The 65,513-nt window shown below is 43.5% G+C and overlaps 4 protein-coding genes and 1 long non-coding RNA gene across 6 annotated transcripts; 4 read left to right on the top strand and 1 right to left on the bottom strand.

Moving 5' to 3' along the window:
• Positions 1-9,354: 9,354 nt before the first annotated feature.
• LOC127309598 (uncharacterized) lies at positions 9,355-9,880 on the top strand. The gene is made up of 3 exons (XR_007857238.2): positions 9,355-9,489; positions 9,579-9,616; positions 9,699-9,880. It is a non-coding gene; the product is annotated as an uncharacterized lncRNA (long non-coding RNA).
• Positions 9,881-16,625: 6,745 nt separating this feature from the next.
• Positions 16,626-25,022, top strand: LOC127307730 (25S rRNA (cytosine-C(5))-methyltransferase NSUN5). The gene is made up of 13 exons (XM_051338492.1): positions 16,626-16,953; positions 17,923-17,981; positions 18,153-18,203; positions 18,420-18,552; positions 21,623-21,708; positions 21,850-21,948; positions 22,047-22,100; positions 22,603-22,747; positions 23,447-23,508; positions 23,639-23,726; positions 24,174-24,257; positions 24,355-24,516; positions 24,603-25,022. The coding sequence occupies exons 1-13, from the start codon at positions 16,680-16,682 to the stop codon at positions 24,827-24,829; spliced, it is 1,524 nt and encodes a 507-aa protein (XP_051194452.1). The 5' UTR covers positions 16,626-16,679; the 3' UTR covers positions 24,830-25,022.
• Positions 25,023-25,948: 926 nt separating this feature from the next.
• LOC127307731 (protein GRAVITROPIC IN THE LIGHT 1) lies at positions 25,949-29,971 on the bottom strand. The gene is made up of 2 exons (XM_051338493.2): positions 29,746-29,971; positions 25,949-27,491 (listed from the first exon to the last, which is right to left on the bottom strand). Exon 2 carries the CDS (start codon positions 27,425-27,427, stop codon positions 26,168-26,170), a length of 1,260 nt encoding a protein of 419 aa, XP_051194453.1. The 5' UTR covers positions 27,428-27,491; positions 29,746-29,971; the 3' UTR covers positions 25,949-26,167.
• A 1,367-nt stretch (positions 29,972-31,338) lies between these two features.
• On the top strand, positions 31,339-37,035 carry LOC127307732 (signal recognition particle 19 kDa protein). 2 transcript variants are annotated; one of them, XM_051338495.2, is made up of 5 exons: positions 31,339-31,438; positions 32,273-32,395; positions 32,508-32,739; positions 32,860-32,959; positions 36,705-37,035. In XM_051338495.2, exons 3-5 carry the CDS (start codon positions 32,542-32,544, stop codon positions 36,830-36,832), a joined length of 426 nt encoding a protein of 141 aa, XP_051194455.1. In that variant the 5' UTR covers positions 31,339-31,438; positions 32,273-32,395; positions 32,508-32,541; the 3' UTR covers positions 36,833-37,035. The 2 variants fall into 2 exon arrangements, with proteins under 2 accessions (XP_051194455.1, XP_051194454.1); XM_051338494.2 differs by lacking the exon at positions 31,339-31,438 and adding an exon at positions 31,489-31,627.
• A 3,886-nt stretch (positions 37,036-40,921) lies between these two features.
• On the top strand, positions 40,922-51,479 carry LOC127307733 (aminopeptidase M1-A). The gene is made up of 19 exons (XM_051338496.2): positions 40,922-41,283; positions 44,440-44,585; positions 45,052-45,154; positions 45,789-45,975; positions 46,085-46,178; positions 46,638-46,791; positions 47,319-47,423; positions 47,507-47,623; positions 48,777-48,890; positions 49,141-49,323; positions 49,442-49,721; positions 49,808-49,929; positions 50,014-50,111; positions 50,195-50,372; positions 50,462-50,576; positions 50,672-50,739; positions 50,822-50,899; positions 50,988-51,062; positions 51,164-51,479. Exons 1-19 carry the CDS (start codon positions 41,050-41,052, stop codon positions 51,344-51,346), a joined length of 2,634 nt encoding a protein of 877 aa, XP_051194456.1. The 5' UTR covers positions 40,922-41,049; the 3' UTR covers positions 51,347-51,479.
• The last annotated feature ends 14,034 nt before the right edge of the window (positions 51,480-65,513 follow it).

The following is a 65,513-nucleotide window of genomic DNA, read 5'->3' on the forward strand; positions in this document are numbered from 1 at the left end:
CACACAACACTTATCAAAACAATGAAGATTAATTAGCCATATGTAGCGAAAGCACTAGATTAAAATCCCGTGTGTCCTCAAGAACGTTTGGTCATTATAAGTAAACAAACCGGCTTGTCCTTTGTGCTAAAAAGGATTGGGCCACTCGCTGCAATTGTTACTCTCGCACTTTATTTACTCGTACTTTATTCATCTGCTACATCAAAACCCCCTAAATACTTGTCTGTGAGCATTTACAGTGAATCCTTCATCGAAACTGCTTGTCAACACCTTCTGCTCCTCGTTGGGATCGACATTCTTACTTATCGAAAATACTACGATACACCCCCTATACTTGTGGGTCATCAGCTGCGCGAGGGGTTGCGCCTCGTCTGTGGCACGAACTCCTCCTTTTACCTCGCGTTTGGGGGTGGGGTAGGGGAGAAGTGGGAAACGCGGTTGAACGACAGCGTGGAGCGCGCCGGCCCTGACTACGACGACGATGAGTGAGACATTGTTCCCCTCGAAAGCCACTACACAGCTAGGGGTTGGTGGTAACAACGATGGCGACTACTACGACATCTCCAGCCTTGGATCGCCGCGTTGGATCCTAGTGATAATTAGGGCACAAACATGAGTAGGCACAACCTATGAATTTTCTTCAACCTTACTGTTCTTGTTGACCACACACAACACCTCCAAGTCCGGGTTGGCTGGTAGGCCTTCCCAAGTTGAGCCCTCCAGGTGACACTGGCATGGAACTCAATTTGTGAGGGTGATGGTTGGAATTATAGAGGAGATTGCAATATGTGTTAACGACTTGAAATTACCTGTCTATGCGACATAGTTGATAGAAATTCCCGATTTCGCAGGCACTCCTTTTCGTCGATGCTTTGTGACTAGGATTATTGTCCTATCGGATTGGGCAAAAGCAAAAGCAAAAAATCAGCTAGCGAGAAGATAGCTAACTGTGAGGAAAATCGTACCAAATCCGAAGATCTTGCTAACGTATCAGAGAAATCTATGGCATGCCACATAAACTTGTAAGAACCAAAGAAACCAAAGAAAATGGAGAACGAGGACACGGTGATAGAAATTTGTGAACACAAAACCTCCCAATACACCGTATTAAGAAAAATCATAACGAATCTTGCTAAGTTGTACCAAAAAAACGCAACCCAAATCGTCGAAAACAACCATGTGGAATTGTTCGATCTCAATGGTGACGCGCATGATTGTGGCTATATTGTTGATCGAACATCTCGATCGAGAAGTTGGCCATCGTAGCTCCCCTCACCCCCGTCGATTTAGCCTCGATGGAAGATCGCTACATCCTGCTAGAATTCACTATAACAACACAAAATACATGTTACAATGATGTATGTCTCGTGCCCTAAAGGTTGTTCCCTTGCTGGCTTATAAATTAAATGCGCCATGACCTAGGGCTTTGTGGTGACCCTGCATACCACTGCATGTTGTAGTATGCTAGTCGTTGATATAACATTCATGAAGTACCAATTCGTAAATATTACATCCATCGGAGTAGTACAACAGAACACAGCTGGTCCATAACTCATTCACATAATATTACAATCCAAACATACACATCATCTTGGAGCTCCTCCTGGGTCCGGAGAGGTTTACTCCTGGGTTCGAGGTGAACCCAACTTAACTTACAATATAAGAGTCTTATCAAGTTATACATTTATTCCATCCGAGCGGCTAAGTACTAAGGAGTTCGCACTGCTAGGTTACCACTAACACTACGCTAGCTCAGGCTTGATCTCCTTCGGATGTCTCCCCGTTTCCGTAGACGATAAGGTAGTCTACGCCTTCTACGCCGCCTGAGAGGTCAGGCTCCTCATAGCAGATCTCCTCGGCTCCACCTTGTCCGTCAGTTGCCTCCTCGAGGTGGTTCAGACATTCTAAGCAAGGGATTATAAGAGGTATGAGTACGAGCGTACTCAACAAGTTCATATTAGGAAAGAGGTGTTTAATGCACTAGCTACGATATTAGACCAGAAAGTCTAATACCAATGCATGTTTTCATAACCATTTCTTCAAAATGTTGCTTTTATTCAGAAGAACTATGTTCGTCAGCCTTCACTGGTTTACTAGAACTTCATGGAGTTCCTTTCCGGTAGCTTTCGCAGTTCCAAATCCCGGAACAGGGAGAGATAGGTCACGACTCATTACACTCTGCAGAGGTGTGTTGCTTTACCCATAAAAGATCTTAACCTTGGTACCAACCGGGCAGCTTTCACGTCCACAATTCTGTGGTGTGAGGCCCGGTATAAGGTCTTAGTCAAAATGCATTCTCCCGCCACCTCGCACACCCACCCTTTCTTGCAACTCCGACCCTGGGTCCACGCCGGTGAGCGTACCCCTATGGATAGCCTCTGACCCCGACGACAATTCAGGACTCTCCCTGAAATCCTACGCCGGCGGTTGCAACCCATCATAGACCGCATTACCGTGGGGAATTAGAATGGGATCCTGACCCACCGCTTATCCTTAACTGGATCAAGTGTCTACGGTAAGCGCATCCATTGATGAACGAGAGGGGAGAACACACTTGACTACTCCGTCCCACTCCAGATCTTATGGTTAACACGGGTATTACGGCACAAGAATCATTGGACGACATTTGTTGTTTAATCCTAGATGGATACAGACCCTTGCAATGGAACCTCCACCATATTCATACCATGGTTCCATGCCCACCACATAGTCATATTCATAGTTATGAAATTAGTATTTTTTACTTTTCATGCTGGAGCGATAAGCATAGTATTTTGCAAGTAATTTAGTAAAAATACTCAAATGACATGAGCAAGCGATGAACTTGCCTGAAGACTGCAAAGTGTTGCAGCTCGATGGTGTGGACTGACCTTGTCCTCTGTTTCTGAAAGATAGCATCATTGTCCGATAAGGGCAATGGTTAAAGAAGCAATTATGCATGCTTTCAACTTTTAGGGTTTTGTCCCCCCTTCCTGGTGTTTTATTATTTCATGTCAGAGGTATTTACTAAGAACAATTTAGGGATACTCCATAAGAGTAAAATTATTACCTTGGAATATTGCCAAGGTGTTTTTAAGTCCAAAAGAATTTATGGACTTATTTTGATCATTAAAAATATGGTCTTATTTTTAATGAATCTTTATTAATTCTTTTTCTTTGAATTAAATAATGATTAAAATTTTGTTGTCTCAAAAATTCTATCTCATATTTTATTTGGATAGAGAATTAAATTCTGAGTTGTTTACATAACTTTTTTTAGAGCTATATTTGTTTTATAAAAATTCTAGAAAGATTCAATTAAATGGTCATTTTTTAAATGACCAAAATGCCCCTTGGCCCCACCTATCAGGTGGCCGAGCTGGTTAGATTGGACCAGCCCATTGGGCTCGGTCCAACCGACCCAGTCGCCTCCCATAGACGTCATCTCCGTCTAACCCTAGCTCCCCCGACGCTCTGGCGATTCGCGTTGCCGCCGCCGTCGCCGAATTATTCCGGCCGCCTCCGGCCAACTCCGGCGACGCGGTTGGTCGCAGACGATTCGCCTCTCGACGGCGCACTAGATGGTCCGCGTCGATTTGGCCTTCGTCGCCTCCTCCGCTCGTCCCCAACTCTCCTTCACACGGGCATGGATACGTGGCGATCTGATGCTCATCGGCGCTCCTGATGCTTTGGCGCCACCGTGAGCCTTGCCACGGTGCTGCTGGTGCTGCGGCGATGCTGTGTCTGGCCTGGTTTGGCCTGGCGCCACCGTGCCCCCGGCGTATGCCGCCGTGACTGCCATGGTCGTGTTCTTCAACCCGCTTCACCTGTAAGTGTTCCACCGCCTCTCTCTCTCTCTCTCTCTCTCTCTCTCTCTCTCTCAGCTCTTCTCCTCCTTCTTCTAGCTTGCGCTGCGGCTGCTCCTCCTCATGGAGAGACCATGTTGTGTTGCTGCTATGGCTCTACTGTACGCTGTTGCCGTGCTTGATGTTGCTGTGCGTATGCTGCTGTGTCTGCTGCTACTTTGATGTGCTAGTTGCTGCTAATGCTCTACTTGCTCTATTCTATGCCATGTTGTTGCTCTCCTCTCTCTGGATTATGCTTGTGTACTTGCCATCCATGCTGCTGTAGTGCTCATGAGCATTCTGTGATGCTCATGGCTTGCTAGGTTGCTCCTCCTATTGCTTCTGGTGCTATACTTATCATGTGTAACCATTTATTGGCCCCTGGCTTGATAATCCTTGCATTCTGCAAGAACCAGAATGTGTGTTGCTCATTGAGCTGTGCTTCATGGTGATGCTCTACTGAGCTTGGTTGTGGGCTAGATATCTATGTCCCTTGATAGTGTGCTTCTGCATACAATTCTTTATTATGTGTTTGGTTATTTGTGATGCACCTATTACTGAATGGTGGCTTATTTAATCTATCTTGTCCCTGGATTGGTGCTAGGCTTGGCTCTAGCATGAACTTGCATGCTCTTGTCAAGCCCTGGTGATCATATGATCACCAGTTGCTTGATGGTTGTCTACTGGTCTATGATTTATGCCTCACTGGGGCTCCTCCTTGTGTCTGTGTGGTATTCAAGCCTGTGCTGGTGCATGCTCTTGCTTGCTCCAGTACCTGCTGATGCTTGCAGTGATCCATTGGATCATATGCAAGTGTCTGGTGCATGGTTTACTTAAGTATTTCATTTATCTGTGTAGCCTTGTTATATTGAATGGATAAATGAAGTGAACTGCTTGGCAGTGATGATCTTATTGCTTGATATAATGGAGCTAGAGGGATGCCAACCACTGGTTGGGTACCCTAGCTCATGTTGAACCCTGTTGGGTGATGATGTAGTGGCTTGGTGTGTGATCCTGTGGGTTTGAGGTGGCCCTGACAGCTCCTTGATGCTGTCCAAGGGTAGCTCCCCTTCTGTGGCTTTGCTGTGGCTCTCACATGCTATCTGGTTGATCCATGATTGGATTTCCAGTGGCTTTTGATGCTGAAAATGTATATAGACAAGGATTTATCTATCTGTCTGATGGTGTAGCTAGCTATAGGTGCTAGGTGACATTGGCTGGCTAGATAGGATCAATCCTTGCTGGATTTACTTGGTGGTGTCACTGTGTTGTCACAACCAATGTTCCCTTGGGTGGTTTCCTGCTAGCTTCTCTCATATTTGCTTGCACCAAATGGCTTAGCAGCCAAGTGATGATACAAATAGGGTGTTCTACCCTTTTCTGCTTCTGTGATGTATGCATATGTTTGTTTATGAGCAAAACTATTGCTTGCTCATGATCATCTGTGTATACCTCACTCCAGCTTCTAGATTTATATGATGATGTAGAGGATTTGCTTCTGGTTGATGATCAGAGCTTGCCCTGCTCCTCCTTTGCTAGCTTGTGATGATCTCCTCCTTATGGCTTGCTCAACAACAACAGTTCTGAGTGGAACTGCTCTGGATGGTTTTGCTGGTTTGGATAGTTTGAATGGCTTTGGTTGTTCTTCCTGTTCTAGATTGTTGTTTTTACCCTTGCAATGATCCTGTCGATGGGATCCTAGGGTTTGCTGGTGGAAAGGTTTTATACTGGCTCTCTCCTCACTTCCTTGGTCGATAGCAGTGCACTTCCTGGGTGCTCCTTCCCTGGTCAGTGTGTGATGTGAGGCATGCAGCAGGCCTTGTAAGCTGCATGTGTATACCTTGGTTGGAACTTGGGCTCTTGGCATGGTTCAGCTCAACAGAGTTGATATTATCCATCAAATTCTCATTTTATTTGACTAACTTGCCAAGTGGCAAAGCCACTTGGCCTAATCTTTGTTTCTTTTTGTTGTTTTTGTTTTGCAGGGATGATTTGGATGATCAAATGAAGATTGATCAAGTGTTGATCAAGCAAATCATGAAGATTAACTTGTCTAGTTTAGGATTCTGTTAATACTTGTAATTCTTTTATTTTCCTTTTTATTCATTCATTTCTGTAATGAGTTGTATTTCTTATAATTCATTTGAGACATTATAATGACAATGTATTATGTGTGTGAAATCAATAAAGCTCAAGGTTTTCTCTAATGAGCTTTAATTATATTTCCAATTACTTTATAGTATTGATTTTCCAATTACTTAATGAATTGTCTCATATTTGAATTATAATATGCTTATTTATGTTTGAATTTGAAATTCAACATAACTTGTTTGAATTCAATCATGCAACTTAAGTTGAGAAAGAAACTGTTCCCCTCTCTTCTCAAAAACCCTAATTGAGTTTAGATAGGTCCAAGTTTATCGCACTCTCGAAACCCTAACCCTATTTGGTGTCGAGAGAGAAACTTGTTCCCCCTAAGATGCAGTTTTTTAATAAAGCGCGAAATTTCCCCAGATTTTACGATGCAATGCATACCCCTTTCTAAAATCTACCCCGCAATCGTCTCAAATACTGGGATATTACATGCTTGATGGTGGTAAAGACTTAATCGACTACGAAGTCCTAGTCTATGTCAGGGAAGTATGATGTGTCTTGTACTTCAATTCTTACGTTTTACGAACCTTCTGCAATCCGGCTTAGGCCTCCATCTTCTAGTAACTGGGCCACCCCGCTTCATAGATATCTTCGCCACCCAAATGGGCCACCCGAGCTCACGAGGCTTGGACCCCTAGCGTGATATACCCTATTCGGCATAACCCTGGCATACACCTCTGCCTCGTAATCTTTGTGTATGTAGTGGGTACATCGGATAGTATGCAATTTGATTAAGGGGCTAGTTTGCTGTCATTGAATGTGCGCCGTGTTAAACTTATCTTTTGTAGGGTATATGTACTATAAAGATACTAGCCCCGCCCTTGCATGGGTGTGCTCTGCTCTGACTTGGGAGGTATGTTGGTTCGAGTCGGTCTCGGTGTCACGCCCTTGCAAAAGAGGATTGCGCTTCATCGACGAGTTCAAGCTCTCTTCCTATTGATGCTAGCGTAGTGTAGCTTTCTTCTCTTCCTTCGGTAGTCTTGTAAGCTGGTAACCCGAACAATTCGCTGTTTTTTTGTGTTTTCTTAGTGCTTTCGCTGTAATCCTGACCGATTGATGGATTTGTTAATTCAGAATCGAGATTTCAAGCCTTATGTTTAAAAACTATAAAGATATTGTCCGTTTTGTCAAAAAATAGATAATGTTGGAATTTCTAAGATAAAAACATTATGTCATACTATTGAAATATCTTTATGTCCAACCACTCTATGATAATATATGGCCTAATTTTTAGGTTGTTGAGTTGTATTCTCGGGTTTGTGATTCATTAAGGCTTGTTTCAAAATCTTCAATCTATCAAAAAATAAAGCACAAGGCTTTTGTGTCTTTACGTCAGGTAAAATAACTAAATGTACGTAAAGCAATCAATTACAATAATTTAGTGTATATAATCCACTTCAGTGATAGCGCGTTGTCTCTGGTGTGTAGTGGCATATCTAGGGTTGGACTGGCCATTGATTTGATCAACAAAACATTAAATGTATTTTAAGACATGATATAGAATTAATTCATATTTAAATACAGTTTTTAATGTATATTTTTATGACAAATATCATATTTATTATCGATCAAATAAGTGGTAAAATTTAAACACACGAAACTAGGACGCTAGTAGCACATAAGAAAATAAATAAAAGTAGTTTTATGAAGAATTTCACCGCATTGTCACATAAACTTACTTTTTTCAGACGCGAGTATTTGATGTTTATATTTTTCAAATTGTGAAGGTTTTTACCTGATTTTGGCATTCTTCCTATAAAGGTTCCTACACTACCCGGCCAACCAGAGGGTCCAAAAGGGGCAAAACAATCCTGGTCGCTCGTTTACCTCACTACAGTAATTTTCGGACCCGCTTTTAACAGCAGCCGTCGGATGTGGTAACTTTTTCCTCACTCGGTGCTTCTCTGGATGGTTCACTGATGGCTGGGACCAGACGTGTGCGGGACCAGCGAACAGAGGCAGCGACGCTCCTGGTTTCAGGTCACCCAGATCACACATTGGGGTAAAAACCTAGATCGAGAAACCAGCCAATCCACTCCCGATCCGACCCCCATACTCCCCTCCACTTCCTCATCCTCTCCTCCCCCGCGCCTCCTCTCCTCCCCGAGCCGCCACCGTTGGCGTGCTTCGCCCCCTCGCGCCTCCTCCTCCGCGACCCTGAGCTGCCGCCGTTGCGCCTCTCCCCCTCGACCTACCGAGCGCCAAAGGTGGAGGAGCAGTGAGGGGCGGCACTGGGACGGAGGTGGATCCCGGATTCAGCGGCGGAGGACTTCTCCATAAGTGAGCAACGAACGGCGACGGACTTCACCATTAGTGAGCAATGAGCGGCGACGGCGGGCACAGTTCATACGCCAAGGTGAGCTCCTCCCAGTCTCTCTCTCAGCCCGTGCTCTCTCTACCCACCCTCAATCTCGTCTCTCCCCTTTCCCCCCTCTTCCCCTTGACCTAGAACACTGGCGGCTGGTTGACGAATAGAAAGTGCGAGTCTCTGTGATGGATGTTTGTCATGCTTGGACGTGAAGAGAGATTGGAGCCAACACTCCCTCACGTGATATGCATATATATATTTGGATGGGTATATGCATTTTTCTTAATATTTGTGGCCACATTCTTCATATATGCATATTTAGATTCATGAATCGATTTGGTCAGTCTGCTATTCAGCTCATTATAACTCTTGATGTTGATGATGATCTGCTATTTTTGCAGCTTTGGCATGGATTTGAGCAAAGAGAAAAGTCACAGGAAGGTGATTTGGAGGTAGGAGGTGACCATTACTTGCTAAAATTCTTGTGTTGGAGCCTTGGAGGAGGGTGAATTTTTTGCCATCTATAATTTGGTATTTAGTTTAGTCTGGCACAGAAAAATGGTACACTCATCTCTGTCTTTATACTATTTCCGAGTGTGCCATTCTAGGCCTGTTTGAGCACCGGACAGTCTTGCCATGTTAACCATTTCTTATGGCTTTGTAATATTGATAGGCAGCGCAATGTCTTTTAACTAGCTAGACTGGAAATTCTTAGGACTGCAGTTTTTGTTTAGAGTTCCTAGGTATAGAATTTCCCTCCCGGCTCTTCTTTAAATCTCCAATGGAATTCATTATTTATGCTTAGTTGGTGTGGTGTTCTTAATGTTACTTGTTCATATTGTTTGGTGGTCGACACAAATGCAAAAGGAGAGGTTAAAATTTGGGATTAATGATGCATTGCTTACTAGAAAAGAAGAGATCTATTTTTTATGAAGATCTCTAAATAATAGTGCTGAAAATAATATCAAACGATTGATTAAAGTTCATTAACCTACACAATACAGCTCCATATATTTGGTTTCCTTACTATTTCTTATCTATATCTTTCAGTTGAGTAGCTCCAAAATTAATTAGCTACGGAGATACATTTTCAAGGAGTGGGAAAGAAGTATATTAAGCAAAGAGAAGAGTCATAGGAAGGGGATTTGGAGGAGGGAGGCCGCCATTGCTCGCTAAAACTGTTTATATTTGTCAATGTTCATGGTAGTACTCTGTATTACTCTCACGCACCTAGATATTTTCTTGTCAGCTATAATTCAGATTTAAGGTTTGCCACTTTTTGTTAACTGCAGGTCTTAACATATTTCTGACTACCATTTGCCCCTTTATTGTAAGCATTACCCAAATTTCTCAACCAACCTTCTTTTCTCATTTCATGCATTGGCCTGATTACCTGAGTTCAAAATGTTCAGAGCTTGTCCTGCTTGTGGGCACTGGGCTCCAGCATGTTGTTGCTCAGTTGGCGCTGGAGGTTGTTGAGGCAACAACCACTAATTCTAGGATATTCTTTGGACATTGTGAAGGAGCATTTAATTTGGTCAACGGGTAACTACAGAATTTGATATACAGTGGCCATCTTGATCAGAAGGAATTTAATAGGTGAATCTTGAATCTATGCCCATTTTATTTTGTGTATTCTCATTTAATCTGCATTTGGTTCAGTTGCTGGAGCGAGTAGTTCACTGCAATTTAACCTGATCATTACACCACCCTTCCCTAAAATCCACTGCCAAGATTAGATATATAAGAAGCTACTGACTCACATGTACAACACCAGCTAGTTGATTTCTTTTTTATTGATATCAAATTGCTGCTCTTGCTCTTATTAGAAAAGTTTTCCATTTATGTTGTTTTCTCACAATTTTTCTTCTTGTCCGTACCAGATCATTGATGAAATTCCTTAGTAATGATACAGTTATAATATTGCTAGCGTTGTTACTGAAGGATATTTGTTCATACTTACCCTTTGAATATGTGATATTGTTGGAGTTGATGAATGTACTTCTGAAGCTCATATTATGAGTGTTTGCAATTTATTGTTTTGTCCCTCAGCTGCAGTACACTGTACTATATGTATTCACTGAAACTTATATTTTCCTTTCAGAGATTAGATGAGTATGAAACAACTGGGTTGATGCTGATTCATAGAGCTTTATTATGTTTTTGAATTTCCTGGCAAGCTGACTTCCTATGTTACAGATCAGGTAATATAGGTACTCTGTTTTGTTGCCTTTTAGTACACAAGGCATATTCCTATGATCGATTAGTACTTTTTTTTTCTTGGTGGCAGTAGCTCACATCTCCGATTTGATTTCTTGAGAGTTCAATACTCTGGTGCCTGATGTGTTTTCTAAACACCGCGTGTGCAGGTCAGAGGAAGAAGATAAAGAATGATCTCGTGCGCCATCGAGGAAGCTTGCTGGGCCTGATGCGTCTCTGCCTTTCAGAAGTGGCCACCGTCATCGACCCTCCTCTAACGCATGGGTGCCCTCCTCGAATAATGCGGGAGGGTGGCCGGAGAGTGCAAGCGGAGGTGGGAGGCACTCGTGTTGTAGTACGAGGTGGGTGCAGCGCTGGGATGTACGCACCGCGGCATCAACGGAGCACCACTCTGCAAGTGTTCTGTAGCTGCTAGCATGCGATGTCCGTCATTCTACCTCTGTTTCAGGTGAGATGCTCTTGTTATTTTTTTTATTGGGGTAGTTAAAGTACCCTGAAGTTAAATGGTTTTGCTTGCGCCTACAGTATATGAAAGCAGTTTCAGTACGTGTTGTTTAAAAAGCACTAGACTATTAGTATGGAGGAACTCATCCATGAATCTATTTTCTTCCCGAAAGATTTCTCTTTTATGTATGATTTGTCATCCCCCGCCATTTTTTTGTTAAATGAGGTATGAATGACGTGGATTAGATTTCACAAACCTCGCCATACAACTCTCTTGAAGTACTGCATTCTTGATGGTATCAGATTACTGTTTTTGGTCGCTGTAATATATATGGAACTATGGCGGGCACCTCTTTTGAATACTTCATGTTTCCTTCCTCATTTCTTAGTTCATTTGTCCGTGCATCAGTGCTCCATCTGAAGGTTCCATGTCTAAAATAGTTTCTGCCTCGGTATTCAGGTGTGTTTCTTTCGTCTACCATGTGCTACTCGACCCATATTTCTCTCCTCACTCTACTCTTGCGCTTTGCAGATTCTTCGATTTGGTATCCTTATCCTGGGGTATTGTTCTGTGCTCAGCTGCATGTTTTGAGATTTGGTTTGCAATGAAGTGGGTAGGATGTCAACCCCAATGGCCTCACATAAATCAGATTCAGCCCTCAAACACTAACAGGTTTGTGGCATTAGTCGTTTGAAGGTTGCAGCCGGAACCTTTACACACTCAAGTAATTAGGAAATCTAACAACTGATTCACTGTTGTTTTAGTCAATACAACATTCTTTTTTTGGAAACTTGAAACTAACTAATATTTGGTTTAACCTCATGTTTTTTCAGCATAGAATTACAAAATATGTAATATATGAAGGTATAGAATTACAGTTCATAGTATGAAGTGATGTTTCTTCAGCAAGTATTTGTTGCCTGAGAAGGACAAAATTATGTGGTTGACATGTGGCATGCATCTGTGCTTTTTCTCGAAGAATTACAGTTCAGACCTAAGTTATGTATGAAATGATGTGTTTTCAGCAAGTATTTGTTGCCTGAGAATGAAAAAATTATGTGATTTTCACCCTTGTTAGATTGGCTTAGGCAGGACATGATCCATCATTGATGCCTCTTTCAACATTGATAGCTCGGTTGATCCTTTTTAGAGGAATAAGCGAAACTAATGGAAATTTCTCTCGTTTTCCCTTAATGATCCATACTGATATGTGGGAACTGGTAGCATATTCGGTTGTTTTTTTAGATCTACCATGAATAAAATGATGTTTTATACTGTGGATCTCTGGCCCTAATCATTTGTGTGATGTATTTGTACATTTATTGTAAGTAGGATGGTAGGCTAACAGTGTGGGTATAATGTCCGCGAATGACTCAGTAACCGGAAGTTATTTATTCGTTGACACGCCTCTAGGTGTGATTATTATTTCTGGAATTCTTACATGATCACCAATTTAGTTAGGTTTTAGGTAACTAAGATCGCATCTATAGTTGAAGCATTTAAACTGTTAGTGGTAGAGTTGGGTCTCTTTCCGTGTATTGTAGTAATTGTGGTATTCTCGATTTTTTTGGCTGGAATTTTGAAGGAACATTTTTTTGCTTTGCAGCTAGGGTTTAGTGTTAGTGGATTCCATGGTTGGTTGCAGCCTACAGGTATGCCCATTCTCCCTATCTCAGTTTTCTCTCTATCTTCTACTGTACATTGGACTGCTTATTAATCACAACACTCCTACGGGATTACTTTATAGATAATATAGGAAATTGTCATTTCCCACTCCTACAGGATTAGCTCTATAAGCATTATTACTGCTCATGATTGTTTGCAGTATATATTATACCAATGTTATTTTCTCCCTTTTTTAGCTAAACGCTCCCAGGGCAGAGGGAAGCTTCTCCTATGAGAGAAAGGCTCGGTGAGCATGATTATCCTCCTCCTTTCTCTCTCTGATTCACTTTGTTTTAGATCCATGAGCAAAATTTCTGGTGTGCTATTCTTTTGCTGTGCCCCATCATCTGGAATTTTTCCTCCCCTTTTGATATGTCACACTATACCCTATTTGCAGTGGTTTGAACCGGGATTGGTCTTTGGGGTACAGAGGCGGTCGTTTGGCTTGAGTGGTGCATCTTGGAGGAACGTAGGTGGAGACAACGATATGGGCAAACAATGCTGCATCAGCATCAAGAGGTTAGGGAGAGCAATTGATGAATTTTTCTGCAAATTAATTACTATCTAGCATTCCTACTGTAGTACTTTCTTATTGTGTGAAGTTTTGTTTTGTGTACAACAGCTCATCAACTGGCCATGCGAGGCGCGACGACTGCGGCCGGCAGCACGAGGGTGTGGGGCTGGTCGGCTGGAAGGTTAGTACCACCGTTCGTCCCATGTAGATTGTTTATTACTTTGTTATTTTCAGCAACTGATGTGCATGTTCACATGTTAGAACATGGATAGGCACTTCTGGATTATGCCGAAATTATTTAATTTGAAGCATATGTTGCTTACGATTTGAGATGAGTCCGTATGCAACTATTAGAGCAGAGAAGGACCAATGTTTTGTGCATACGACCGTGGCTGCCAAAGTTACTTATATGCTTGCTTGACTTGGTGGAGTTTTATGTGCCATTTGATGTTAGCTTCCCTAATTCTCTTATGGACTTTTCTTCGGCAGGCTGCTACAAAGGAGCATGCTTCTTAGTTTTTTTTCTTCTTCGGCACAACTGAACCTTTTTATTCTAAGCATGTTTCACGTCTTGCTTACCATTTTTGTTTGTAAAAGCTGAAACTAATTTTTTCAGGCTGTGGGAACTGTTCATAACTTAACTTGTGTTTGCCATGGTATGAGACAGGGAGTAGGACCATGAATTCTTTGAATTGTGGCAATTCACCTGCTTGCTATGAATAAACACTGATCCCAGCCTATGTTGTTGCCCCTCATCTTCTCGTGATTTTTTTCTGCATGCTTAATTAGTCAAGCTATAATTTTACTAGCAAGTAACATATTTCACTCGTACCCCATTCAGATGAATCTTTTCTGCTTCGTTTGTTTTTCTATTATATTTGTATCTTCTCCTATAACTGTGCCCACCAACAAATAGAGATTCTACTATTTAAAAGGCTACCTATTCTGTTGTTCCATCTATGTTAATGGTCTGGGCATACATATCACTGTTTAGGCTATAGAATTGTTGGATCTCCTTGCCAGTATGATTTCTAGCTTACGCGCAATTTTTTATTGACAAGGTCAATAAAATGCTTAGCAATAGAATGTATTTTTTTGTTGTATAATTTCTTTAAAACTCTGGATTTATGGGATTCCATTTTAGCATACAGTTTTCCTTTCTCAATTGCTGTTTGAGATGCTTCTGGTTTTCTGAAAGAGTGCGTAGAAAATGTTGATACTGTGGTTTTATTTTTCAGATATGCACTTTGCTTGTTGTCCATCTTTTAGTGTTCCTTTCCTTCTGTTAGTGAAGACCTTTCTAATAGTAGTAAGATGTGGTATATTTGATTCATGGGTTTTATATGGTAAATGAGATCTGTAAGATGGCGTACCATTGCTGGTTGTCAGTACAAATGTAGGTACTAAAAAGGAGTATGGAGCTTCTGTAGAAAGATTTGCTTGCCTATTGAGATTAATTAGATTCAGACAAACTTAAATTAAGGAGCTCACTGGTGGGTCAACAGGAATATGGAAGAAACTAATCTAAATGAATAGATCCTAGCCATGAACATTATGTTCCCCGAGTTATAGTTGGAATTGGCTTATTACTTTTTCGTAGAATATACAGATCCTACTAATTATTTCATAGATTGTCCTTCCCTGTTCCCCGAGTTTCGGAAGATGCATTGTGTGCTTAGTTGGATGGAGCTGCCCTGCCCTGAACATTTTTTCCAACCTGGAACATCTTTTTTTTCTTCACCATGTAGTATCTACCTTGGTTTTGCTATTTCTCAAACTTTATGATATTATGGTCCTTTGTAACTGCAAAGAGAAAATCTAAAAATAACATGAATCTGTTAAGTGCTCAAAGTGAATATTTAATTTGAGTTAATTTGTGGCATTAAGTAGGAGCTTCTTATATAACTAACTAAATGCAGGCGTGCCGGAGGTGTGGCCACATCTGAGTACCTAAGTGAGCTTGCTTTGGTTCATGTCATGAAGAGACTGGCGGCCTGCCTCCGAGGGAGGCGACACTGAATGCGCTGAGCCGATGTCATCTGAAGAATCAAGCACCAAGATACTGCCTCAAGCTGGCATCTTGCCACTGCTCGCTGTCTCGCTGCTCCATGGCCAGGTATGGCGGCGATGTGCTTTGTCCAGTGGAGACAAGCGGCGTGGGAGAAGATGAACATCGGGAGGGGTCGAGGTTGAGCAGGAGATGAAGGGGTTGTCGTGCGCAGCACCGTGCTCGGTTTACCTTGGGCTCATCATCAAGGACTATGGCAACAGTCGGGTCTGATCCGGAGGCGGTGTGGTCAGCGTGTCCTCAGCTGAAGGAGGCGAGGACCAGCACGAGGTTTCATAGCTTCAAATCATTCACTAATTGATCTTCTGGAAATGTATTAAGACCATCTTGCAAAAGTTCATGATTGTTTGACTCAGTTATGGCAAATTAAGCCATGATTGTTTGACTCAGTTATGGCAAATTAAGCAAATGAGCTTTTCATGTATTCCTGTTTGTATCAGATCGGCTTATTAACATTTGTGAAACAGTGGAGATGTTGCTCGGCCCTTCACCATACCACACGCTTTAGAGGGTGGAGCATGTCACCATCCTCAATCCATGAGTGTGGTAAGCATTCGGTGCTTCAAGCTGATATTCCTGTGTGTATGTGACAAGCCGAAAACTTTGACAGAAAGGCTGAACCGTTTAAACTTGCCTGAAGCATGTGCTTCAAGACCATGTGAGTTATGAAGTTGCTGCTTTCCATGAGTGTTCTATCATCTACGTTCGTTCTCGGATCTGGTTGATAGTTTGTCAAGCGGAAGGAGTATGGTGATGCAAGATGAAGAATTTTGTATCGCTCCCCTTAGGAGATTTCATTATCTTTTTTAGGGGATGCTTTTGTATCATTCCTCTTAGGAGATTTCAATATCTTTTATAGGGGACGCTTAGTTATGACGTTTCATCTCAATCCATTTCTTATATGGTGCTGGTATGAAAATTGGACAATTAGCCCAAGTGGCGTTAGGGATATTTTCCTATTTCCTTGCATTCTGGTTATAGTTTGTGCCTTCAAAATTAATAACCACCACTAATTCCGTTACCCGTATTACGCAATAATTTGAATTAATTTGAATTCTCTTCTAAAGATATTCTTCATGGTATTAGTAAAATTATACTTTTATGATTCTTTTATAATGCTACCTCTTTCGGTATAGTAACCATAATTTGGTGAAAGAGCTTACACAAAAGCATAAAAGCTGAAAAAATAGTGCAAAATCGAACTAAATTATCATATCTTACTGCAGCACCTCGATGGAATGGTGTGTCTGCAAGATACTAAAATAGTTAAATTATAGGCTAATTCTTAATACTAAAATAAGCAAAATTAATACTAAAATAAGCTAAAGCTTATGTTTTCAATTCTGACTTGATTCTACCATTTTGCGCGATAGCGCAACGGGTCATCTAGTGCACATAACGACCACAAAACTGGCGCAGCATAGAAAAACCCAAGGCGCTTCCCTAGCAACTAAAAACCCAGCACCCGCAAACTCGGAGCCATGGCGCCGCCGCAGCCTAAGAATCGTAGCCACGTTCCTGCAAAGGACGGGCAGGCCCGGCCGCCTCCAGGCCAGCAGGGGCGGCGGATGGCGAGCCGGGACGCCGGGGAGCGCGCAGCGTTCTTCGCACGGCGCGAGGCGGCCACGGTGCTCCGGCGCGTGCTGCGCGGGGACGCCTCCAAGCGCTCAGGGGGTTCCATCAAGTCCCTCGTATTCTCGCCCTCCGTACGGAACAAGCGCGCCACCTTCGCCCTCGTCTGCCAGACCCTCAAGTGTAAGCCTCCAGCCCTCGCCCGATGCCATCTCGCGTGCCAGGTGTTCGATGGAATGCCAGTGCAGAGCCTCGTTGCTGCATTCTCACACGGGTGTCCAATGTATTCTGTAGAAGAATGTCTCTGTGAATGTATGCTGCTAAGCGTGCATATAAACTTCTCCCCTTGAATGCTATGCCATCTCGATGCTTATTGGTTGCTGTAGTTGTTGTGTTATTTGGAGTGAGGAGTTGAAATCAATCCTAGAAATCGTAGGAAGTTGAAAGTTTAATTATTTATACATGCGTTCATGTGCCACCATGTCTCGTATAAATTGCGTCTGATGTTGTGGAATCAAAAGAGTTTTTTTTCTTCATGTTGGTTGAAGATGTTTTCAGTCTTTTATTACCTGAGACAAAATTCCTTTCATCCAAGCATGATCAGTCGAAGGAGTAAAGATTAATACTACATCTGTTCCGGAAAATAAGGTGTATAAATTTTTTCAAAAGTCAAATGATGTAAACTTTGATCAATTTTTTAGAAAAACTATCAATATCTATCATTCCAAATCAATGTCATGAGATACATCATGACATACATTTCCATATTATATTTATTTAATATCATAGTTCTCAATAGATTTTTCTATAAACTTGGTCAAACTCTACCTCGTTTGATCTCAAGAAAAAATTATACGCCTTATAATAAGGAACAGAGAGTTCTATATTTCTTTGACTTTAAAGTAAATCATATATGTTTAGCTCAAGCTTCCGGAGAATCAGTATGTTACTTCATTCAATGAGAATGTACATATTCGATCAGTATGTTACTTCATCCAATGAGAATGTACAGAGCTGACAACCTGGAAATAAAACCATATGTAGTGCTGCTTGCAGCGAGGAAGCACAAATTATCGGCTGTTGTGCTTGAACCTTCAGTTTGTGCTTTCCTGCATTAACTTCTCTCTCATGTTTGTGGTTTCCTTTAATCAGGTCTTCCAATTCTTAAGGAGGTTTTTGCATCAACTGGAGTACTATCCAGCAAATGGAAGGTAAGCCAACTGAATCTATTATTAGGATTAATTGTTTCCCTTCTTTCTATATGCTGTTTTTACCAGTCTTTTGTTGGTAGGCTTCACGACCCTTAAGTGCGTATGTATAGCACCACCCGGTAAGACAATAAGGCATGAATTGACACTACACATTTCTTCTTTTTCTTGCAGAAACAGGAGGAATTAGTTTATGTGACTGCCTACGACATCCTCTTCGGTCAGGTACGTCAGTTACTAAGGTCGTTGAATTGACAAAAACTATTCAAACAGTTCTTGCATGGTTGCATTACTGTTTCCAACTCCAACCTTATAATTTCTACGTTCTAAGTTTTCTAAACTAATAGCTGTTCAATCGATTAATATAGTGTCATTTGAGTTCATTGTGTTTGTCCTCCTCTTCCCACTGAAAGGAAATCTGACACAATATAGCATTTGTAGGAAATTGCAGTTTCTGGATCTGTTGAGCAGTTCATTTTGCTACATAAAGATAATTTTAGGACTACTCTTAAGAAAATATGTGTTAAAAGGAAGGTCAGTAGCATCAAGGACTTGATAAGCGAGAATACTACAGGTACTTCTTCTCTGTTCTCTCTGACATGTTCCCTTTGTAGAGGTTCATTGACTTCTTGCAATATGATTGCTCTGCATCCCTTATCCATCTAATGATCTTTCCCATCAAGATTGTGTTACAGCTGTGAACTTGAATATTTTCATATATGCAGCGTATGATGTGAGGTGTTTCTGTGAACTTAACCTGTTTCATATGCAGTGTATTTGGAGGTTCTTTTCTTGTGTCAACAATCAATACTGACTTTTCAATTCCATGCTAGGTTTTAACTTTTTAACGTTGAGTATTTCTCTGACTCCATTCCATTGCCATGCACAACCGAGTTGTTACAATAATTGACAAATTTTGGTTAACTTAGGGAGAAAGGTGGATTCTGTTTTAGGTATCCTCTGAAATACTTAGAGCATCTCCAACAGGCGCGCTATATAGGCCGCGCGGCATAAAAACGTCCAATATAGCGCGCGCGGGAGGAAATGCGGCGCTCCAGCAGGCGCGGTATACGGCGCGGCGCTGCAAAAAATTTAGGGCGCGCGGCGTTTTGCACAAAAGGGAGCGGCATATCTGGCGCGTCGGCTACAAATACGCGGCAACGCTCGTCCAAAGCGCGAAAAGCCAACGGGCGGAAAATTCCTCCCCCCGCGCCCGCGCCCTCATTTCCCCACCTACCGCCGGCGCGAAATCCAGCCGCCGCGGTCGATTCCGCGGCCGCCGCAGCTGCGCGCCGCCGCGCCGTAGATCCGCGCCGCCCGCACCTCCTCCTGCCCGGCGGCGGGCGCTCCGCGCTGTGCCGCTCGCGCGCCGCCGGCGACAAGTTGCGCTCGGCACTCCTTCTCATGCGCGCCGCCGTCGCGTTCTCCTCCGCGCAGGCGTCACCATGTCGTCCTCGTCGGCCTCGAGCTTGCTAGCAACATGGCGCGCCCATGGTGCTCGTCCATTTGCTCGGAAGGTATGAACCTCCGCCGGCCGGCCGGCCTCCATTTGCTCACAATAGTTCATAGTGAAGTAATTTTATACATATGTTTGTAGAGTTCGTCATATGATTCATCGGATGACGAGTTCGACCAAGAAGAAGAGGAGAACATATCTATACTATTAGCATACCGCGCCGTTAAGAGGCCAAAATTTGGTGGATCGGTGTTCGGTAGACAAAAGTTGTGGAGAGAAAGGATTGAAGGGCATGAGAAGTTGATGCGGTCGTATTTCAATGAGAATCCGATTTTCCCCGAAAGCTATTTTCGGCGGCGTTTCCGGATGAGTCTCAACTTGTTCAAGCACATTGCAACGGAGGTCACCAAATATGATCGCTTCTTTGAGCAAAGGAGGAATGCCGCCGGAGAACTTGGTCATAGCACATATCAAAAGGTGACCGCCGCCTTGCGTATGTTGGCATATGGTATACCGGCGGATCTTATTGATGATCATTTGGCCATGGGAGAGAGCACTTCTATCTTGTGTGTGAAGCGCTTTGTCGTTGCAATTGTCAATGTCTTTGGCTCCACATACTTGAGAGCCCCCAATGCTCAAGACACGGCAAGACTTTTGGAGATCAACGCCAACCGGGGGTTCGGTATGCTTGGTTCTATTGATTGCATGCATTGGAGTTGGAAGAATTGTCCAGCGGCATGGCATGGACAATTCAAAGGATACAAGAAGGATGCCACTATAGTACTTGAAGCGGTGGCCGACCAAGAGACTTGGATATGGCATGCTTTCTTTGGAATGCCCGGATCTTGCAATGACATCAATGTTCTTCAACGGTCACCACTAATGACAAGACTTGCAATGCGGGAAGGTCCATTGGTGGAGTTTGAAGCAAATGGCCACAAGTACAACTATGGCTACTTCCTCGCCGACGGCATATATCCAAGGTGGCAAACATTTGTGAAGCCAATTATTCAACCAAGAGGTAAGAAGCAAACCCAATTCCACAATGCACAAGCGGCGGCTAGGAAAGATGTAGAGAGAGCATTTGGGATTTTGCAAGCCCAATTTGCCATTGTTAGAGGACCGGCTAGATTTTGGGATCAAGAATGCCTTTGGTATATCATGACCGCGTGTGTAATCATGCACAACATGATTATAGAGGATGATCGCGGAAAAGATGTGGATCATACCCACTACGACTTGATGGGGGTTCCCGTGCAAGTGAGGAGATCCGCACATAGGATTGCCCGATTCATTGCCTCATACCATGCCATTCGGTGCAACGACACACATGATGAGCTTCAAAAAGATCTCATGGAAGAATGGTGGAATTGGAATGGACAACAATAGTTGCATATTTGTTGTATTTGTTTGTAAACTATGTGTTGTATTGTCTGAAAACCATGTTGTATTGTTGTATGTTGGACGTGTTGTATTTGGTGTGAAGTATTGTTGTCAACAATGTATTGTATTTGGATGGTACAATTTATTTGTGAATTTTTATATATTGTTTGATCTAGTTGGATGCATACTTGTGGGTGTTTGTTGTTTGCGCCGCGCCCGCGCGCTGCAAAATGGCGCGTCCGGCGGAGGTGACATTTTACCGCGCCAACGCGCGCTGCAAAATGGCGCACCCGGCGGGGGAGAATTCGCTACGGTTTGCAGCGCGCCGAATCGGCGATATAGCGCGCCTGCTGGAGATGCTCTTACTCCCTCTGTTAGGGATTATAAGGCCTAAGGGCCAATTTGCTAAGACCAAGAAAGCCCATTACTTCTCTCATTAATTAGTGCATGTACCAATAGTTTTGCATGCATGGAAGAAGAGAGAGAAAAAGGAGGGCATGCATTGGATGAGAAAGGCTAATAAATGAGATAGGCCTTATAATTCCTAACATTTTCAAAAAGCTCTCAGGCCTTACAATCCCTAAGGGAGGGAGTACTAATAAACAGTAATTTTTATATTTGGCGCGATTTAGTTTTCAAAATTAGGATCAGAACCATTTCCTGGAAAAGGTTTACCACGACTGCTGCTGTGCATTTGCTTGATTTCATCATATCAGTGATATGCCATCTTTTATAAGTAAATTAGATGCTACTAATAAAATTATATGCATGCAATTCTGTTCATTATCCGTTTTTCTTTCTGCAGTCAAACCAAAGCCGAGGTTTGTTCGTGTAAACACACTGAAGACCACTACAAGCTCTGTTATCGAAGTACTAAGTAAAATACACAAGGTACGCCATCTTTCGTCTACTATTTAGCAAGCACGTTTCTCCAAGTAACAGACCTTTTGCTCAATGTTTCTCCATTATTGTATATCACCTTCGAGCTCTACCATTCTTAGTGAGAGTTAAAATTCACCAAGTATCGTGTAGGTTGAGAAAGATGATATGGTTCCAGACATGTTGGTGCTCCCGCCTGGAACTGATATGCATAAACATCCTCTCGTCACAGATGGAAAGGTGTTTTTGCAGGTGAAGCCTTGTGATTTGTAGCATTCGCATTTGAAAGAAATTTGATTAATAATATACCCCCCCCCCCCCCCCCTCTCAATTTCAACCTGTTTTCACAGGGAAAAGCAAGTTGTATGGTGGCAGTTGCATTGTGCCCTAAGGCGGGTTGGAAGGTTTGTTTATTAGTGTGCTACTTCTTGTTGCTAATATTTTTTTTATTCGCTTGCAAACTAAAATCATTTTGCAGCCAAGAGATATGTATTTTATTTAGATTTACATCCACCTCAATGGATAAGATTTCACATATCAATGTTCTGGACTATAGTAATGCATATTTTAGTATTGACAACTTAGCAATTGTTTGTCTTGAAGTTTCTCTACTTTATCATTTGTATCAGATAAATCTGACAAATACTTCCTATGCATTATGATTACTATAGGACATAAATTTTTGGGATGTAGATAGTGGTAAAATATAACAATACTGTCACCAATGAAAAGTTTAGGCTTGTCTGTTTTCCTCTTTAATATGCTTCATGACTCATAACTTGTGGGATCGACTGATGAATGCTGCATTCTGATGTAGTGACTGATAAATATCACTTTAGTTGTATTACTTTATAAAGTCATAATTGTATCACATCAAACCATTGATTTCCAATTGAACAAACTTAGGTTATTGATGCATGTGCGGCTCCAGGGAACAAAACAGTCCACCTTGCTGCACTCATGAATGGGGAAGGGAATATTATAGCCTGCGAACTTAACAAAGACAGGGCTAAGACATTGCAGCATACTGTCAGAAGATCTGGAGCAAACAGTATCCTTTCTTAAATGCTTTATTATCTCTAGTTCTACTAATCTTGCATTTTTTTCTTGTGCACCGTTCTTACCCTTAAGTCATCCCGTCACCTTGTTGCTGTAAAATACATCGGTAAGGCATAGGCAGAGTTAATTCTCTCGCCTCACATGTCAAATAAATTTCAAAACAATTTAGAATTAAATTTGGCAACTCCAAGATGAAATATTAATAATTTGATCACGCTGCAACATCCTTTGTTTTCTTTTAAAAAACAAATCAGCTCGTAAAAATCAGGATGTTACAAATCTCCTGCCAACCCTAATAGTGAGCTTTCAGTTACTTGGCTGACATTCGCAAGGGTGCTCCTAAGGGGCTGAAGACCATATAAATAGATATTCCATTTTTGATAGGGCATATGCTGCATCTATTTTTGTGGGTCGAAGTGATCCATGCTTTCCTTTGTCCGCTGGCTATTTTATTCCGAGCTTTAATTTCCTTTTTCTGCAAACTATATATACACAAACCATTATGTCAAGACCGTTGCTCTAATATTTTTGACTTTCTATGTTGATCATAAATTTGTTTAATTATATGCAGTTTTTTACTTCCAACGACCTACCGTATGTACCTGTTCGCCATATATTGTGTGTTATGTGTTATGTGTTGCAAAGTTCGTGACATGATATGAGGATCAGCTTTTCTTAACCAGTTTTGTAGATGTTGAAACAGTTAATGGTGACTTTCTGGATATAGATAGCAATGATCCGTCATATGCAGAGGTCTGCAGTACTTGTGTTGCCTTTTGTTTTCCTGTAAAAGGATCAACATCAGATCATACATTTTTGTAGCGTTTCATTTGTCTTGCGGAACAAAGCACCCCTAATTTTGTTATGTGGTGATGATTGGTAGGTTCGTGCTATTCTATTAGATCCCTCCTGTTCTGGATCTGGAATCTCTACAGAGAGACTTGATCATTTGCTTCCTTCGCATTCTAGAGGTAACTATAGCTTGCCAAGTCTTACACCTTATACATACTCTTCTCTTGTTCAATATAAAAACTTGCATGCTGCATGTGTTAATGATTAGCTTACTGTTCTCCTAGTGCAATTGGTGTGCATACAACATACCACATTCGAGCTCACTCTAGTTTTCTCCACAAGCCATGTAAATGGGACTTCTTTCATTTTCTCGGACGAATAAGAAGGCTAAGATTTATCTAGCATCCTTGTGTAGTCTGGCGGTCATCTGTCTTCTGTAGTTAGTGCAAGAGGTTTGCTTGCTCGGTCAAATTTGAACTGAAATTGTGTACGTCGCAATGTGGTGTTGTGATTATTTTTATGGTCTACTAGTGTAAGGAGGCAAGGGAGAGGATAATTTCAATGAACCACCATTATATCAAGATCTTACTGGAACATTTAGCACTGAAAGAAATCCTCTTCTGCAGATGATCAGGATGACGCGGGCTCAAGCGCAAGGATTAGGAAACTATCGGCTTTTCAGCGGAAAGCTCTCTCACATGCTCTATCATGTAAGTTCCTTCTCTATGCAGTCTGTCTAACGTTCACATTTCACTGGACAACTGTTGCACAAACTGAAGCCAAAAGCTTTCGTCCGTGTTTGCCCAGTTCCCTCTGTAGAGAGATTGGTCTACAGCACCTGTTCGATACACCAGGCAGAGAACGAGGATGTCGTCAACTCCGTCCTGCCTCTAGCCACATCACTTGGTTTTGAGCTCGCCACCCCGTTCCCTCAGTGGCGCCGCCGTGGCCTTCCGGTCTTCGACGGAGGTACGTGCTCCGTACCTGAACAATTCAGCAATTCTCCTGGATGATTGTTCTAGGACAGGTAAATAATACATCACCATTGTTTGCAGCTGAACATTTGCTTCGGACGGACCCTGAAGATGACCTCGAGGGATTCTTCATAGCGCTGTTTGTGAGGAAAGCAGCAGCCGATGAATCTTCAGCAGAGCCTAGCAAAGACGGTGTGTTGGGAGTGAAAAGGAAACGAGTTTGTACAACAGGAAACAGCGGGCTCAGGGCGTTCAGCTCCCTGAGATTGTCCAGGATGGACGCGCTCTGCTCCATTTGGCGTCTCTAGAGATGTTGCCCTAGGATCCCCGAGTGATTCTGTTTTGTTAGCGATAGCTGAAGGAAGCAGGTGTTGAACTTCTAACTTAGTTTTTGGGTTCCTCTGTAAGGCTGGATTATGAACCAAGGCAAAGGTGCATTCTACTATTATTGCGGACCAATTTACATCGAAATGCCAAGGTCTATTACTATCGTTGCACGCATGAACACAAGCCTCTCTTTACTCACTTGCACCTACCTCATCACGCCGAGATCACCTTTTCCTCCCGAACTTGTCCAGATCAGCTACACTCAAATATTGCTCTTTCCACATTTGTTAGTATTAAAAGTATAAGCTTACGCGCAGTGCTGATTTTGTACGAGTATGCATGGAATGTTAAATAACAAGAGACTTTGTTTTACAAGATCAGCTTATCATCTCCAGGAACATATGGCTCCGAGTCACAAAGCTGACAGAAACTATCAATGCCATAATAAGAGTATAAACTTTTCTTTTTGCGAATGAAAAAGAGCATAAACTTGTTCTAGCCAAAAACAAGCCTGCAAGCATCCTATCTTAAAGAAGCAGACCATCGAGATGAACAGGACACACATAAGCTTTGACCAAAAATCGCAGGCACACGCGCCATCAAGGGTGATGTTACACATCAGTTCACAATACTGACCATGATAGTTTTCCCTTGCAGACATAGCCATCAAAGATGTTCACAAACCCCACCACGACTTCAAAATAAGTGCAACAACCATTACGACAATAAACGCGGACATAGTTGAAACTGATTGAGACCTTAAAATTCAGTTAGTTTAGAGGGTAGCCCACTTAATTCAGATAGGTTGTTCATAATCCAGTGCATACAGAGTGCTGACATGGAGGTGGTGAGGTGGAAGGGTTTTGCTTTAAGAGTGTGCTCGGCGAGGTGGAAAATATTCTAGTATCAATTAACCGATCCAGCAAAATCAAATCTCTCAAAATATATGACCGCTCATACTCCGTCTTCTTCCTTCTCCAAATCAATTTGCTGCATGTCCAGTCCGTCTCGGAATATAGCCATATAAAGCCAGATTAGGCATAAAAATGAGGACCTGAATGCCAGCTTTCAAGATGTACAATCATCATATAGACAGTCACTTCCACATAGCACTGCCAATTTATATATAGACCAAACGTTGGGACGGGATTACATCACAAAACAGAAAGAAAGACATTATATAGTCCTCTAATGATAAAAATCATACTATTTTTTTCTCACAAAGGTGTTGCTACCAGACAAGACATACAAAGTTGCCCACCTTAATGATCTCGCAGGATGTGAAACGCCCTGAATCTTCTGAAGCAACCGCAACATTTTTACTCGGTACATTTGACATCAGAAAGGTAGACTCTGCACTGTATGACGCTAGCCCCGATCAGGAAACCAGGCATCACCATCAAGTCAACCTTAGGCCTCTCGGCACTTTCATCCAAGACGATGTTCTTCACAACACTTTCCATGTGAATCTCCGAGAACTCGCTTCCCTTCTTCACCTGGAAAATCCTGACCTTTGGATCAAAAGAGTACGCCAGCCTGTGCAACAACCATATAGACTTCGCCAGCTTGAGAAATGCCTGATAGAAAGGTGTCCTTGGATGGCCACCACTCATGACATAGTTTCTCTGATCCATGTTGCCAAAGAAAGAACCTTCCATCTTCGGGTGCACAAGCAATAGGTATTTGCTTCTGCAGAACTTCCCAAACACTGAGTCTGGGTTTTGGCTCAATACATCCAAAGGATCCATGGCCCGTACTGCGAGGAATTGATGGAAGAAAGCCTCGTTAGAAACAGTTGCATTAGCAGCCTTGATGGAAAAGCTCTCTTCGTGGAAACCGCTGAACATTCTTTGGCAGATGTAGGACTCGAACGCGTACTTCTTGTGAGCTCTCCTCGAGTACACTACATCAGGTTCAATTGCATCAGCAGCAGCGTCAAGATCCCATCCTGCAGCTTTCATCATGTTGATCAAGGGCTTTGAGAAATCATGTATTGATTGGTACGCATTATCAGCAGTAGATGTAAATAGACTTGGTGTCAGCTCAACGGAGAAGTAGTTCTCTTCTTCATCAGATTCCTCGGATTCCTTGTTAAGTAGTCCCCTTTGTTTCAGTTTTTTCTCCAGTTTTGATTTCCGATGTTTGGCCTCATCGGTTTGCTGCTGTAAATGGGTAATCTCGTTATCTCTGTTCTGGATCTGGGACTGGAACTTCTTTACCATGACCTCATATGTCTTTAACAAGTTCTGCTGCTCCTGTATTTCATTAAGCAAGCGTGAATCTTGAGGTGATGCTGCTACTGGCTTAGGATTTTTCTCTCTGTACGTATGCTTGAGTTCTGAAAGCCTTGTGAGCTCATCTATGACAAGCCTATCAGCAGTTTGTATCTTGTCTGGGTCATATGGGGTGTGAGCTTCCTGCAGCTGAATGTATGCAGCCTTTAAAGAGGATATGTTATTGAATATACTTCCAATCATACTGCCCACATTCTGATTCATATTTTCATCAATGGGTTGAGGATAAACTTTCTGGCTATTATTGTCATAATTTTGTGACTCCTTGGAGCCTGGCCGGATCATTACTTCTTGCCCTCAGGATCAACCAAGATAGTTGTCTTCAGTCAATGTGCAAATTGGCATCCACCTGCAAAAGCAACTACGAGTAAGATATACATTACATAAATGGCCATAACAAGGATAACTCAAAAGCAACATTTGTTTTAATTAAGTTGCATCCTGCATCAAGAAAGAGATATGCACGAGCGCAAAGTAAACTACAGCAAGATTTGGGTTGCTCTAAAACAAAGATTCTATAACCACACAATCATATTCTCAACCTTTTTTTAGGTAACCCATATTCTGAATGTTGATCAACAGATGTTCCACAATATGACCTCCACACTAAGTCCCCAAAGCATCATATCAAGGCACAAAATTGAGCATCCTAGTGGCACAACTAATGATAATCCAATGGCTAGTCGGCCTCCCGAGGTGAACGATATCAACTGCACCACAGAAGATTTACTTCAAGTCATATTATCCAGGGAACTAAAAGTATCATATGGGAGAACCCCTGGTGACATTAGATACCAATCATAATCTCACCACACCTATGGCCTATCAACCCCTTGCCTCTTTACCATAGGTCCCTGGGCCAGATTAAAAAGCTTAACCATCAAATATCGTACACTGATGGTAATGATTACGTTGGTTGCCCTCTAAGCAAGAACCATGTGAAGCCTAGTCACACCTTGCTTTCCTCCCAAGTATTGGCTATAGAAGGCACATAGTTTATCAATCTTAATATAAAATAAACAGAGAAAGTCTATTTTCTGAACTCTAGTGGAATTTTCCCCTCGTGTACCAACCTTCTACTGCAAACTCTATACAGAAAATACCATCTTTTTAGCAAAGCCCACAGAAAACAAACTTAGAAAACATGTTACTTCTACAATATGACACACATGTTGGAATACCCACGAGAAAAGGCTACCATGTTTGTTGCCGACTTAAACACTGTGTGATCTGTGTAGCGTTAGTATAAATTGTTAGGTTGACTTGAAACTGGGAGTCGATGTTGACATTCTTAGTTATCAGTCTGTTCCGAATTATAAATTTTTCTAAATTGAATGTATCTAGATGCATTTCAGTGTGTCCGTGCACTCATTTCAGTCCGTATGTAGTCCACACTGAAGTATCCAATGCATTTTATAACTCAGAACGGAGGGGGTAGTAACTAAGAGTCTCTTGATGCCTTATAATTATTATTTTTAACTATTTTAGTATGGAATAGTCCTAAATAGGCAGCATCACATATCTACGGTCTACCCAACATCAGTATGTCATCAAAGCATTAGCGATACCAACCCCTGCAGCACCAAAATGTCCTGATATGGACGTGTACGATGTATCACCGTCAAATCAGCATGTGTTTTTTTGCAGGTAAATGAGCTTATGTCATCAAAGCCTTAGCAATACCTACCATTCTGCAGCACCGAAATGTCCCCATAAGGACATGTATTGTTCTCAAATGAGCATATATGTCATCAACGCAATAGCAATACCTACCATTCTGCAGCACCTAAATCTAAATATCCCCATAAGGACATGTATGGCTCTCAAATGAGCTTCACAGAATTACTGGGGTGCATTCGTATATGATAGGTCACTTTGACATCCGTACGGTGTCTAGCTCTATACTGTGAGATGGGTTTATGTTCCTTGTCCACCAAATCCACCAAGCCACCACTAGACTGGTTCCCACTTCCCCAAGAAAACCCCGTGTCCGTATTCCCCTGAATACTTCGAAGAAGGCGGTTAGGGCTTCTGCACGCCGGCATCTGCAACCGGCAGAATCGATGCCGACAACCTCATCTTCCCTGTAATTGCCTGGATTCTCACTCTTCCCACATGGATTCGACCCCTGCCCCACATCAGGCCTTCCATAAATTCTCTCTGGTCCGCAAAATGTTGGTCGCATAGCCCTAAAACCTATGGTTATGGCCTATGTGCAATGGGCGAGCGCTAGGAGGAACATGGATACTTGTTCCTCAATTAAAATATGGATGTCGTGCAATTGTAACCCCAGCTGATTAGAGCAGTTTGTGTCATAGGAGTGGCAGATATATCCCAAGTTTGATTGACTTGCTTTGAAGAAATAACAAAGCATGTATTAGTATGGTTGTTTGTTTGGAATCATAATTTCATCTTCTCAGTTGTCAAACTCATTTGCGCCGCCTCTCTAACAAAAGGTAAGATAATTTGCTACCAAAAGTAAAGCATACCACTTCCAGCAAACCAAAAGAGACCCAACATAGCGTTCATGAACCTGTTCTTGGCAGCGTAAATGTAAGGATGGTAACAGAGACAAAGTTAGCGGCATAAAGAATCACTCTTACCAGCAAACTGCCGCTGCTCCAGGCGGGCCGCCGATCTAGACGCGGAGATCCGGGCCTTCTGCCCGCGGTTAGCAGGCGGTCCGGGAGGAGGGGCAGAAGGGAAAGAGGGCGGTGGGGACGAGCGGCCAGGTCTGGCGAGGGCAAGGGGCGAACTCTGCTCGGGAGCTCGCGAGAAGCAGAGGGGCTGGTCCGCTGGTAGGTGAGGGGATGGGACAGGCAGAAGGTTTGAGACTTGAGACGAGTTACCGTGTATAAATGGAGTTCATCAGCAATTGGAAATCAAACTTTTTAGGTGAGTAGTCTGTAGTCTTTGTATTTTTCTTATGTTTTTATAATTTTTTCCCTTGTACTTTTATTTCTATTAATAGTTTAGATGATGGAAGGTTTTGACGAGACACCTACTAGTGAAGCCCATTTTTTTTATGGCATACACTAGGGAAATCAGCCTACTGCTAATTGTAAAACATTATTCCACTTTGGAGCTGTCCAATGAATTTAAATGAGCAAATTCTGCACTTTGGTCAATGTAGCAAAAATGTTTCGTATGTAGCAATTTTATAAAGTATGTAGCATTGATCTTTAACATTTTTCCTATAGTTTGTTAAAATCACGAAAGTATGCTGCAAAAAAATCCTAAATGTAACGTTTTTCTATGTGTGTCTACCATTTTTTTTAAAAAAATCATATCAATTTGCAAACATTTCTCAGCAAGATATCCAATATTTTGACCTAGCTTATTCAACACTACACAACCACATATGTAACATTGGTGTAATCTCGCGCAAAAGTTATTTTAGCTATTTGCCCATACTAACACTCCAAAAAGGATGGACCCATATAGCAAAATGCAACATTGTGTGCAACATCGACAAAAAACTCCAGAAAATTCTTCATCATCGTCCATGGAGACACCATGCACCATGCACCATGCCCGATTTAGGCTAATCGGCAACGAATCATTCGCACAGTAGACCCGTTGTAGCCAGATTGGGTGAATCCTGGGACATCTCGACTTCTCCAAGTTTGGCGTGTGGGAACTCGTTGAGCTCCATGGTGAGCTTTGTTGGTGTCGGGTGGAGAAGCTTCCCGTGAGGACGCGGGTGTTTGCTCCATGAGCGCGCGGTTGTGGCCGCTCGCGGCGGTGGGAACACGTAGTGGCATGCGACTAACAGGGGTGCGAGCACGAGGCGGCAGTGGTGGCCAGGCATCATGAGCACGCGGCGGGGGCACGACCAAAGCTGCGGAAGGGAGGCCTGCGAGCTGGCGACACAAGCGAGCAGTAGAAACCGACCGCAGTTACAACTAACTGTAAGTTTGAATTTTCCATTTTTTAAATCCTATATGACATTTTACCTCATTTTTGCTTAATTTATTTTAGTTTTTTTCTGTATTTTCCCAGCTTTTTATTTTCCCTATTTTTTTAAAAATAATTGGGAAAAATGTACGCGGGCCAAAATGGCCCATAAAGGTCAAACGGGCCAAAGGCCCGTCCGTTTAATAGACGTGTTGCCCGCTTTTGTAAGCGGGCTGGGTCGTGCCAGACACGTTTAAGCCGGGCCGGGGCAGGCCCGTTCGCGCAATACAGCCTCTCCTTGGGTTCTCCTTGGAATCGGCCTCCGACGAAGCGTTTCGCTCCCGAAACAGAACGAGCTCGGAGCTCCGGTGAAGAGCACGCACCCTGCCGGCGGCGCAGGTAGGCTACTCCCTGTGCTCATCTCCGCCCCTCTTCCTCTCAGGCCTCCCCCTCCTCGCCCTCCTCCTCTGAGGCTTCTCCTCCTTTTGGCCGTCCCTCTCTCCGGCAGCCTGCACCCTAACCCTAGATCGACGGGAAGGAGCAGCAGAACGGCGGCGTGCGGTGGCGGCAGCCGACTGGGAGGCCGAGGTTTGCCACCTCCGCATATCCCCAAACTAACCTATCCCTGCGCCTCCTCTTCTCTTCGAACCCTCTCTGTCCACCAGCCAATTCATCATTTTTTGTTGCCTCATATCTGTTTCAATTGCAGAATTTGGCAAAGATTAGTAGAACTTTGTCAAGAAATACTTGTTAAGAATTTGTGCTTCTTGAAGTAGGGACTATGTGTATTCCGATGTTGCGGTTTCCCCTTTTGAGGCATCAACAATTTATTGTTGCTTTTGCATACTCTCTTTTCACCAATGTTCTTGTTTGCATAAAGATTAATTCTGCCGTGAAGCAATGTTTTGATTATTTTCGTTATACTACATAGTCAATTGGATATATGAGCACGTTGTCCAGAATTCATTAGGATACATTTACAACATATCAAAAGCTTCATACTTGTATAAATAAGCAATTCCAAACTTTGTCCATCCAAACACGGCTTTTTATTGGTGTCTCCCTCGGATTCCATGAGCCAATTCAACAGACAACCAAGCAACAAAATTGGAATCCATTCCGAATTCAGATTCCTTGTTGTTTTAGCATTCTAGGCCAACTTAATACCAGTGCCCCCAATACATACATCCAAACAAAGCCTGTAAGACATTTTCTGAAGGTTAAATTCTGTAGAGTGCTTTGGAGTCCTGACTTCCTGTACGTCGAGACCGTCTGTTTCATCATCGTCATCCAAAAGTCCCCTGTGCCTTGGACCTCCGTCAGCTTCGACAAAAACTCAAGTCTCCAGGTCCCCTGGTATGTGCGGAAGCTCCCTTCTCCCATGAATCTCTTTGCCTGACCAGGCCACGACCGTCGACCGTGAACCACACTAAACTTGCGCACGCTCTCTCTTTGCTTCTTGGACCAGGATCTGCTCAGTGCCCTACTCGAATCGCGCAGAGATGGACGTCGGTGGCAGCGGCGGTGGCGAACTAAGGAGCAGCATCAAGAAGTGGAAGATCATCTACCCGGTGTACCTCAATTCCAAGAAGACGGTCGCCGAGGGCCGCCGCATTGCCATCACCAAGGCCTGCCCCGACCCCACCTGCATCGAGATTGCTGACAGCTGCGCCTACCTCAAGATCCCTTGCGCGATTGAGGTACCTTTATCCTTTTTCCCTTCTTATCATTGGAAATTTTGTAGTGGGGGATTCCCTTTGTTCTTCCAAAGATTTATTATACTGGCGTTGATGTTTGGAGTGCTCATGGTGTATATGCAGTTGGATAAGGCGTATCCGCGAGATTTCTTCCAGGTTGGGAGGGTGAGGGTGCAGCTCGTGAATGATGACGGCACCCCAGTCAATCCTGCAATCAAAACAAGTAAGCCCTAAAACTACTGACTTATCCTGGAAGAGCCCTTGATTTATTTAAGCATTGCCTGATAGCGTGGAAGCTATGCGCTGTAAATAGAGGTTAAGATCATCTAATTCTATATACGATTCAAACCATTTCAAACTATCTCAGTTCTGTTAGTGCAGCAGGTAGAGCTGTCAGTGATGCCTATGTGATATGTCAATGTTTTGATCGCTTCTATGAAGTAAAGTCGATCCTGCATGATACTTATCATGCGCTAATGTTAAATTGCACACTGTCAATTCCCTAGAAGGACCTTGATTTTGGTCCAATGCAATTCTTGTTTTATTCTCTTCAAGGCTTTGCGAGATCAGTATCCTTGTGGTAATTTGTCAGTTTGAATCTCCAGATTTTAGTGCACATCAATGTGTGTGGCAAGAAAAGAAAATGCATGGCATACGAATAATAAGTCCATTTTCTGTGTGACCCTCTCTTCATTTCACCAGTGCACGTTATGAATACGAGATTACAATCTTAATCGTCATAAGTAGCAAAGGGCGCATTCCTTTGAAACAAGCATGCTTTGGAATATGGTTTGGTCCTTAGTTTATGGCAACAAAGTCTCTTCTAAAATGAATAGAAGATGGTCTCCGCACTAGCATGCTATAACTGTTGACCATCTTAATGAAGCTTATACTGCTACCTGATGCCTCAGATTGATACTATCAGCTTGATTGCTTACCCATGGTTGGTGATGATTTACCCTTTTCTACTGAGATATGAATTACCTATTTACTATTATATTCAAGATAGTGATATTATGAAAGATTAAGTTGTGGGTTGTCAGTGCATTTATCCTTTCACTACAATGCAACACATTATTTTAGAATAATGTAGCATTCAGCGGAATTGATGTCTGATCTTCTAATATTTTCCGATTTGCTTGATTATTTTGTTCTGCTCTTAGCCAGTCGTCACCTATTATATCCAAATGTACACACAATCTTTTCCCTGAATCAGATATCTATGTGGCTTATCCATCTCAACATCCTGGTTTCATTCGACTTGATTAACAAATTACAACATATTAGTATTACTGTTAGTGATTATGAAGAGCTAACTTAATAGGAGAAATGAAGTTGCCAATATGGGCCACTAAGCTTAGTAACCAACTAACCATATAATGAGGCATACTAGGTGACACAGGAATAAATAAAAATTATTTGGAAATGAAATCATAATGCTAACATAATAATGGTTAAACAATTACTTATCCAGTATTGAACTGTGAAGTCAAATTCAAAAGTTTTCCTGACTAGCAACTTCATATTCTCCAAATCCATGCAGTCTTATCATGTCTGAGACAAGGTCCTGTGAACGTGGAAATAACCATACACAAAGATGTTTGCTTTCAGCTGTCAGGACTTGCAGCATTATGGTGCACAAACATAAGGAAATGCAAAGGCTGCAGCTTGGCCTGTTTTCATGTGTACAATAATTCTAGCGAGGTCTTGTCCGGCATAACATATTAACATAACTAGAAGGATACCCCGCGCGTTTCAGCGGGAATTTCTCCGATAACTCTATTTTGTAAAAAAAGGGATATAAGTTGATTGGAATAGGATGTTATTTGTAGGAACATGCAGGATTCAATTGGCGTAAATAGTCAAGAGGCTAACTTAAAAAAACTGACTTGAAATGGTTATGTAGTTGGCGGCTAAAAGTTGATGATGTGGATAATTGGATGGCTTAAAAAATAGATGATGTGGCTTGCATGTAGAGTATTAATGAATGTTAGTGGGGGATGAATGGACAATTGGATGGCTAATAGAATGGATGATGTGGATAGCTTGCATGTTGAGATAGACAACTTAAATGACCCTCTAGTGGGGTTTTACTTTATAAGAGATATAGATTAACTAAAAAATGGCAACTACTTCCATATGGTCCCCTGTAAGTTGGTAAAACAGTAAAATGTTTTTTTTACTGTTTTCCTTGTGCAACAATATGAACAAAATGGCAAATAACTCATGTCGCTAACTCAGACTACAAGGGAACTATCATTTTATCGTTATGGGTAATATCTTCAAGAGAATGGTTGGGCTAATATGATAATTAAATTCGTTGATTAATTCTTGCTTAATTCCAAATGGAATGTGGCAGTCTATAGATGGGACTTCTCTTAACAAAGATATGTAGCATATACCTAACATATACATTTAACCATAGCATCCTTGTCCTCGTCCATTTGAGCGGTGCCTGTATAGGGCCTGCTACTATGGAGGCCTCCTTTCACCTCCCTTTGTCCATTACGTGTACATATACTTCTCTGGCTGGATGTTTTGGGGCATCAAAGGGCTAGGGGGTAAAGTGTGTTGCTTTATGTGGATCATGTACTTCCTGGGCTTTGCTTGGTAGTGTTGGAAAATCTGGTCATTTATAGTTCTATTTAATTCATCTTGTTATAGACAATTATGCAGCGGACGTATGTAGTTTCATCAGTTATCCTTGATTCTGTATAATATGTCTAGGTTAATTATACCATGTCTATGTAATTATGTGTCTGTGGTCTACCATTCCTATGTAACCGTACTGAATCGGTAATTCTGTTAGCCTGCACAGCATCCCAGCACGATGGTAGTGATGTTTTTAATCTGAAACTCTTATTCTTTGCTAAGTAGAGTTGATGCATGATAGCTGAATATTGAGTTTCTTTCCTTCAACTTCCTTTCAAAGTCGCGCAAAAATTTCAGTCACGTACTCAGGTACGTATAGCTTATAAGGTGGTAAAAAATTGTCTAATCCAACAAACATGGCTTTATCTACCTATATCTTGCTCCTGTAAATTTTACCATTTACATTATATATTTAGATCTTTGGCTACCGATTAAGTTGTCCCTGTTGTTCTTCACAATTGTGTATGCATGGATATGTACTGTTAATACACAGCCTTTTATCTGTTGATTTGTAGTGTCTAATCCCATCTATATGTATCATTTGGATATGTTTGGGATAAAATTTGGTGCACATGAGCACTGCTCTCACCTCTCAGTTTTTAAAATATAAAAAAACGTATATCTGTGTTTCAAAAAACCGTCACATTTATTCCATGAATACATACACATGTCCTGAATATTCATGCAAAGTTTCGGTAGAAATTGCATTGTATTTTGAGCTACAGAAAAAAAACAAATTTGTGGCTACGTATAGAAGTAGATATTTGTTAGAAATTTGTCCTTTTTAGCTCAAAATACAACATATTTTTCTCCAAAGTTCCTACCGTACCTTCGGAATGTTTATATGTATATGCGGAGTTAATTTCAATTTTTTTGGAATTAGAAAAATTGATTTTTAAAAACCAGGTGGTGCTCATGTGCCAAAGCCACTTTTCGGATATGTTTTTTCTAAGTTGTTTAGAGGAGAGGTAATTACAATGTTGCTTGGTGCCATTATGTTACTGAAATTGATGTTGTCTTTTTTATTTGGTTAAGACATATTTTTCTTTTTCGTTTAGAGTAAAGCACACCTTACAGCTGCCGATACTATGAGAAAACAATGTGACCTTTACTTTTTATACTTCAGCAACAGATTTCTTGTACCTTCTGTCACCGTGATACTGAATTTGCTACAACTTGGAATACTGGATCACAGGTTTTTCTATGTCTGACAATTCTTGAAACCCTTGTAGCGCAACAGGATGATATTTCCCATGACATGCACGTCTTTGAACATGTTTTGTGTATCCTACTGACACTAGTCATTTGCATTTCAGAGAAGCAGCTAATGATTCAAATAGCAGAGCTGGTCCCCAAGCATCATGGGAGGACTAAGAAGCAGGAAGCAGCGGTTGGTTCATCAACTGGAACTACTTCCAAGCCAAAGAAGAAGAACAGGAAGTGATGCAAGTAGCATATTGTCTTGTTTTCTTCTGTTCATAGAAGGTTTATTAGAAAATTCGTCGAGAGATTTCTCACTTGTGGCCTAAATAACTCGAGTTTTCAGGGTTCTGAATTTCTGGTCCACTTGGTGACTTCTGTAACCATCATGAACGGCCTACTATTGTTTGTGGGAATGGCAGTCGAGCTTGTAGATGCTTTCACTTTTGAGAACTGAGTTCTAGCTCAGTGGTAAGGCAAGCGAGTGCGCAGTCAGCCCACCTAGGTTTGAATCTCCATCTCGCGGTAATTTCGTAGGGAGGGACAAACTTTAAACTGGATTATCATCCTAGCGTTCATCCGTGGAGAGAGTCTCATCCTACCTAACAACGTATAGCCAAGGGAGGAATCATTCCCCCATTGATCAACGTTTTTGTAGATGCTTTCACTTTTGTAGGGATAGTTTGGTAGCACTTTATTTGGAATCCAAAGGAGAGGCATGTTGTCAGAAGCCTGGAATGGAGTTCATCTGAAAAGTTTTCATGTGGCTTACCACTAATTTAGGATCCTGTTTCGTTGCGGGAAGTAAGTGGAACATGATGGTTCCAGCTTTCCATGTCACCACTGTTTAGTTTGCGGAACACATGAAGTTAGAGTATGTTTTCTGTTCTGATACCTGGCAGGCTATCACTGTATGTAGCGCTAGTACTCAAACAAATGAACTGTAGCAAGAGGTTCGAGTGGATTGTTTTTTCTTCCAAAATGGAACCAAGAAAATGAATCGTTAGAAATAAACTGTAAGGATTCAAATCCTGTGAATCAAATGACTTCCATAGGGAAAAAATCCTTGCAATTCCAATTCTCTGAAAATCAAACCCAACGGACAAACGAGTAAAACTGGAATGGTGCCGTCGATTTTGCTGCCGGTTTGGGTCACAGGAATCTCCTCTAACGGCTAGTTTACTCTCTTGGACTATAAATAGTCTTTCTTCCTCCTTGATGAGGAGGTAAGATGATAATTTCATTTGTTCTCTCTCATACTCAATTATTGAAACTCAAAACTTTGCTTCGTCTTTCTTCCCTCCTACGATTCTTGCATATTCTTGAGAGATTCGGATGAGGAAATATAGATCTACAATCTTCAAAAATCAATTTCCCCTCTAAGTGAGGGGAATCCATTAGATCTAGATCTTGAAATAATTTGTTTATATTCACCTTTATTCTTCCTCTCTAATTACTCCCTAGCATTTGTTGCTTTGGTGGAATTTGAGTATGAAGGATTTGATCACTTTTGGCGTTCTTGATTTGCATCTTTGCATAGTGTTAAACTGTACATATCAATTAGTTCGAGTGAGAGAACGTGGGTTTGTTACTCTTGGAGAGTGATATGCTAGGCTTGGCAGTTGATGCTCCGGTGACCTCTTCGTGGAAGATTGTGAAGAGACTTGAGCTTCTCCTTCGTGAAGCGTGCATGTGAAGTGGTTGTGGATCTTGCCATATCCGGAGTGGAGGAAAAGCTAGCCATAAGAAAAATGTCTTTCTCCTCCATGGGATATTGGCTTGGAGAAGAAGATAAGCATTCGCGTCGTTCAGGACACCTTAGTGGTATCCCGCATCTCTCCAACGTAACGTACCCCACTTCGTGTGAGGGAAGACGAGAATATATCTTTGTCTATGCGTGCCTCGGTTATCTCTATACCTGAGTTACTTCTCTTGTGATAACCATCATATTTGAAGTACTTATATCTTGCTATCACTTGTGTTACTTATATCTCGTGCCTATGTTGTTTAGCTTGAGTTTTTGTTGTTGCACTTGGTTGAGCCTAGTGTGTTGAGATTTTGTGCTGGTAAAATAAACATTAGTTTAATTCGTCATTTTTACAAGCCAAATACGTAATAGTTTTTAAAACGCCTATTCACACCCCGACCTCTAGGCGACATCTTGTCCTTTCACCTGACCGTTAACTCCAATCAACCGGGTGTATGACAACGCGATCCTCTCGCTAGCTACCAATTTTGTGACATGTTTCTCTCGACCTCTACAAGTTGTATCATCGTGGTTCCTCACGTGGCGCTCCTCTACCGCTCCCCACTGTCACCCCGTCCACTTGTTGCCATTGTCATTAGCTAGATCAAAACCAAAGCCTTCACATCGTCAAGTCCACAAGATAAGACGACTACATACCCATTTCTCATAGTCGCGTGTGCTCATACAAGCACACATGCAACATAGTGCGATGACTCTACGTGTCTAATGTAGATATATTTATGTTGTATACATGTGTTACCTTCTATGTTGCATATGTGTGATGATTTTTTCAAGTGATTATTGCAATGACCGAGATTTGTTGTGCACAAGACAAAAATTTGTTGCATTTATGTTTCTGAAGTGTTAATCTTTTTTTGGCATTGTGTTTTCACATACTGTGAAATGTTACAATGATATTACAAACGTAAAAAGGGGTTGAGCGAGAGGGTTAAATTCATTACTAAAATTTCATTGGACCAATAGTCGATAATCTAGTTCCGTAGGATTCTCCACCAGAAACGAGTCCAAAGGAAACTCCACGTCTTTATGAAAAAGAACAGTTGATGCCGGTAGCATGACAATGCAAGTAAATGAATGAAACCGATGATTAAACGACATGCATATGGAACCTTGGAGAGTGGCAACTTATAGTAAGCTTCCATAGTAACACCAAGTCCTATAGTTGGAAGAGCATAACGAACATTTACAAATTGCTTGCAAAGGACCACCCAATTTGTTTTGTTTTTGGTTTCATGCTATATTTGCCATAAAACAAGTAAACTAACAATTGTGATGAATTTGGCAACAGAAATAACAGTTGCTTCTTTTATGTTGTGGGAATGGTATAACGTTTTCTTTGCATTATTTTCACATACAATGAAAAGAGATGATACATCTATGCTAAAAACGTAGGAAAATGAATGGCAGCGGCGGGATTTCTTTTGGCGGTGGTGGCGGGATTCCTGTACCCTCCTAGTCAAGCGGGCCAATGCTAAGAATGTCACCTCTGTAGCCATGCTCTTGAGGCTAAACCCCACGAACGTAGAACGGCTGATCCCTCCGCTGCATGTACCTGCCTCGCCAACGGAGGAACTCCAGTTCGAGGAACCGGCCTCGTTAGGTGCCGGAGGACGAGAAGGGTGTGCGAGGCCGACGCGCCGTCGAGGCAACGCCGTTGGAGGAGGATGCGGCCCGGAGCGAGCTGTGCCGATGGAGATTAATGGCATGGACGCGCACCCGGTGAGACCAAGAGGAGGAGGAGGAGGAACTGGTCGTGGTGGCTATGGTCTAGGTTGGAAAGCCACCCGCGAAAGCCCACGGAGGCCTAGAGGAGGAGGCCGGCGACCGGATCCACCTTGCTCCGGCGACGCCATTGGAGTTAGATGGAGGAGAGAAGCAGAAGCATGCCTGGTTCGTGTGCCTCCATATGCACTTCTATATAAAGAGAGCACTGGCGGCGGGGAGGATCGGCGGGAGGTTTTGATCTCAGCGAAATTTTCGTTTGGAATTTGGCAGCGGGGAAGATCGGCGGGACGTTTTGATCTCACGAAATTTGGTCGAGAGCTTTTGATGGAAACTGAGCGGGGGGAGAAGGAAGGAGTGCGGGAAGAAGAAGGAGAGGAGAAAATTTGGCTCGGAATGGTCTCCACCAAATGCGGTATGACGGCTCGTTTATTGGGCATGCAGATTACTAAGCGCTAACATAAAGATTAGTTAGACGCAGATCTGATATCCACGATGCTCCCACGCACACGATTTTGAGCCGATAGAAAAACACCTTGGTCCCAGAGAATTGTGAGCTGCGCCCTTTAAAGAAAAATGGAGGGAGTACTCTCTTATAGCTGGTCGTATAGATAAATCCGGAACTGAAATTTCCTGTCAGGAATATACCTAGTTGATAATCTATTAATCTATTTCTGCCTATATCTCCACCGCAAACGTGTCAAACTGAAACTCGTCGTCTTTATCCCCAAGAGTCCAAGACACACACATAGCTTGTGGCGTGCGACTGTAGCTGTGCAGCCTCAAACTCCGGAACCCGTTAAGCACTTAGCTGGAGAGATAGAGAGAGAGCCCCGCCCGCTATTAAATCTCTCTCGCCAAATCGCGGCGAATCGCAATCGCAAAGCCTCCTCCTCCGAGTCTCCGACGCTTCCAAATCTCTCTCTCTCTCTCTCCCTCAGACCCCACCGACGACGGCAGCAGCAGTGGCCATGGCGGCGGAGCAGAGCGCGGAGCAGTTCAGGGGCCAGGCGCGGCTGCCGGCCTTCGCGGCGCCGCGCCGCTACGATCTGCGCCTCACGCCGGACCTCGCCGCCTGCACCTTCTCCGGCTCGGTCGACATCTCCCTCCACGTCGCCGCGCCCACGCGCTTCCTCGTGCTCAACGCCGCCGACCTCGACGTTTCCGCCGCCGACGTGCGCTTCACGCCCCACGCCTCCGACCAGGTACACCGAACTCCCTGCTGCTTCCTCGCGCCGCGCGCGCGTCTCCTACGCTGGTGGCCTGGGCCTGATCTGTTCGTCTGAGGTCGGGGATCGGCCCGAGGGTGTAAGGCGGGGGTTTAGGGGCGGGTTTGCCGCCAGTGGATCGAAGTTTCGATCCCAGGTCGGAGGCGCCATTCTTAGCATTGGCCCGCTTGATAGGGGACCCGGGAGCGAGATCGATTTCGTTCAGCTTAGAATTTTCGTGCGCACCGCCTACTAGGGCTTATTATGGGTTTACTTTCTTACATCTTACACCTACAGGATACACTGTTTCTATGGAACGCTGTGATCTTACAATTTCAGTGAGAGATTTATGATGATTTGGAGAATGGGTCGTCATAAGCAGAGTTCCTCGGATTTGTTATGTGCCGTTGATATGTGGTTTACTTTAGTTTTCGAGAAAGTGGTTTAGTTGTGTTATACTTGCCTGTCCTTTTGTTGAAGCTTCAGTGACTTGAAGTAATAATTGTTAAAAGGTTTCAGAGAAGAATTCCTCGCACCTTGGAAATCAATGTGCAATTGAGACTCTAGATCAAGGTACAAGTTAGGGTTGTGTTTTTATGGATAGATCTCTGACTGGAAAATTAGGATCATGAACCTGCTTTCATATTAGGTAGCTGATCACACGGAAGTATTTCAATAAGAAAACGACAACACTGCGACACCGTTTCGTCCTGGGCTCCCGCGAGTCCCAGGGCGAAACCCTAGTCCGCCGCCGCCGCCAGCCCCGTCCTCCTCTCCCCCGCCTCGCCGCCGCCAGGAGGCGCCACCGGGCGAAGCTCGGTCGGCGTCGGCGGCGGGGCGCCTTCTCTCCTCCTCGCGGTGATGGCGGCGCGGGCGGCATCGGTGAGGGGAGGCGCGGCGCTAGGCAGGGGGCGTGGCGGCGCGGCTGTTCGACGGCGGCGCGGCGGCTCTGCAGGATGTGCGTGCTCGGGGCGGCGGCGGCTTCCGCGGAAGCTTCTGCCACGGCGGGCGGCACGAGCTCGGCCCGATGCGGTCTGATGGAGGCGGGCGGCGTGGCGCGAGGGTGGGCGTCCACGACACCTGGCGGTCGGGCGGCGGCGCTACGACCTGTGAGTGGAGCCGGACGGTTAGCGCGGCCAGGGCGGCCGCCTCGCGCGCGGGCTGGGGCAGGGGCCCCGGGCCCGGCCGAGCCCACCAAATCCCCAGATCTAGTGCCACAGGCAGCCATGGGGCTGCAGGTGCTGCTCTGGCCACTTCCAGGTCCGTGGTGGTGCTGCTGGCCGACGAGCGCTCATGGAGGCGGATCCCTTGCTATGTGGTCCTCCGGGCTCCCTCGGATCTGCGGCGGGCGGAGTTTGGACGCCGGGGCGGCGGCCCTGGACGGTGGGTGGCGACGTCGACCGGAAGGCGGGTGGCGTTCGCGGGTGCTGGCCGATCTCCTTGGCCGTGTGGACGGTGAGGAGTCGGTGGGTGGCTGGGTGCGGCGTGGTCGTGCTCCGGCGCGTTCTTCGTCTGTTCGTTGGCGTCTCCACTTTCCGATCTCTCTGCGCCAGATACGGCATGGTTGGTCCTCGGACTGCCCGTTCTGCGTCCGTGCGAGTTTGGTGGGGAGCTGCCGGGGGTAACTCTTGGCTGGCTCGGTGCCAGCCACATCGGCAGCGACGATTCTATCGCCGTTCTCCTTCTTGAAGGGCTGGTGAGGTAACCCTCCCCTTTTCCTCTTCTTCCCGGGTGAAAACTCAGGCTACGGCCGGGCGACGATGGCGCAATGCGTCGTTCTCCTCCTTGGAGGCGCCGCTTTGGGTTGAGGGGACAGAGGGCTATCGGTGTGGTGACAATGACGGTGGTGCGGTTTGGGTGTGTCTTTGGTGAGGCCTGTGGCGGCAGTCAGCAAGTTCAAGGCTTTTTTGGGCGCTCAACCACCTCTATGTTCTGTGTTGGCCGATGAGATGGGAAGGGTCCCTCCTTCGGCGGCAGCAAGGCGAGGCGGTCTCGGAGCCGGATCTTCATCTCTTTGACGCTGGTGCTTCTCCTCTTCGCTTGGCACGTCTCTTTCCGTCCGCGGCAGTTCTCCGTAGCTTGTACTTGTGGGCTCTTTGGTGGCGCTGCCGAGTGGAATTCTCTGTAGTTCCTCTAGGGCTTTGCCTCTTTCTTTTACCTTGTTCAAGTTTGTGTAATCAGCACCATTGTATCCTAGCCGGTTGATGGCTTTATTAATTTAAAGCTGGGCTCTTGAGCCTTATGTTTAAAAATTAGGTAGCTGATTGTGGTTTTGATTGCGGTCTTGAAATTTCAGTTAGAGGTTTATAATTTGGATAATGGATCGTCAGAAGTAGAGTTCCCCGGATTTGTTCTGTGCCATGTATATGTGCTTTATTTTAGTTTTCGAGAAAGTGGTTTAGTTTACCTATACTTGCCTGTCCTTTTGTTCAAGCTTCAGTGTCTTCCAGTACTAATTGTTAAAAGGTTTCAGAACAAAAGTCCTCGCACCTTCGAAATCAATGCATAAGTGAGATTCTAGATTATGGCAGAAGTTAGGATTGTGTTTTCATGGGTAGATCTCTGACTGGAAAATTATGATCATGAACCTGCTTTCATATTAGGCAGCTGATCATGGTTATGATTTGGGTGGCCTGAAAGCTTGAAACTCAAAATCCACTTCACTCATCACTGTCTTGGCTCATTTCCTTAACAGGTCCATTTTTTGCTCCTTATAATAGCGAGACTAACGAGCGAGTTACTCATGAAGTACTTATGGCACATGCCTATTAACTATAATTACTGCACATACCTATTAATAAGTACTTAAATAGTTGAAGTGCACCATTTCTTTCCCCAGTTTGATGATACATATATTGCATGAAATAATACAAGCCTTTTCACGTTGCTCGCTATACAAGAATTTTTTTCTTGTTTAACTTTTCAATACCAAGTTTGTACATGGTCAAAAAGTTAACTAGCCAATCGAGCTAGCCAAACTTGGGCTTTTAGCGAACCGAGCCAAGCTAAACCGATATTAAAGGGAGTTTGAGTTGGCTCGTCTTCCAGCCCTACTCAGTATACTAGCTCTTTTAGGGTTGACAATGGCGTCGCAGTAATTTTTTGGAGCTTTATTCTATGTTTGTTCATGAATCATGATGGCTTTTGCATCAGGCGCTGTGTCCTGTGGAGGTTACCAATGAACTGAAGGATGAGATCTTGATTATTCGCTTCAATGAAGTGCTACCTCTTGGGGAGGGAACTTTGGCAATTGCATTTCTGGGAACTTTGAATGATAAGATGAAGGGTTTTTATAGAAGGTAATCATTTGTTGTCTTTAAGGCTATATGTTACCAGATATGTACGTGCATGCACATTTTGCATCATCAGAAATATAGTGTCACCAGACCTAAATTCTTACCTTATTTTGCAAAACACAGTTTTGATAATATTTGGGAAACAGACGACAACCATAATATATGTTACAACAATACATGATATGAAGAGGTAAATTAAGTCAACAGTCATAATGTGGGGGCTAAACAACGACAAATAAGTTTTAATTTCTCATAATTTCAAAAGAAAGATTGTAAAATATAATTAGTATGGTGTTATTAGGGATTGAATATGCAAATTAAACATAATTTTCAGATGTTCAACTTAATTGCATGAGCTGCTAGATTAGATTGTAGATTAAGATGGTTTGAGTCAAACTTTAACTCATAGTTTTTATATTGGTATAGAATATGTGAAAAAATCATAACATAGTCTTCGTTGTTTTCTTAGTGTGTATGAGCTCAATGGGGAGAAGAAGAACATGGCTGTAACCCAGTTTGAACCTGCTGATGCAAGGCGCTGCTTCCCATGTTGGGATGAACCTGCTTTCAAGGTTTATGCCTTTGCTTTTCACTACTTCATTTTTGTTTTGGTGATACTCTATTTACGGTTTTACTTCAGTTGCATGGGGAAAGGAATACGTGTACGGAGCAACACATGGTAACATGGACGTGAACACGCATTAGGATTCTTTTTAGTTAGCTTTTCATGACATGAATCTTGTGCGACATTATATGTTCTATTCTGGTTTGGCAGTTAGGATTTAACTTCATTGATGTCAATTGTATATACTGAACCTTTTCTTAACCTTTTCATAGCTTTGGATATGAACTTAATGGTAAATCCACAAGGTGGATGTGTATTCTTCAGCTCTACAGGACTCCTTGCATGTTATCTGATTATATACCACAAGATGAGCATTGTTTGATTTAGTGCTATTTATCGACTGACTACACCATAATGAGATAATGTATTGACTTATAGGGTATTTTATTTAACTCTTAATAGAGTAACAGTATAACCTGTACAATTTAGGCTTTTTAGTTTTTCAAAGAAGGTTAAATTTGGGCACACATCAGTTCATCAATGTTTAGAATTGTACATCATGTGAACAGAAGGATGAAAGAGTAAGCCACTTTAGATTATATAGAAGACATGTGAGTGTAACTGTTCCATTTACTCTGCAGGCTGTATTCAAAATTACTCTGGAAGTTCCTTCTGAGACTGTTGCTTTGTCTAATATGCCAGTCGTTGAAGAGAAGGTCAATGGCCCCACCAAAACTGTTTACTTCCAGGAAACTCCAATAATGTCAACATACCTAGTGGCTGTTATTGTTGGCATCTTCGACTATGTGGAAGCTTTCACCAGTGATGGTATCATAACTTCTCTGTTTCTTATCTTACCATCACACATCCTCTTAGCTCTCACCTGTTTGTAGTTCATGCCATGAATTTAAGTGGCCCCATCTCCCTTCTTTTGCAGGTACTAGTGTTCGTGTTTACACACAAGTTGGTAAGAGTGCACAGGGAAAGTTCGCACTAGAGGTTGCCGTGAAGACACTAATCCTCTTCAAGGAGTAAGCTTTTGTTGTGTTCCAGCTAGATCTGATTTTTGCAAACCTAATAGTGCTATTCAGAAAGTTCTGTATTGAGTTACCAACTTACCATAAGATGTAAATAACACTGTTATTGCACATAATTATTAAATATGCAAACATTGTGGGCTGATCTAGCTTGAGGTGTTTGTGTAAATGCACCCTGTCGGGAACCATGTTTTTTTCCCCTGTATATCCAGTATAACCTTATTAAATGTTGCATTATCAGCTCATTTCCTGATGTAACTATCAGTAGATATATATGCATGATTATGACTTAGATAAGCACTTCAGTTTTTGTAATATTTCTATGCTTTGACGATTTATCAAATTTGTACCCTTTCTAAGTACTTAATAATATGTTTCCTTGTATATATATTTGAGGATATGTTGATGCAACTGTTATGGGTTCAAGCTAACCATGGCTGTTTATCATGGTAGGTACTTTGCTGTGCCATATCCTCTCCCAAAAATGGATATGATTGCCATTCCTGATTTTTCCGCTGGAGCGATGGAGAACTATGGCTTAGTTACATATCGTGAAACTGCTCTGCTATTTGATGAGCGACACTCTGCAGCTGCTAATAAGCAAAGGGTAGGTTCTATTGTCCAAGTTTTCACCATTCACTGGCCGGCATACAAAGCTAACTTGGCCCATGTCCAATTTATGATTTGAGAGATGCCCTGTACAGGCATACCTCTTGCCCATATTGCTTTCTTCTTCCCTTTAAAAAAGGAAGAGACGAAAAGAACTGGGTCATCATAGTTATACCAAATAATATTTCTTTTTCCATCATAAATGTTACATCTGATTATCAACATATGCACAACTCCCCTACACTGCTGGTGCCAAAAATCCAGCATAAAAAATGTAAGTTACTTTTACATATAATTGCAATACCTATCTATACCGCAGCAACACGTGGGGCATCCTTCTAGTTTATTTAATTGTTTTAGTCATTCTGGACAATGCTGAACACACAATATTTGCTTCGTGGCCACCAATTTACCAAAACAGGACAGAGTTTGTAAGCCATTTTGTAGGTACTGATTTAGATTTCATATGCTGTTTGATGGCATCCTTCTGGAAATCTTTACTTAATACCTTCCTTTTCTTTTCAGGTTGCAGTTGTTGTTGCACATGAGTTAGCTCACCAGTGGTTTGGAAATCTTGTGACTATGGAATGGTGGACACATCTATGGCTGAACGAGGGTTTTGCAACATGGGTAAGAAATTAACACAATAATATTGAGAAGTAGCATCAATTTTATGTTTTTTTTTTGCTCATTTGAAGTTTATGTCATTGCAGGTATCCTACTTAGCTGCAGATTGTTTCTTTCCTGAATGGAATGTTTGGATTCAGTTTCTAGAGGAATCTACAACAGGTTTCAGGTTGGATGCTCTGGCAGGATCACATCCAATTGAGGTAACGATTATTTTATCCCTGTCAGCATGCTATGCCATAGCAAGCAGTATACCCAATTTTTTTTTTCTTTAGATCCTCTTTCTACTTTTGCAATGATGGACAATTGGCTGTCTACTTCTGTTGGTCCAGAAAATTTACATGGTTGCTATATATATTTCCATCACGTGGAATCTTCTAATTATCTACTATGTCACACTGAAAGGTCGGGGGTTTTGGAAAATCACATCAATAGATATTTAGGAGATTTTGAAGTACTCATTTATGCCCTCTCCTAAACTGATCGACCAGCTGACCCATCCTCAGTTCTGACCCGACACTGACAAGACCCTCATGCTACAAACGCCATGGCTGCAAAGCTCCTTCTTGCTGCCAAGGTCGTCGTCACTCTGAGTCCACGTTGCCATATAGGAGTGCAGCATGCAGGCTCATTGGTGAGCTTAGCCATGCTTGATGCTTCTGCGTGCAGAGCTCCTTGATGCGTGCATGCAGGCACAGAGGAACTCAGGACTATCCCGCTGCCTTACTCTCCTTTGTGTCCAAAGACACAGTGGTTGGCCAGCTGGGTTGTAGCGCAGCAGCATAATATAAGCATGTAATTTCGATTAGTGCACTGATGTGCTCCTACTCTAGCTTCTTGGGAGCTATTTTCCCCAACTTGATTCCAGGGCTAACACGGGTCCATGCCGCAGAGGGGCGTCTCAGATGGTGCAGTATGGCAGTAGAAGGCATGATTCTGCTCTGCGCAACTGGCCTGCTTAGAGTAGGCAGGAGCTGTGAGACCGCACTCCATTCCCTCCCTCCCGTGACTTGAAACTTCAGCTAGGGTTTATTATGACAAGTCATAGAAGTTACGTACCTTTGTTAGCTATGTGCTTCCCACATTTTAATGAAGCATTTGGAGGATCGGGCCTGGGTGGTATTGTTCATCTATCAGTTGAGCCAGAGAACTAGCTTCAGTTCATCACTCCCCACATATTTCTGCTACTTCATTGAAATGCCGGAGAAAATGTATCAGGGCATATTATTTCAGAATTCTTATAAAGGCTGATCAGATTTTATTGAAATGATATGGAACTTTTCATTTTGCCAATTGATTACTTTATACCTTACCTTATCATGATGCGCATATATGGCTTATTAACTATTATTTCAGGTGGATGTAAATCATGTTGATGAAATAGATGAGATATTTGATGCTATAAGCTATAGGAAAGGTGCCTCTGTTATTCGGATGCTGCAAAGCTATCTTGGGGCTGAGATCTTCCAGGTATGTTTTTCTTATTTCCCCCTCATCTTATTTTATCAGGTTTATCAGGTCATGGGATCCCGGACATATGATTACTTTTGGAGTTCTACTTACCGCTTGCATTATATTATCTTTTGCCAGAAGGACACTACTCTTATTTTCCTTACATAATTTGGATAGTTGTGTGGATTAAACACAATATTAGCTGTAACTATAAAGTCCATGGAACTTAAACTTTCAGTTAGTTTCACATTTTTTCCTTGTTTGCTAGAAATCACTGGCTGCATACATCAAAAGGTATGCGTATTCAAATGCCAAGACAGAGGACTTGTGGGCTGCCCTTGAAGAGGGGTCTGGTGAGCCAGTGAATACGTTAATGCATTCTTGGACAAAACAGCAAGGTTATCCTGTTGTCAGTGTAAAACTGAAGGACGGAAAGCTAGAGCTGGAGCAGGTTGGCCATGGAGATCCACAAAACCCTTTCGACTTTGCATGATTTTATCAAATTTCATAATCAAATTTAATATCTGGGTTGAGGAGTCCTGAGCATCTTTTGGTTTTGTCTCTTGCAGACACAGTTCCTGTCAAGTGGGTCCGAAGGAGTTGGGCAATGGGTGGTTCCCATCACACTATGTTGCTGTTCATACTCACTTCAACAGAAGTTCCTTTTCCGTGAAAAACAAGAGGATTTCCAGTTGGCAGGGCTTCTAGAATGTGAAAAGAATGACGAATTCTGGATTAAACTTAATGTCGATCAGACTGGCTTCTATAGAGTAAGCTATGATGAGGAACTTGCATCCCGACTTAGGCATGCAGTTGGGACCAACAAACTGAGCGCAGCTGACAGATATGGTAAAACATTTTCATAGTTGCTCGCAACTTTATAAAGTCTTAACCTGTTCAACTATTCTTACATTATTATTACTTGATACATACAGGTGTACTTGATGACACATATGCCCTCTGTATGGCTGGTAAACAGAAGGTGGTCACGTTGCTGCATTTGATTGCTGCTTACAAGGATGAGACTGAGTACACCGTACTTGCGCTCGCCATCGAAGTACTATTCTTTCTATACTAGTTGAACAATGTGTTTCCTGAACTTGGTTCTGTTCTAATCATCTTCCCCCTCTTGGCTTCGTAGACAAGTCTGAGAATTTTCGAGATGATGGCTGTTGCTGCACCTGGGGAGTTGGGTAATATGAAAAAGTTCCTAATCAACTTTCTTGAGCCATTTGCGCAGTAAGTTGGTTGCTCTTGCCGTTCTGTAGTGGAAGTATAGTTTATTGTGCAGTCTCTCCTAACCTCGCAGAAATCCTCTGCAGGCGAGTTGGGTGGGATGCTAAGAGTGGTGAGGGCCACCTGAATGCACTGTTAAGAGGTACACTCTTGACTGCTCTCGCGGAACTTGGCCATGAGGCTACCATAAATGAAGCTGTCCGCCGGTTTAATGTCTTTCTGGAAGACAGAGAGACACCACTCCTTCCTCCAGATGTCCGAAAGGTTAGCACCGTAACTGAATGCACATTATGCGTATAGCTAACTGCGCAAACCATGTGTAGTCCACTTGTAACTATCTTATTGTATTGTAGGCTGCATATGTTGCTCTGATGCAGACAGTGAGCAAATCAAACAAATCTGGCTATGAATCACTCCTGAAGATATACAGGGAAACTGATCTGAGCCAGGAAAAAGTCCGTGTGCTAGGTAACTTAATATTTCCATTTCATCAAAAGACTATTTGTAGGTGGCAATGAGAGAATTTTGGGACCTGACAATTTTTCTGATCCTTTTCTTGGAAGGTTCTTTGGCATCCTCTCCCGACTCTGATGTTGTTCTTGAAGCCCTGAATTTCCTGCTATCGGCTGAGGTAACAAACAAGCGATAAAAACATTCTTGATGATAGTGTTAATTCTCAACCCAGCTGAACTGTTACATATTTGCATGCACAGGTAAGGAATCAGGATTGTATATTTGTGCTTCGGGGAGTGACTGCAGCGGCACACGAGGTGGCATGGACATGGTTGAAGGTATTTATGGTCTTTTTTGCATTTCCTTTGCTAGCGTTGTTACTTCCTTTTTTGCTTCTGTACTGACTCATTCCTTGCCATGGTTCAGGAAAACTGGGACTACATATCTGAGACCTTCACTGGACACATTCTCACTTACTTCATCTCGGTCACAGTCTCACTGGTACATGTCTAACCTCTTTATGATGCTCATGCAAGCTGGCACAGGCACGACCAAAACTTGAAACATGCTTACATGAATCGAACATTGTTGATTTGTTTCAGCTCGCCACTGACGAGAAGGGTGACGAGGCAGAGGAGTTTTTCAAGACCAGGACCAAGGCAAGCATCGCGAGGACGGTGAAGCAGAGCATCGAGAGAGTGAGGATCAAGGCCAAGTGGGTCGAGAACACCAAGGGCGAGGCAGATCTCGGCCTTGTTCTCAAGGAGCTGGCTCACAAGCAGTGAGACGTCTAGGTAGTTGGAGCATATTCAATCCTCCTCCCTGTACGTGGTGAACTGGTGATGGTTTTCTCAAGCATTTAAGATGTGCACTTTAGAAGGATTCAGTAATAAAGTGATACTTATAGCTTTCGCTGAATGTTCTTGTTCACCTATTGCTGTCATGTTGTGGCGATCGAGTACATGCGTTTGTCTGGGTGTTGTTGGATATTATCTTTATCCGAATCTGTATAGGACTGTACTACACGGCGCCCCGCACCAAGAGCTCGTGCGACGGATTTCTTTCACTAATGTGCATGCATGCATGCAGTGACACGGAAGATGACATCATCTAGATTCCCTTTAACATTTCAATTAAAAAAACCTTTATCTCTCAAACCGATAACTTGTTTCAAAATCCGTTTTCAAATGTGCATGCATGCATGCAGTGACACGGAAGATGACATCATCTAGATTCCCTTTAACATTTCAATTAAAAAAACCTTTATCTCTCAAACCGATAACTTGTTTCAAAATCCGTTTTCAGCATGAGCTTAGTCGCGACGAGATCTTCGAAACTAGATCCCATGTTGGTATATTTCACTAACTGCCAGATTATTCGCTACTTAGTTCCCAGATTGTAATAAGTTGATTGGTAGATTCATGTATGTTATTTTATACCAATATAAAGCTTCTTGATAGCTAATTTGTGTGGAATGATATTATTGCTTAGTTCTTAAAGACACTTGAACACCATTCATTTAGTTATGCATATCATTTCAATATTTAGAAATGACTAAAAATTTATCGGATAACAACGTACAACTACCGTTGTAATTCTTCATTGTTAATCTAGCAACTATTCAATATAACATGACAATTGTTGTGACGAAAAGAATATCGTCACACCCACAATGTAGATGTGCTTAATAATGCAATGTTTAGAAAAAATGTAAAAACTTATTTTGGTAGCCATGTACAATTATTAGGATAATTGTTCGATATTAATCTGGCAACTGGTGCAGCGAAAAATAAGTCTTTGAAACATAGCAACAATAGATCTAGTTTTGAAGCCCTCGTCAAGACGAACTTAATGGTACAAACGGATCACTAGTCGGAATAATGGTTTAGAAGATAAATCATTTTAAAATTTCAAATTTAGCAATTAATGCGATGATGTAAGCATGATGTTTAATAGTCCTGCATGCATGCATGACATCCCTCCTATAGGAGAAAAGCACCAAAATTTTACGGCCGCACGGAGAAAAGGATTGTGCGGCGCCTCCTACTAGATTTTTCCATCTGTATATGCAGCTAGCGCGGCGCTCGTTTGTGTATAGTGCATGGCGGCCTTGGTGTTGGCTGAGTGTACCTATTATTAGAAAAAAAACAGGTTGTGAGTACTAGTCCGGTTCGTAGAAGGAATCTGTGTCAGAGTAGGTTTAACATACCATTACCAGGTCGGCTGCTTCTGTATATACACACACGATAGTCCTGCGTTAGTTTTGTATATCATCGAGAGTTGGGAGGAAGAAAAAAAAAAGAGCCACGATATGTCTTGGCTTCGTGTCTTGGTCTATTTTTTTTGACGTGATCAATCCCTGAGCCAATTAGCCAAACACAAGTGAAGAGCCGCGGATAAACGAGGGAACTCCGAAGATGGGATACTTGATGATTCGTTCCAACTACGACTACGGATTTCTGTCAGCCCATCCTATATTCCAGTAGCAACAAGAACCTCTTGTTTGGGTGTAAATAAAGAAAGGAATACTCAAACGATCATTCCATCTTCGATCGGTCATGTCCGTTCTATCCCTGTTCCGGTCCGTGTCTAGCTACTATCCCGCGTCCCTGCGTCCGCCGCCACAAAGCGGCGACTTGGAAGAAGACGAGAGGGCTTGGTGGGACAATGGTGAAGCCCTCATCGACAGCGTCGCCTACATGATCGACGAGAGCAACCACACGTCCGCTCGCTGCCCCTTCACCACGAGAGAGGGCAGCCCGGAGCAGCTTCAGGTCACCTTCTTCCTCGCCCCGCCGCCGCATGTTTCCTACTTCTCCATAGCCTACACCAGCGGCGAGCCCACCCGGTTCGTCTACGAGCCTCGGATACTAGCCACGGCGGGCAATCTCGCCCTCATCTGCGCGAGGCACGGCCCCATCTCGCTGGGCAGACCCACCAACTACAACTTTTTCGTCTACCATGCCCCCACCCATGTCCAGGAATCCCCCAGGCTAGGGCTGCTTCCTCACCCGGAGCCCGACCTGTTTCCATGGGGCAGATACTGCTACTTCACTCAGGGAAAGGTTGGCATCCTCCGCTACCGCACCAGGAGCCACAGACCCCCCTTCATCATCACCTACACTACTCCCAGAAACGACGAATGCGATGCCTACAAAATCGCCACGATTTATACCCGAACCGAGGAATCAGGGATCACGGACTACGACCTCTTCATCTACGATTCCAAGACTGAGGCTTGGACCCGCGACGCCACTGTTTTTCCGCGGGAGCCTCCTCGACATTTTAGTTCCGACAGGGTCGTCACCATCGCCCGCACCATGGTCTGGGTCGACCTATCGCAGGGCGTGATCCTCTGCGACTTGCTGCACGCGCCGCCCGAGGAGGAGGAAGGCCGCCCGAGGCAGCTTCGCTACATCCCGCTGCCCAAGTCGGTGAGGCCACTAGGCCCGCGCGAAACCCGGCCCGTCCTTCTCCAGGGATGTCGCCGTCGTTGATGGCCGCGTCAAGTTCGTCGCGCTTGAGATCGACAGAAGCTGCCCGGGCCGGTGGACCGCTTCTACGTGGAGCATTTCGGTTGGCGATTCAGAGTTTCGAAAGGACGGGGAGGTGAAATCTGCTGATATTGGATATTGCTGTATCCTCGGATGCAATGGATCTTGGCCACCCAACTCTCAGCTCCTGCCATGGTGATGTTCTCTACCTCATGGCCAAGGCTAGCCTATATGCACTTGACCGCGAGTCGATCGTGATTGCTGTTGACATGAAGAACATGAAGGTGGGGCGAGTTGCCAAGTACACCATGCAAAGACAAGGCTGCATGATCTTCGCCTACATGCACACTACCATCTCCAAGTATCTCGCTCCACCACGAGGTACACTCTGCTTTTTAACTATATACTGAATCCTTTTAAACTTGATATGGGACTGCTAGTAGAAGAGCATTTATACGTGGTGTAGCTAGTGCAAACTCATATACTAGTTTGACATCGAACCCCCTGTTGAGTTTTTAAGATCACAACGATTTAATTCCTCCAGTTAACAATGAAAAATACTCGCCAAAATAATTGTTAGGAAGCTCCTAGAAACTACGATTTGCTGTAGTCTACAAGGCTGTGTATTGTTAATATTGATAGCTCAACTTCGTTCTTTTTTCACACCTAAGCAACCTATGGCTGCATTCCTCATTTCCTCTGCAGATTCAAAAGGTAACATGAAACGACGAGGGCAGATCTTGCTGGGTTCCTTTCACAAGAAGCCGCATGTGATTACTTTCATGTCCGGGCATGGCGACGACCAAGTGGAAGGAGCGGATGATCACATGTACGATCTGCCATCGATGAGCGACGATGAGGATAATATGGACTTGGGATAAGTCGTTGGCCGTATGGCACTGCTTTTTCATAAGCTCTGAATATGGTAACAAGAAAAAATGGTATTATTGTGATGGCACACACACTAGGGGAATCCAGCACTATTTCCCAGATAAGAGCATGTCTAACAGACCCCCTGTTTTTCTGCCCCGTAAAACGCGAGTAGAGGGCCCTGTATTCACTTTTCACCGGCCGAAAACTCGTTCGAGCTAGTAGACCCCAATTCTGTTTTACGCGGTGGGGATACTGGGTCTGCTAGCTCGGACGAGTTTCCAACCCCTCAAAACAGGGTTTTGACGAATTGGATATTAGAACCAATACAACATTCACATTGAATAAAAGTTTTAAATCACACAATAATTATCATAATTATTATAATAATGTTTTTCGAAACTGCCAACAAATGTTCTAATGGAGGAATCAAACAAATAACAAATATTCTCGCAATCAAACAATCAAGATAACCGTTTCACACATACAAGAATAGGAAATGAATGTAAAAACTCATTGGCTATGCAACTGCCAGTGGTGATCAGTCAGATCTTGGGTGATCTGATGATGAGTCTCGGCATCTTCAATGCTGCAATGCGCTGTAAGAAAAGCTTCAATCCGATCAGGGTTCCGCTGGGGCTGCACTCGGGTGCCAACATTGTCATAGAAACAAGGCAAGTTCAACCCTCTCTCATCTTCAATGATCATGTTGTGAAGAATCACACAACATGTTATGATTTCAACAAGAGTTTCCTTGTCCCAAAACCTTGCACCCCGGACAATGGAAAACTTTGCTTGCAAAACACCAAAAGCTCTCTCAATGTCCTTGCGACATGCCTCTTGATTTCTGGTGAAGCAAGCTTATTTTCTTGTCAAATGCTTGTCCCTTTTCTCTTTAATGGACTTGACAAGAGTTGCATAATTAGGGTAAATACCATCTGTGAGATAGTATCCCATGATGTACTCGTTGTTCATAACTTTGTAGTTACAAGTTGGAGCTTCACCCTTAACTAGTCTTGCAAACAAAGGGGATCTATTCAAGACGTTGATGTCGTTGAGTGTCCCCGGTAGTCCAGAAAAAGCATGCCAAATTCATAAGTCTTGCCAGGCCACAACTTCAAGAACAATGGTAGCATCACGATTTTTTCCACAATACATTCCATGCCATGCTTTTGGATATTTTTTCCATGTCCAATGCATGCAATCCAGACTACCAAGCATCTCCGGCCACCCCCTCTTTTCATTGATCTCCATGAGTCTCTTTGTATCTTCCTCATCTGGAGCTCGGAGATACGTCTTACCATACAACTTGATCACCATCTTGGCAAACATACGCACGCAATTCATGGTTGTTTGTACACCGATGCGAAGGTACTCATCGGTATATTCTGCTGGGATACCGTATGCAATCACCCTCGTGGTGGTTGATATTTTCTGAAATGGGCTAAATCCCATGACATTGGCAGCGTTCCTCCTTTGCTTGAAGTAATGGAAATTTGCCTTGCAGTCTCTGACGATCCTCTCGAACAACCTCCTACGCATTCGATACCTTCTACGGAAGAGGCTGGGAGGACAGGTCGGTACCTCGGCAAAAAAATCTTGCATCAGCTATTCGTGGCCGAGTGCGCGGTTCCGCGGAATGCACATACGCCCCATAGTGGATCCTTTTCTCTGATCCAACAGCTTGGCGCGGTCCTCCATTTGCTTCATGCCGAACATGAGCAGCATCATCTCCGTGTCATCGTCGTTCAGCAGCTCGTCGAGTCCGAATCGTCGGGATCCGATGAGGACAAATCGGTCGACGAATCCACCAAATCCTCCAGATGCACATCCTCCAAAGTCATCTACCACCGTAAAGCATAGATCAACCTCCAAGCACGTCGATTGTACCGGCGAAAATGAAGAGGAACGCGTCAGAGTACTCATCGTGGGTTTGACTGCGGAGGAGACCGCGGTGGGGGCGCAGCGGCACGCGCGGAGGGGCGCGGATGTCCGGCTGGGGTGCGGCGGGCGGCGGAGGGGGCCTGATCTCAAGGTTTTCGGCGGCGGCGCGCGGGTGGCTGTGGCGGCGGCGCTGGGGAAAACGGGTGGGATTTCTGAAATGTCCACGCGCCCTAGCTGAAATGGGATGGTGGGTTTACCCTGTATTTCCTGTCCCTCCCCGCACAAGTAGGGGGCTAGAAGCCACCCCCTAGCCGAAACTGAAAAAATCCGACGCGGGGGCCTGTTTTACGGGGTTTGCTAGACGACCGGGTAGAGCCCTACCCCGTATTTCGGCGATTATTTTACGGGGTTGGCCCTTTTAGGGGGTCTGTTAGACATGCTCTAAAGTACCTCATGCTGAAAAGCTATATGGATCCTTCTTGTGGAAAGACTTACGCAAGCAAGTTGATAATTTCAGAGAAGTTTCAAAGGTCAAACTGGGTGTTGGTAATACTTTTCTTTTTTTGGGAAGATAAGTGGGTTCTATCATGCTGTTCATCCACTTAAGTGTTCAGATGTCCTAGAATATTCTCATTTGTTCGGAATGTTAATCTTTTGGCTTCTCAATTCTATGCTCATTCAGAGTTTCTGGATTTATTCCATTTGCCTCTGACCATATTCGCTTTTGAAGAGCTGCCGGAGCTAAAGGATCTATTGAGTTCTAACCATTCGAGTGATCAAATGGATGTATGGGTATACAATTGGGAAGATAACTATATCTTAGCAAATTTCTATGCAAAAAATCACAAGCATCTTACAATCCATACACTGGCTTTGTAAATCTAGCTACATGATGAAAACTAAAGTTTTCAACTGACTTCAAAGGCGACATTGGCATGTCACGAATGATACACATCGTGTTTGTGTCCTACCCGAGCTTATGAAGACAAATTTCATTTATTTTCAACTGTAATTTCAGTAGACATATTTTGAAGTATATTAAAATTGAGTGGCCTAATAGTGATGATCTGCAAATTGTTATTGCTAGTGCTAGAAGGAGTTTCACCAAGGAATTCTTCATGGAAGTTCTTATAATATCATGTTGGCACATTTGGCTTAGGAGGAATGGCCGACTTTTGCTAGTTGGAGTTCTAATTTCATACATGATATGTCCATGCTTAGGCATATATATGATGAAGTCCAAATACCATGATGATCTTATGGCATGGATAATTTCTATTCCATAACCTTGTAGAGTTTCTAGGTAGGTGCATACTTTTATTTCTTTGGAGACTTCTTGTAATTTCAGTTTAATATAATAAATTTGTTGGGTTCTTTTTTGCCTCGTAGTCCAGAGTCAATTTTTTTTAACGCGTAGATGGTGCTTTCTGGCTCTTTTCTTGTGTTGAGTGTTGTGAAATCCGTACTATCAAGAGGGGGGGGGGGGGGGGGGGCACTGGGGATTAGTTGGAGAAATCAAGTTCACGTACACATACCCCAAATGCACCTCCACAACCATCCTACTCTTGGTCGAGAGAATTCCCCAAAATCTCTTTGTTGCATTCTTCTCTACTTAGCCGGTATTATAGGCGTACCAATCGGTTGTAGCGCCTACCTCCTAGTTCCGAGTTGCGACACTATAGTTGGGCGCGCTAGAAATATAACTCAACTCGGTAGCGCAAGGGATACTTCCACTCACCTCTAGGAGCGGTAGTACCGGTCTCACTACCGGTCCAGTACCTCATAAGCTATTTATGAGTGCATAAAACCTTATGGTACCCCTGTACCAGATCGACGGTAGCTTGGAAGTACTGGACTTTCTAATTTTCTCGAGTTCATCGTGTACTACCGCTGGTGTGCCCAATAGTGTCGCCTAGCACATATCAATGATGCCTGTGATGAAGGGATCGAAGTACCACTTATATCGGAGACGCAATAGTTAGATTTTGAAGGACCATATAAAAGAGAGAGCTTCCTCCCCAAGAGCTCTCTCTTGGTTTTTCCTCTATCCTTCATTAATTCAGGTGCTTCATGGTCCTGGATCTCTCTACCTACCCACTCAAATCATCTCGTACCACGGGGGGAGGGGTGGGGGGGGGGGGGGGGGCTATGCCCCCCGGTGTCCCTATAGGGCATGGAGTTACTATCATAACAACTATGCATGACAATACTGTTAGTACTTAATTCATCATAGGGAAACATTAAACGTAAACTGATCATGCCTTAGAGCACCTAACAGAGATTATGAGATTAACTTACATGTAATTGGAGGATTCTCGTGCCTGCTTGATGCAGCCATGGTGTAGCCCATGCCGTGGTTAATGAAGATGAACTACATTTCGATGTAGTCGTCCAGAACGCCGCCAACACACCTCTCTTTGGGATGGCCGTCAGTGGGAATAGTCTTCCCATCACATCTGGCCTCCCAAGATCAGTAGGCTGATGGAATATCGTGGAGCAGTTGTAGCAGATCGTGAACTAGTCGTCATACGTTGCTACCTGCCTCCTTCCTTATATATGGTCTAGTGTGACAGGGGACAAAAACCACTTGTTGGTTATCGATGCCCCCAATCAGGGTGTGTATGAGAAAAAGTCTCCTAGGTGAAAAGGTCCTGGACGTTGGTCCTCTGGGCCCCACTTTAATCTGGCATTATGCTTTTGAATTTTCTCTTTTATCTGATTAAACTAACAGATCAACCCAACACTCTCCCCTTTGATCGTTAGTTTTAACCTCATTCGCCCATTTTCAATAGGAAAGAATAAACCAAAGTTAGGTGTTACAACGGCTAATGAAATGCTTTTGAACCTCAACACTTATGGCATAACAGCCTATCTCGAAATGGATAACATTTTACTAATTGAGAGTGGTTCCTTTAGTGGTTCCTTTATTCCATAATCATTTGGCTTCGAGTAATCTTATGCCGGCAACATGCTCATAAAGATACTAGGTGGCAAGTGTTTCGTTGACGGATCCACAAAAAAACATACAAATCATATTTATATATTCAATATCAATAGTTTGATCACAGATTCTATCTTTCACAATATTAACCATATTATCAATGGTCTTGGCAATACCATTTGAGTTTATTGTTACTCGCATAGAAGACTATGTGTTCATATTGCATTAAGTCGTTTTGAAATATTATCTACCACCTTAATTTCGGGAAATAACTTTTGACATGCAACCTTCCATATAGCCTCTTAGCATGCCACATAATTAGTTGCATCATTTAATGCTGCCATATTTGTCATTTTGGAGCTTTTCCACGATATAATTCCATAGGCGAGGGTGATGATGTGACATGACATGGAAACCTTAATATCCACACACCTCGCAAAACCAATATCTGAATAAGCCACACAATAAAAGGTTACCATACATCATATTAATGAGCATGCAAACTTTATTGCCATGCATGTGCTGCCAGACCTTTTGATATCATTTAAACTTGTTGTTTATTTGCCAATTATATCGATCATAAATAGGGAATATTCATTCTCGAATACATATGTTGCTTCTGACCGAAGGATAAGAAACAGACATTATTCGATCAGTTTAGAATGGTTCCTTGGATAATTAAATGTCCACCTTATCGACCTTAACTTTAGTAGCAGGTGAGAGGAAGTACTGGTGCATAATATTTTTCTTTCCTACTCCATCAACGTATGTCATCATAATAGAAATGTATACTCCTTTTGGACATATATCTTGGTGGACATACACAAAGTATTAATCATTACCAAGATCATTTATATCATACTTGGAAGATTGTAATCTCTTGGATAGCCAATAAGATTCAATCTGAAGGTATAATAGCTGCCCCCCCATGGGGGCTTCACAGCGATCAAAGCACGTAGACCGTCGGATCTTCCCGTCAGTGCGATCTGGTCCGTTCGTTGTTGCCTCTACTCCCACTAGATAAAGCCATGCAATGACCATGTGCTACCCGCCTCTGGCTGCTGTTGGGCCCCACCATCGTCCGGGCCCGCCTGTCGGTGACTGAGGGTGAGAATGGTTTCGGTCAGGTGTGGTTGGGCAGGAAAAAAATATCCCCTCCCCGCGCGACACAAAACCGCCCAGCCAAACCCTATCCCCGCCGCCTCGCTCGTTCCCCTCCTCTCCCCTCGCGCCGCGCCGCCACCTCGCGCTCCGTCGTCTCGTCGCGCTCGCCGTCCTCCTCCATAGCCAGCAGCCGCCTCGCGACCCCATCTCCCGCTCTCCGCTGTCGTTGGCTCCTCCCCGTCGCCGCCGCTCGCGCCACCTCCCCTTCCTACTTCTTCCTCTGTCTGTTGCCGCCCTTCGCGCCGCCGGCCGGAAGGAGACCGAGTTCATCGCGTCGCCATGGCTGGAGGAAGTGCAGGTCTTCGCTGCCCTGATTCGTCCGCGCTCGCAGGTGAGAAAACCCTAGTGCGCCGCCTCACACTCCCATGTTCCACCCTCTTCTCCCGTCGCCCTTCTCGCGCCCCCCTCCCCACGACGTGCTCCTCTTCTAATCCCCTTGCCTCACCACTCCCTTGATTCCTCATTGCTCTCTCTACGTGCGGCAGTGTCCTTGGGTCAAGATCCCATCGCCGCCATAGCCCGGAACTCCGGCTGTCACTCGTGCCGTCTTTCACAGGGAGGAGCACATGAGTGGAAAATCGCCGGGAGGAGCGGAAGGCTGCCGCAGTTTCGAGCGACCGCGAGTTGAGGTGAGATGCTGCTATAGCCCCATCCCTTCTCTTTTTTTCTTCCATTGAGCTAGCACTCGTGTTCCTCTTCTTTTTCCTCCTCACAAAACACCCGTGCAGCTGACCTCGGCTCATTGCCGCACTTGGCTATCTCGCAGGAGAGAAAGAGAGAGAGAAAGAGGAGGCTATGTAGGGAGGAGGAGGAGCAACCCGAGGAGGAGGTGCGGCAACAGTAGCAAGTGGTGGTCTGTACCTCCATCCCTAGCCCCTCTACATCGGCCAACCGCCGGCTGGCCGACTCAGCCTTCTTCGGCCCCATCTCTACTCCTCTACGTCCTTGCGATTCAAGGTGCCCACCCATCTCTTCCTGTTGATTTGCATCCTGCCTTCTCTCTTGCAGTTCCCATAGTTTCTAATATTTTTGTGTGTGGATGTTTTTGTATCTATGCAGATAAGGTGTTCGAGGAAAATCAAACGAAGCTGCAGGTAGAGGTTAATTCATTTTTATGTTATGGTGTCTACTCAATAGTTCATTTCTTCTAAAATATACTTGCCATCAATGATGAATTACCTATTTGATATTACTCTCTCTTAGTTATGTGAATTGTATTTTTATATATATACCTCTTTAGGTTATGTGACTTTCATGTATGTAAACTCATTTCACTCAGAGTTGGAACTGGAGCTACGAGTTTGGATAAAGTAGGTGGAGAAACCTTTAGGTTTATTTGATTGGCCTTACCTATTTGGTTTTGCTTCCAATTCAATGGGGTGCACGACGGGATGTGCAAGGTACTGGCCATCTCAGAGTTGAGCTATGTGTTTCTAAGTGCACTTTGTTTCTCCCTTTGCAACGACGTGACTTTAGCGGCTCTGAGTTCTCTGAGATGATTGACTTGAAACAGGGTTCCATATTCATTGATTCTCGAAGAGTTCCTTTATTCATACCACGGTTGATTTGTACATATCGGGTTGACCCTGATTTTGTTGAATTTCATGGGAAATGTTGAGAAGATCAGCCCTAGATATGGACACAGCGCGTGACATGGTCTTTCTCTACGGAATTTTCAGTATTGCAATGGAGCCAAGAAATTTTATTGAAGTTCGTTTCGAGGACCTTGAGTAAATAAGGTGATCGGGAATCCACCAGGGGGAACCATCTAACCTAAAGGTTAAACAAAGCATGGCATCCTTCTTTTCAGATAACCGTTGATGCACGTGTTTTAAATGCTACAGCTGTAGTTTTCAAAATAGGATCATATATGTGTTCAGGCCCCCTTCCAGTTTTATCTCATCATCTTCTATCATGCTTAATTTTTTATTTATTTAGACTAAGGCCAAGTGGTGGGAGTCCATTTGTGCAGCAGCTCGCATAACCTATCCGGTTGATTAACTTATACATATGCAGCTGTTTGAGTTATTTGTATTTGTTTTTGTTCTAATGCTTCTTGCTTAATATTTGTTTATTGCAGTCTCCTAGGTTTACAAGCTGCAAGGTGGATAAGTTTATCCCTGTGGGATGTCGTGAGGCTGCTTCTGTGATGAAAGGTTTAGTGTTAGATGCATGCTTAGATAATGTATTCCTAAATTATTCTTTGGTTGACTGCTTTCTGCCTCCACATTAGATAAATACAATGCGGTTGTATCACGGTTATTCAGTTATTTCCTGGAATACTATTGGATTTCTAATTCACAATTTCTCCCTTACAGCTTTTATGTTCTCCACAGGGAAGGTTATTGGAGGTTTCTACTTAATGAGCATTTCAGGTTGGTGCTCCATGCTTCCATGTAATGCCCGTGCAATAATTTTTGGGATTTCTATTTTCGTGCCCTCAGGTCCTTAGTTGTACTCAGTTTTCCCCAGCTCCTTAGTTTTTCCTCAGTTTTCCCCAAGCCCTTGTCTGAACCGCAGAAGGAGCTCGGACGGAAGGAATCCGTTAAGTTGACCGTTCCGTGCTGACGAGTGGGGTCGTGTCGTTTGTGGGGTCGCGTCGTGTGGGACCGCGTCGTGTGGGGCTGGTAGGAAGGGACCGCGTGGGACAGGACGAGGCCGTGTTTGTGTGGCCGTAGCGTGTGGGGCCGTAGCGTGTGGGTCCGGGACGGGGGCACGAGTGGTTTCTGTCTCTTTCGCCCAGATTAGCAGTTTTCAATGTACCTTTTTCCTCTCTATCGCTCGATCTCATTCATATTTGATAGCCCAAATTGGTAGCAAATCTAGAGCAGCTTCTCCTTCTGTTTTTTAACGCCATTCATTTCTTTATGCCTTCGTTTTTACCCAATCAGGTAGGAAATCTAGGGCACAAATCCAGAGAAAAAATATAGGATAAGCTGCATACAGCAACCAACATAGCATAGATATATTCAAGACAGATCCAAAAGTAGTACCGATAGATCCAACATAAGCTACATTTTACATGAAATTAAGCTGCTCTACAGATAGAGCAGTCACATACGAGAGAGTGCAAAGAGGCACGTTCAACGCCTCCGTGTAGCGCGTGTGACTCGCTTGGAGGTTGCGCAGGTGAATCCCAAGTGCTTTGTGTTTGGCCATGTACGCATGCACGTTCACGGTCCTTCCAACTCTAGCGCCACATCCGCCAATGGATTCAGAATGTTTCACCAGGGAGTAGAAGTCGGTGGCTAGGAGCTTCCTGAAGAAGAAGGGGCACTAGAAAATGCCACCAGCAAAAGGGACATAGTAATGGCAGGACATAAACATCCTGAGGACGAGACGAGTCTTGGAGTGGAAGGACTCGTCGTCGCCAAGCCGACGTCGCTGCTCTGCACCTGTCACGTAGCACCAAAGATCGTGCAAAAAACACGGAGTCAATTGCAACGATGATGGAACAGAGAGTGAACAAAAAATCATGCATGATAATATGGGCTCGAAAAAAAGAGGTAGCCTCAGTTACATTGGACACACTTATATCCAGGATTTGAGTCAGCAAACCAAAGATCATGCACAACAAATTTGTACACACCAATTGTTTACTGACCAAACCCTGAATCAATTTATGCCCAAATATTCATCATCATCGGCACAAATCTTAAACAAAAGCAAATCACAAACACTAATAACGCAAGATCTAACACAAAAGGATCGAACTAGGACCAGACGAACAGTAATAACGCAAGATCTAACAAAAAAGGAGTGAACTAGGAATGTACGAACCGTAATAACGGTAGATCTAACACAAAATGATTGAAATGAGATAAGAACAAGGGAACAAAGGGTTACCTCCGGCTCGTTGTCGACGATGGTGGTGTCGTAGGGGTTCTCCGACGCGTCGCATCGCACCGGGTTCGTACGGGTCCCAATCGACGGGGGCCTGGACGGGGCGGCGGCCGATGCGCCGGCTGCTACGATGGAAGCAGCGACAGGGGCCTCGGACGGGGCGGCGGCTGATGTGCCGAATATGGTCATATCATTGTACTCCATCGCCGGCGGTTTTCATCGGGGTTTTTTCTTCGGTTGTGGAGAAGATGATGGGACAGAGAGGCGGTTGCGGTGAGCCAGTGAGAACGTGCGTCGAGGGAGAGAAAGAGGGGCTCTATAAAGACGAAGGTGGCGTGTACCGCAACACGCGTCCGCTATGCACGGCAACACGCGTCCGCTATGCACGGCTGCAGCGTGCACCGCTACCCGAGTCTAACCCTGGGACGTTTGGTGTACTCAGTTATAACCTCAGGCCTTATACAGAAATTTTATCTGTACTCAGTTTTCCCCTCGAGGACTTAGACCGGCAAGTGCAATATACTCAGTTTTACCCTCAGGTAGCTGGTCAACAGAGAGTCAACAAATGAGATTAACATAGCTAATTGAGTCATTTCATGCGCAAAAAAATCCAAAAAAATAAAAACATAGTGGCAACTACTCATGGAGTCTTCGTACGCAACCTGCCACCTAGAAAACCTTAACAAACATATATAAATCAAGTTTTACCACAAATTGCCACTTCTCAGAATCACTAGTGTAGCTATGAAGATGCAT

This window comes from Lolium perenne, chromosome 6 (assembly GCF_019359855.2).
Source record: "Lolium perenne isolate Kyuss_39 chromosome 6, Kyuss_2.0, whole genome shotgun sequence".
NCBI lineage: Eukaryota > Viridiplantae > Streptophyta > Magnoliopsida > Poales > Poaceae > Lolium > Lolium perenne.

Bases quoted from the DNA above. Each gene is read 5' to 3' on its own strand.
- LOC127307730 (XM_051338492.1), top strand. From the start codon at position 16,680: ATGGCGCCGCCGCAGCCTAAGAATCGTAGCCACGTTCCTGCAAAGGAC. The intron at 24,258-24,354 runs GTAAGTTCCTTC...GTGTTTGCCCAG, and splicing joins TCTCTCACATGCTCTATCAT to TTCCCTCTGTAGAGAGATTG. The intron at 24,517-24,602 runs GTACGTGCTCCG...CATTGTTTGCAG, and splicing joins CCTTCCGGTCTTCGACGGAG to CTGAACATTTGCTTCGGACG.
- LOC127307733 (XM_051338496.2), top strand. From the start codon at position 41,050: ATGGCGGCGGAGCAGAGCGCGGAGCAGTTCAGGGGCCAGGCGCGGCTG. The intron at 44,586-45,051 runs GTAATCATTTGT...TTGTTTTCTTAG, and splicing joins ATGAAGGGTTTTTATAGAAG to TGTGTATGAGCTCAATGGGG. The intron at 50,740-50,821 runs GTAACAAACAAG...TTGCATGCACAG, and splicing joins ATTTCCTGCTATCGGCTGAG to GTAAGGAATCAGGATTGTAT.
- LOC127307732 (XM_051338495.2), top strand. From the start codon at position 32,542: ATGGACGTCGGTGGCAGCGGCGGTGGCGAACTAAGGAGCAGCATCAAG. The intron at 32,740-32,859 runs GTACCTTTATCC...GTGTATATGCAG, and splicing joins AGATCCCTTGCGCGATTGAG to TTGGATAAGGCGTATCCGCG. The intron at 32,960-36,704 runs GTAAGCCCTAAA...TTTGCATTTCAG, and splicing joins CAATCCTGCAATCAAAACAA to AGAAGCAGCTAATGATTCAA.
- LOC127307731 (XM_051338493.2), bottom strand. From the start codon at position 27,427: ATGATCCGGCCAGGCTCCAAGGAGTCACAAAATTATGACAATAATAGC.